This window comes from Rhipicephalus microplus, chromosome 2, assembly GCF_043290135.1.
Source record: "Rhipicephalus microplus isolate Deutch F79 chromosome 2, USDA_Rmic, whole genome shotgun sequence".
Lineage (NCBI taxonomy): Eukaryota > Metazoa > Arthropoda > Arachnida > Ixodida > Ixodidae > Rhipicephalus > Rhipicephalus microplus.
The window spans coordinates 183,782,700-183,854,788 of NC_134701.1; positions in this window are offsets into that span (position 1 = coordinate 183,782,700).

Sequence of the window (72,089 nt, forward strand, 5' to 3'; positions counted from 1 at the left end):
GGACGTACTGCTTGACTGTCTTCGCGAGGCGGGACCAGTAGTATGAGCGGCGAATTCTTTCCAATGTGCGCGTGTAGCCAAGGTGTCCGGATGATGGTTCGTCGTGACAAGCATGTAAAATATCGTCCCGAAGCGAAGTTGGCGCAACCAGTAGGTAAGTAGCCTGGGTGTGGTCGAAATTTTTCTTGTAGAGGACTCCATCCCTGATGCAGAACGAGGCCAGCGAACGTGCGAAGGTTCGAGGAAGGCTGCGTTTTCGGCCTTCGAGGTAGTCAATCAGCGGGCTTACCTCCATGTCGTCGCGTTGTTGTTGAGCCAAGTCGGTTGCTGACACAGAGGAAAGGAATGTATCGTCCTCTTCAACGTCCGCGTTCGTACTTCCAATAGGTGCACGTGAGAGACAGTCAGCATCAGTGTGTTTGCGTCCTAACTTGTGAATGACTGTAACGTCAAATTCTTGCAGCCGTAGGCTCCAGCGTGCTAGACAACCGGAAGGGTCTTTGAGGTTGGCGAGCCAGCATAAAGAATGGCGGTCGCTAACTACCCTGAATGGTCGACCATACAAATAAGGGCGAAACTTTGTTATAGCCCAAACAACGGCTAAGCGTTCTTTTTCTGTTGCAGAGTAGTTTTTCTCTGCAGATGATAGTGTTCGACTTGCATAGGCAATCACGCGCTCTATGCCATTTTGCCATTGAACCAGTACAGCTCCAAGTCCGACGTTGCTGGCATCCGTGTGTAACTCTGTGGCAGCGTTGTCGTCAAAGTGGCCGAGTACAGGTGGGGCTTGGAGATGGTTTCGTAGCGTGTCAAAGGCGTGATGCTGATCATGGCTCCAAACAAACGGTATGCCGTCTTTCGTAAGTTCATTTAGCGGTTCAGCGATTTTAGAAAACCCTTTGACGAAGCGTCTGTAATATGCGCAGAGTCCCAGAAATCGGCGGAGGTCGCGCTTGTTCGTTGGGACAGGAAATACGGCAACAGCTTTCGTTTTCTCATGGTCTGGGTGTATACTGGCGTGGCTAACGACGTGACCAAAAAATTTCAGTTCCTCGAATGCAAAGTGGCATTTCTCAGGTTTGAGAGAAAGTCCAGCTGTTCGCATTCCCCGAAGAACTGCCTGTAAGCGCTGGACGTGCTGCTCAAACGTGTCCGAGAAGACGACCACATCGTCAAGGTAGACAAGACACGATTGCCATTTTAGCCCAGAAAGAACCGTGTCCATCATTCTTTGAAAAGTAGCTGGTGCCGAGCATAAGCCGAATGGAAGGACCTTGAACTCGTAGAGTCCGTCAGGAGTAATGAAGGCGGTCTTTTCGCGGTCGCGCTCATCAACAGATATTTGCCAATAGCCGCTGCGTAGATCCATGGAAGAAAAGTAAAGAGCATTGCGAATACGGTCCAGCAATTTGTCTATTCATGGTAAAGGATACACGTCTTTCTTCGTGATCTTATTCAACTTTCGGTAGTCGACGCAAAATCACAGAGTACCATCTTTTTTCTTTACTAACACAACAGGGGACGCCCAGGGACAGTCGATGGCTTGTTGACATCGTCCTTGAGCATCTGCTGGACCTGTTGGCGTATAACGTCTTGTTCTTTTTGCGAGACTCTGTAGGCATGCTGTCGAAGGGGTCTCTCGGTAGGCTCGGTGATGATACGATGCTTGGCAAGCAGTGTTTGGTTAACTTTCGAAGTCGTAGCGAAGCAGTCCCGAAATGAGCCGAGTAGTTTCAAAAGACGTTCCCGTTGTGCAGACGGTTGACCCTGGTTTACGTCGAGAGTGCTTGCAAATGTTATGGCGGAATCGTCACACGACGAAAGAGCAGATAGTGTTGAGGGACCAGGGACGTCGGCAATATCCTCAAGGTATGCGATCGCAGTGTGTTTGGTAAGATGGCGATATTCCTCGCTGAAATTCGTGACTAATAGGCAAGCCTGCTTTCTACTGGGCTGAACAATACCTCGGGCATCGCAGATTTGTTTTGCAAAAAGTAGGGACAAATTTCCTTCTGCAAATACAGCATCGGGGACGTCTTGGTCACATTCAACGTTGATAAAAAGGCTGCTGCGGGGAGGCAGAGTAACAGATTCGGAGGATACACGTAGGACAGCCTTCGATGAGCGGGCGTTTTCCGGTTCGGGATGAAATGGGTCCTCGAATAACACCTGCAAGTCTTGTAAGTCAATAATTGCGCCGTGTTCGCGAAGAAAGTCCAGCCCCAGGATGAGTGGACGGGAGCACACAGGTAATACGAGGAAAGACCCTGTGAACATCGAAACACGGACTCGAACACGGGCTGTGCACATTCCAGTTGGCGTGACGAGGTGGCCCCCTGCCATGCGCAACGGCGGTCCTTGCCAAGGGGTAGTTACCTTCCTCAGTTGGGATGCTAGGGCGCTGCTCATAACCGAATAATCGGCGCCCGTGTCGACGAGGGCAGTGACGACGTGACTATCGACGTGTACGGTGATGTCGGCGGAAACAGTCTTATGACTTTCGGAAACAACTGGAAAGTCCGAACGGTCTGCGTCGGGTCTTTGCGTCGAAGGAGGCTCTTTGACAGTTCGTTGGGACGCGGCTTCACCCCAAGGAGCCGCGGTTTCTAGTTTCCCCTGTGGGGACTCGGTGACCGGCCACTGAAAGGAGCATAAGATGACGAGGAATTGCTAGGTGACGAGAACGGCGAGGTGATAGTGATCGTGATTCGGGGCGTTGACCAAGGCGAGGAGCTTGCTGGCCCGTAAGGTACGCTTCGATGTCGCGGGGACGCTCACCGTAACGCGGGCACCGAGCATCAGGGTGAAAGCCACGGAGACCAAGTTGGCGGTACTGGCAGATACGGTAGACGTGACCCGCTTCGCCACAGTGGTAGCAGAGTGGACGGTTATCGGACGTACGCCACACGCTGGCCTTTGTGGCGATCCAGACGGACGATAAGTTGGTGCACTCGGAAACCTTGAAACGGGTGGCGGAGTCGAAGACGTGCCCTGGAATCGATGGCTAGCCTGATCCATTCTCCCCATGGTGGGATCAGGTCCATGTGGTGCAGGAGATCGCAGAGCTGCCGCATAAGTCAGCACAGGGGCCTCAGGCCTTGTTGGCGCGAGTGGGGTGACCACCTGTCGGATCTCATTTTGGATTAAGTCTGCGAGATCACTTACGGGTGGTTGGGGTCCCGCTGCTTGGAGTTTGCGCAGCTCGTCCCGCACGACGCTTCTTATGAACTCAGTGAGGGCATGCCTCTCGCTGTCAGCCCCTATAAAGCTTGCAGCAGGGGTCACGTCGTGGCGTTCATACTGTGACGACCTATACTGGAGAGTACGCTCTATTGTGGTTGCCTCATTTATAAACTCTGCCACAGTCGTCGGTGGATCGCGCACGAGTCCTGCTAAGAGCTTCTCTTTTACCCCACGCATTAAATGCCGCACCTTCTTTCCTCGGACATTGCAGGGTCAGCACGCTTGAAGAGTCGAAGCATGTCCTCGACAAACATCGAAACTCTCTCGTTGGGTCGTTGGTTCCGAGACGAGATAGCCTGCTCCGCTCTCTCTTTCCTTTCAGTGCTGCGGTACGCATCACGAAACTGTTGGCTGACCTCATGCCACGTCGCAAAGGAACCCTCGTGATTCTCGTACCATGTTTTGGCAAAGTCTTCTAATGCAAAGTAAACTATCCGCAGCTTGCGAGCTTCATCCCATTCGTTGATGTTGGCAACTCGATTGAAGTGGTCAAGCCAGTCGGCAACATCTTCATAAATGTCTCCATGAAATGAGCGTGGTGTTTGCGGCGCATGAAAAACATGCGGGAGAAAAGAATAGGCGTCGTTGGTTTGACTCGCCTGGTTGTTAGTTGAAGTTGCCTTCTCGTCTTGAGAGAGAGGACCGTACTCAAGAGATATTCCACGCAGGCGGTGACTGCTTCGTGCCGTGGGAGCTGTAGCTGTCTCTAAGTAGCTCGGTGTGTCGGCTGAAAATCTGCAGCCGAGGCGCATTTATCCCGCACCTCCACCAGTGCCGTGAACGTAATAACAGACAGCGACGAAACGACGTCTTGATTGCCCTCAGACCAGGACGCAAAAGCCCTCTTCTTTCTTCACTTCCAAGGGATGCCACCTACAGTTGATGGGTCATACCCATTACCTGTGACAATATATATATATATATATTGTAAAGAAGAGGAAGTACTCCGGCGCAGAGGCAGCAGCATCGAGTGTGCAGCAGCGGCTCGAGCTCGGAAATTGCGGCTGGTGCATCGCCTTCCAAGCCTTCCAAGCACCAACCTTTCTTCTTAATAAATCTCCTTTATAATTGGTGGAGACGTGCCGGGTACCGTCCCTTACACCTTCCCGCTACCATCCTGGAACTCCGTTCTCGACGGCTACCTTCTGCTATGCCGGACGCCGATCAGCAGACGCTTCCATCTCTTCCGGCCACCTGTCCAGGCAGTGTTCCTCAGCGGGAGCCTCCAATCTTCAGTGGAACAGATGACAACGACGTTGAAGAGTGGCTCTCGACTTTCGAACGGGTGAGCGCTTTAAACAGATGGACGGACGAGGACAAGTTGACACGCGTTTCGTTCTATCTCGCGGGTGTAGCCAGCCTTTGGCTTAGAAACCACCAGGCAGACGTCCGAACGTGGCCGCAATTTAAAACGTCGATTGCAGCAGTCTTCGATCGACCTGCCGTCCGAAAACTTCGTGCCGAGCAACGTTTACGCACACGCGCACAAGAAACGGGTGAAACCTTCACAAGTTACATAGAGGACGTCGTCGATTTGTGCAGACGCGTGAACGCCGAAATGACGGAAGCTGAAAAATGTAAGCACATCCTCAAAGGGATTGACTACGACGCTTTTCAAATGCTCTTGGCGAAAGGCCCGACCACTGTTAACGACGTAATTAGCCTCTGCCAAAGCTACGATGAATTGCGGAAGCAGCGAGCTCTGACAAGACGTCCTCCAGCGCACGATTTGGCATCGCTGTCTTGTGTGATCAGTGGTCATGACCACGCGTCACTAATAGCCGAAATAAAAGCATTTGTCCGCGAAGAAGTTGCACGACAGCTTTCCTTGGTGCCTTTCACACCAGAAGCTACCACAACTTTACCATCGTCTCTACGTGACGTCATTCAAGGAGAGGTCGCCGAGGCCTTACCAGCTGCTCGCGAGCCTAATCTTGTGGCTGCTCCTCTCACCTACTCCGCGGCTGCAGCCATGCCAACTCGCAAGGTGCCTGCGCCTCCGTTCCAGCCTCGCGCGAGCTATCCCCCAGCTCCAGTTCACTGGACCAGCACTAACACCGCCAACCCGTGGCGCACCCTCGATAATCGCCCGATATGTTACGCTTGTCGATACCCCGGACACGTCGCAAGGTATTGTCGCCGCCGGACGCATATCACCAATGAAAACCGCCGTGAGCCTTTCTTCCCGCTTGACTCCAACGCGTGATACGGTTCCTCCACTCCAATGCCAGCCCGCTACCAGGACGACCACCGCCCTCGGCCGGGACGTCTTCGCTCGCCCTCTCCACGCCGCCGCTCGCCATCTCCTATGCGTCGACGGCCCGCACCTAACGAGGAGGAAAACTAGACGACGCAGTTCCTGAGGCAAGAACTGCGCAAGTTTCGGTTTGCCCAAGTCCTCATTTGTCACCTACCAATGTTATTGATGTGTTCGTCGAAAATATCCCTACTGTCGCTCTTGTAGATACCGGTGCAGCTGTTTCGGTTATAGATGCTGGATTTTGCCGCTCAATTCGTAAGGTTACGACGCCTTTCTCCGGATTATCGCTTCGCACAGCCAGTGCTCAACCTGTTCAACCGACCGCAGTATGTACAGCCCGCGTGACAATTCAGGACGTTCTGTATACGATAGAGTTCGTGGTTCTTTCAACATGTTCTCATAATATTATTTTGGGATGGGACTTTTTGTCGCGTCATAACGCCGTAATCAACTGTGCTAGGGCTGAGGTCGAATTTTGCTCACTGGATGACCAAGCGTCCGTCGACACCCAGTTTGCCGCTAAACTTGTCGTTAGCGATGACACCTACATCCCTCCATGCTCTTTTGCATTCGTGCCAGTTTCATGCAGCGCCATATCCGACGGCACGGTCTTCTTTACACCATCTCCAATATTCGTCGCCCGAAGAGCTCTCCCCCTGCCTTTTGCTGCTCTCGATCTTGTAGAAGGGTCAACCACAATGCCAATTTATAATCATGAGTCGTCGTCTTTATCCCTACTTTGTCGCGAGTGCCTTGGCCACGTCGAGACAATCAGTTCTTCCAGAATTATATCCGTCCCCGATGAGGTGCCTTCTACCTCCGTCTGTGAACTGGCTGTCGTCTCAGCGCCTGACTCAACGTCGGCAAACATATTTCAACCATTCATCGCTGCAGATTTGACATCTTCGCAGCGTTCACAACTCCTCACCATTCTTGAGAGCTACCGCCACTCTTTCGACGTTGAACAAACATCTCTCGGCCGTGCCTTAGCAGTAGAACACCACATCGACACTGGGTCCCACTCACCGCTGCGACAACGACCATATCGCGTGTCCGCTACAGAACGCCACGTCATTGCTGACCAAGTAGACGACATGCTTCGCAGAGGCGTCATTCAACCTTCACAGAGCCCATGGGCGTCTCCGGTGGTTCTCGTCAAAAAGAAAGACGGTTCTATTCGTTTCTGTGTCGATTTCCGGCGATTGAACAAGATCACGCTGAAGGATGTCTATCCACTACCGCGCATTGACGATGCTTTGGACAGTTTGCAGGGTGCCGAGTTCTTTTCCTCGTTAGACTTGCGGTCAGGCTACTGGCAGGTGCCTATGGCGGAGGCTGATCGCCCCAAAACCGCTTTTGTCACGCCAGACGGCTTATATGAATTCACCGTCATGCCCTTCGGACTTTGCAATGCACCTGCAACGTTCGAACGAATGATGGACAACATCCTGCGTGGACTAAAATGGAAGATATGCTTGTGTTACCTCGATGATATTGTGGTTTTCGCCCCTAACTTTGACACACACTTACGTCGCCTTCAGCACGTCCTTACTTGCTTAACTAACGCCGGTTTGCAATTAAACCTCAAAAAATGTCGATTTGCCATGCGTCAACTGAATATTTTGGGCCACGTTGTTTCCAAGGAAGGCATCCTCCCGGATCCCGAAAAATTGCGAGCTGTTACGGCGTTTCCTAAACCTGCCACCATCAAAGAACTTCGAAGTTTCATCGGCTTGTGTTCGTATTTCCGGCGATTCGTCCGAAACTTCGCGTCTATTATATCACCTCTCACGCAACTTCTCAGCAGCTGTAAAGACCTCTTATCGTGGTCCCCTGCCTGCGACGAGGCTTTCACCACCCTGCGACGGCTTCTTACGACGCCACCCATTCTACGCCATTTCGATCCTGAAGCTCCAACTGAAATCCACACCGACGCCAGTGGTGTAGGCCTGGGTGCTGTGCTCGCACAGCGTAAACCGGAACATCAGGAATACGTCGTGGCATACGCTAGTCGCACACTTACCAAGGCTGAGAGCAACTACAGCGTCACAGAAAAGGAGTGCTTGGCCATTGTGTGGGCCCTTGGAAAGTTTCGCCCATATCTATATGGTCGTTCGTTTGACGTCGTGACCGACCACCACGCGCTGTGCTGGCTTTCGACGTTAAAAGACCCATCTGGCCGCCTCGCTCGCTGGGCGTTGAAAATTCAAGATTACGACATACGCGTGGTTTATCGGTCAGGACGGAAGCATGCTGACGCCGACGCCCTTTCCCGTTCCCCCCTGCCCCAGAATGCCACAGCTGACTCCGCTTGCGATTCCACATTGTCATCGCTTGACTTTGACACCATTGCTATTGAACAACGCAATGACCCGTGGACTGCGTCTCTCCTCAATCATCTCTCCGACACTTCTGAACTCCTAAAGACGCGAACGCTTCGGCGCCAAGTTCCACACTTCTCGATACGTGACACGCTTCTCTATCGACGCAACTACGCACCAGAGGGACGCAAGTGGCTGCTCGTCGTTCCACGAACCCTGAGGTCGCAGATTTGTTCCTCTTTTCACGCTGACCCACAATGTGGCCACGCAGGAGTCTTCAAGACCTACGAAAGGCTTCGACATCGCTACTACTGGCGTGGCATGTATACCTTCGTTCGCAACTTCGTCCGCTCTTGTGCCGAATGTCAGCGCCGAAAATCTCCACCACACGCCTCCGCCGGTGAACTGCAGCCTTTACCATGCCCTTCCCGACCCTTCGAACGGGTTGGAATAGATATTTATGGGCCACTTCCATTGACTCCGACTGGCAACAGGTGGATAATAGTTGCTATCCACCACCTAACGCGCTATGCTGAGACCGCTGCTCTTAAAACGGCTACAGCGCAGGAGGTTGCCACTTTCCTACTGCGTCATTTTGTGTTGCGTCATGGAGGCCCTCAAGAACTCCTCAGTGACCGCGGCCGCGCCTTCTTGTCCGAGGTCATTGAAAAATTGCTCGCTGAGTGTGCTCTTGTACATCGCACATGTACCGCTTACCACCCACAAACCAATGGGGCTACCGAGCGCTTTAATCGTACTCTCGGTGACATGCTATCTATGTATGTGACGCCTGACCACTCTAACTGGGACTTAGTTCTCCCATTCATTACATACGCCTATAATACGGCAACGCAAGCGACAACAGGCTTCTCCCCTTTTTACCTCCTCTACGGCCGTCACCCCTCCCACACCATTGACACCATTTTGCCCTATCGACCAGACGCGTCCGAGTGCCTACCGATCTTGGACGCCGCCAGACACGCAGAAGAATGCCGCCAGTTAGCTCGTCGCTTTACCTGCGATGACCAAAACAGGCAAAAAGCAATTCATGATGCCCAGACCTCAACTCCCGTTTTTCTTCCGGGTTCTCTTGTATGGCTGTCAGTGCCGCATCGCACACCAGGGCTCTCTTCTAAACTTCTGCCAAAGTACGATGGGCCATATCGTATTGTCGAACAAACTTCGCCAGTAAACTACCTCATTGTGCCTCTTACGCCACCATCAGACTTGCGACGTCGCAACCGCGAGGTTGTACACGTCCAGAGGCTCAAGCAATACCACGGTTCAACGCCGCCTGCCCAGGACTAAGTCGCCAGGATGGCTCCTTTTTTCTCCGTGGGGCCATTGTAAAGAAGAGGAAGTACTCCGGCGCAGAGGCAGCAGCATCGAGTGTGCAGCAGCGGCTCGAGCTCGGAAATTGCGGCTGGTGCATCACCTTCCAAGCCTTCCAAGCACCAACCTTTCTTCTTAATAAATCTCCTTTATAATATATATATATATATATATATATATATATAGCGGGCATGGTGGTTGAGTGGCCGTAGCGTTGCATATATTCCAGTAGATCCCCCGTGAGCGGTCACAACGTGGTTTATTTCGACGTTTCGGCCTAGAGTCTGGCCTTCATCAGGATTAAAGCTTTAATCCTACACCACAAGCACAGCTTGTGGTGTAGTGGTTATAACATCCGCCTTACACGCGGAAGGCCCCAGGTTCGATCCCTGGCAGGCACAAGGCATATTTTGATGAGCAGTGATGGCATAGTGGTTAGAGCATCCGCCTCGCATGCAAGAGGTCCGTGGTTCAAATCCCGGTACCGCGCAGTTCCCAACCGGATTTAAAAAAAAAAACAAAAAAATCCGCGTGTTGATGGAACTGCATTAGGAGGCCTGGGGTGCGGCCTCACCGGCAAACACCGCCGAGAACGCACCCCTCACCAGAGAAGGATTGGCCACCCTGGTGCAGTATCTGGCCACTACCTCCCACATGCTTACGTCAAATAACTCACGGCCCTCAGTCCCCAGCAGCTGCGAAGCAACTGACCACGGCGGCGGTCAGATCTGCAACGCAGCAGAGGGTGCTAAGAATCTCTGGATCCGGACAGGCCGCCATTGGAACCTGAACTTGGCAACGTTTAACGCTAGAACCTTATCTAGTGAGGGAAGTCTAGCTGTACTATTCGAGGAGCTAGAGGGTGTTAAATGGGATATAATAGGGCTCAGTGAGGTTAGGAGGACAGATGAGGCCTATACGGTGCTACAGAATGGGCACGTCCTTTGCTACAGGGGCTTGGCAGACAGAAGAGAACTGGGAGTGGGGTTCCTAATTCACAGAAACATAGCTGGCAACATAGAGGAATACTATAGCATTAATGAAAGGGTGGCAGGTATCGTAAATAAACTGAATAAAAGATACAAAATGAAGGTAGTACAGGCTTACGCGCCTACATCCAGCCATGATGACGCTTCAGTTGAAAGCTTCTATGAAGACGTGGAATTGGCAATGAGTAAGGTAAAAACACAGTATACTATAGTGATGGGCGACTTTAATGCAAAGGTAGGGAAGACGCAGGCTGGAGACCAGGCAGTAGGAGACTATGGCATCGGTACTAGAAACGCCAGAGGAGAGCTACTAGTAGAATTCGCAGAACGCAATAATTTACGGATTTTGAATACCTTCTACCGAAAACGAGAAAACCGCAAGTGGACATGGAGGAGCCCTAATGGCGAAAATAAGAATGAAATAGACTTTATAATGAGTGCACACCCTGGAATTGTTAAGGATGTGGAAGTGATTGGCAAGGTACGATGCAGTGACCATAGAATGGTACGGTCTCGAATTCGCCTAGACTTGAAGAAGGAACGACAGAAACTGATACGCAAGAAGCCAATCAATCAGCTAGCACTGAGAGGGAAAGTACAGGAATTCAGAGTGTCGCTGCAGAACAGGTACTCGGCTCTTAGTGAGGAAACCAACCTTAGCGCAGATACAATGAATGATAATCTGACGAGTATCATTACGGAGTGTGCAGTGGAAGTTGGAGGCCGGGTAGTTAGACAGGACACTGGCAAGCTTTCCCAAGAAACGAAGAACCTAATTAAGAAGCGTCAAATCATGAAAGTGTCAAGTACAACAGACAAAATAGAACTGGCAGAGCTTTCGAAGTTGATTAATAGACATAAGGTATGCGATGTTAGAAGGTATAGCATGGAGAGAATTGAACACGCTCTGAAAAACGGAGGAAGTGTCAAAGCATTGAAGAGGAAACTTGGGATAGGCAAAAGTCGGATGTATGCACTAAGGGACAAAGAAGGCAAAATAACTACCAATATAGATAGGATAGTTAAAATAGCGGAGGAGTTTTACAGAGATCTGTACAGTAGCCGAGACAACCACGACCTTAATACTATAAGAACTAGCAGTAACCCAGATTACACCCCACCAGTAATGATAGAAGAAGTCAGAAAAGCTTTGGAGGGCATGCAAAGGGGTAAAGCTGCTGGTGAGGATCAGGTAACATCAGATTTGCTGAAAGATGGAGGACAGATTGTGTTAGAAAAACTAGCCACCCTGTTTACGAGGTGTCTCCTGACGGGAAGAGTACCAGAGTCTTGGAAGAACGGTAACATCATCTTAATACATAAGAAAGGAGATGACAAGGACTTGAAGAATTACGGGCCGATCAGCTTGCTCTCTGTAGTATACAAGCTATTTACAAAGGTAATTGCTAACAGAGTAAAGAAAACATTAGAATTCAATCAACCAAAGGAACAAGCAGGATTTCGAACAGGCTACTCAACAATTGACCACATTCATACTATCAATCAGGTAATAGAGAAATGCTCAGAGTATAACCAACCACTATACATAGCCTTCATGGATTACGAGAAGGCGTTTGATTCAGTAGAAATATCAGCCGTCATGCAAACACTGCGGAATCATGGCGTAGATGAAGTATATATAAACATTATGGAAGAAATCTACAGGGGATCAACTGCTACCATAGTGCTTCATAAAGAAAGCAACAGAATACCAATCAAGAAGGGTGTAAGGCAGGGGGACACAATTTCCCCAATGCTATTTACCGCGTGCTTACAGGAGGTTTTCAGAAGCCTAGAATGGGAACAGTTAGGGATAAGAGTCGATGGAGAATACCTTAGTAACCTGCGCTTCGCCGATGACATCGCATTGCTGAGTAACTCGGGGGACGAATTGCAACTCATGATTACGGAGTTAGACAAGGAGAGCAGAAAGGTGGGTCTTAAAGTTAATCTGCAGAAAACGAAAGTAATGTACAACAACCTCGGCAAGGAGCAGCGCTTCGAGATAGGTAATAGTGCACTTGAAGTTGTAAAAGACTATGTCTACTTAGGGCAGGTAATAACCACAGAGCCGAACCACGAGATTGAAGTAACTAGAAGAATAAGAATGGGGTGGAGCACATTCGGCAAGCACTCTCAAATTATGACAGGTAGATTGCCACTATCCCTCAAGAGGAAGGTATATAACAGCTGTATCTTGCCGGTACTTAGCTACGGAGCAGAAACCTGGAGACTTACAAAGAGGGTTCAGCTTAAATTGAGGACGACGCAGCGAGCAATGGAAAGAAAAATGGTAGGTGTAACCTTAAGAGACAAGAAGAGAGCAGAGTGGATTAGGAAACAAACGGGGGTTAAGGATATCATAGCTGAAATCAAGATGAAGAAATGGAAATGGGCAGGGCATGTAGCGCGTAGACAGGATAACCGCTGGTCATTAAGGGTAACTGACTGGATTCCCAGAGAAGGGAAGCGGGTTAGGGGGAGACAGAAGGTTAGGTGGGCAGATGAGATTAAGAAGTTTGCGGGTATAAATTGGCAGCAGCAAGCACAGGACCGGGTTAACTGGCGGAACATGGGAGAGGCCTTTGTCCTGCAGTGGACGTAGTCCGGCTGATGATGATGATGATGATGATGATGATGAACGCCCCTATCAGAAAGCTTTGCCGAGTTTCGAACACGCTTGGAATGAAGACAAGCACGGACAGCGTCCTTGTCACTCGGAATTCAGACCAACTTCACTAACCACCCTTCTTCACTCTCCTACGGTTGCTTCTACTTCGTACGATCCCGTTGTCATAAAAACACCCACAGATCCGTAAGAGAGTCCGCTGATGGGCGTGTTTTCCGAGCTTCGAAGGAAAGGATGGATAAGAAGCATGCCATCACAACTGGTTTGCAGAGACACGCGCTTCGCGGAAATGAGAAGAGCTGGCTGTCATCCGTTTACGCGCCTCGGGTCCTCAAGCTTTCCTGCTAATGAGATGTCAAGAACTCGCGCTGTGGCCGCCGCTCACTGCGCATTTCATTTACTTGCAGCATTTTGTGCAGCTTCATGTTTTTGTAAGGGGAAGTCTGGGTACTAGGCTAGTGCTTGCTGTAGGAACCAACTGTAGGAACAGACTGGTTTTGCGAAATCGGTTGTCTGATCAGCTCCCTCTTTTTATTTTTCCGTGACCATAGCAAACAACCTTATTCCAAGTAGCCAAATGAAACACATTAAAGTTATTGCGATACGGCTCCGCCATGAAAGGAAAAAATATTACCAACCAGTTCTTTCGTTTGACACACTTCTAAAGAAACATTGAAAAAGGCCATGGTGAAGCTCCTCGTTGAGTGCCATTCAGTCAAATTGTACGTTAGTGTTACTGTGCTGCACAAAATTATGGCCTATACAGGAGCCCAAACAAGGCCTATACTGTACTTCAAAAGGCTAAGCTATGCTTTACTCTCCGCCTTCTTCTTTCCGTACACCTCATGCTAACATCACATTGGTTAACCTTCGCATTTTTTATATAAGATTATTCTATGCTTACCATTTTTCTATTTATGTTTCTTGACCAATATTTTTTGTTGTCTCTATTTCTCTATTTCTTATGCTCTGTCTCTTTTTAATTTTTGTTTTGTCTCTCTATGTCTAAAAATTTCTTGTCGCCACCCCAAGAGACGCTAAAATACGGTTCCTATTGATGCGTGTTTGTATAGCCGAGGCGTTACAGCACTCGTATGAGGAGTGGGGCTAACCATGTTGGATATCGCCATGAAATTTTATATTGTTTTGATCCATTTTTTCACCTCCTGATTTACACCTATTTTTTTCCCCCAGTTGCATTTATCCAACACGTTGTTTGACGATAGTCGATGCCATGTACGGTAAACGTTATTTTCGGTGACCCTCCTATATTCATGAATATTCTACCACAAAGCCACGCCAGGCCTCGGATATACTTTTCAAATAGACCCTTATATTCGTGTAACGTCAATTGTTGTTCAATACTGGCTATCCTATTTCGTAAACATTATATATGTATTCCTATGATACAGCCATCATGACAAGCTAACGTAACGTGTAGTAATAGCCACCATCCACGAAATTGATTTGCGTAGCATTTTTGAGTGCTACTATTTTCACGCGCACCAGCACAAACACCAGCGCTTGATACGAGCTTTCCTCTTCTAGTCTAGCTAATATTCATGTTGTTGGCATTGCTACTCATCTGTAAACAACTGCTTTTATAAAACATACGCGGCTGCCTAACGTATGCGTCTGCGTGAATTGGTACACATATTTAGAGCCACTTCATCACGTTCTGATAAAAAAAAAATTAAGCGCATTCGCTATCCATTCGCATACTTCGCATAACATCGATTCCTAAAGCACGCGGCATCTGCCGAGTTCTTAATCTTTCTTTTTCTTGTTTCTTTGTTTGCTTTATTATTCATTTTATTTGTAGTGGTTCTCACTGGAACGTTGTTCTCAACGTAAAAAAAACGTTATGGTGTGCTGCATTTGTTCCAGTGTTTGTAAGCTTCTTTAGGCGCCAAATGAAAGGACTGTGATATGATCATAGATGCGTGCTTTAGTAATCTAATGTGCTTGGAATAGGAATTTAATGAAGTGTGTAGAATTCGTAAGTATAGATTTAGCCTTCTATAGCACACAAGCGTCACATAACGATCACGAAGTATTTCGATTAACGCCCATTTCAAGTGTAAGACTTCCCAATTGTTTTCAAGAAAAGAGCTGCTGAACTTCAGCGAACCCCAATTCACGTTCGAAAAAAATAATGATTATCATCATCAAAGTATCATCATACCAGAACGCACTCTCCTCTTCTTATCATGCTTTGGCCTCCGAACACGTGCGCCAGGCGTGCTCTCTTTCGTGGCGCCGATTGGCCCTACGGGGAATTCGCAATGTTGGACGAACGAGTAAAAAACGGAAAAGAAGTAAAAAAAAAACTAAAATATAGAGGAAGAACTCAAAACAGAGATGAAAACTAACATATACTAAAGAGTGAAACTGGCGGCAGAGACCAGGACCGAAAGAGAAAGAAAGAGAGAAACTAAGAATGATAAAAGAAATAGAAAGAGAGAGAAAGGAAGCAAAGAACAGAGAGATAAAGAAAGACGGGGGGGGGAAGGGGGCCAGAAAAGTATTGGCCCTTTTACCTGCACGCTTAACTGCAGAAGACGCCGACAGGTGATTATCGTCTCTCTGAAGGCACGGTGTGAGACGTGGATGCCATCGAGCAGTAAAGCATAGAAGCGAATGTTTTTTTTTTGGAGGGGGGGGGGGTAAGAATACAGAGGCATGTTAGATGGCAGCACCGGGTCATCTTAGCAAAGTCTATGAAACACCCGCCTGTTCATGCACAAGTATGAAAGAAGCCAGAAGATCAACAGTTGTGGACGTTGAGCAAGTGATTAAACTTGCCCCCTGTGGCTGAATCGCTTCTCCTCCTTGATACAAACTAAAATACAGACAGACAAAAATTTGTGCGTAGCATGGTAAGCACAACGTAAAAAGCACTATGGTCTTCTGAATCGCGCAGCTATGCATTTTCTCGTATAAACATACACAGCATTAAATATTGGCGTGCTGATATTACCTCTCAGATATGCGTAATATATCCGTTTTCATCAACGGTGTACACAGGTATGAACGCAGCCAGAAGATCAAGATGGGTGGACGATGACAGAGTGGTTAAACAAGCCCTCTGTGGCTTAATTGCTTGACAGGCATGCAAACAAAGAAATGGCAGCATATCCATGGCATATTCACGGGGTGAATGATGGAGAGAGGGGCGAAACATCTGTCCGTCCATTCGTTCTTGCTTCCGTCCATCCATGCATCCGTCTGTGTGACCGTCAGTGCGTCCATCCCCCGTCCGCGCGTGAGTGTGCTCGTGCATCCACACGTTTATCCTTGCGTCCATTCCTGCGTTCGTCCATGCACCCGCTCCTGCGTCCGTCCATGCGTTCATTCGTACGTGCAACCATCCGTGCGTCCATCCATGCATCTGTCTGTGTGTCCGTTCGTCCGTCTCATCAACACTTCAAGTACCACCATCTCACATCTTTTAACCATATATTCCGCATATAGAAGCACCGCCATCCAGCGGACATTCCAAGGACTAAACGAGAGGTGGCACACGCACACTTTTTTACGGCTTGCGCTTCGTGTCTACTTCTCACCTTTAACCACCAAGAGTTCAAGGTATATACTAGTTTACTGTATTCATGGCACTGCGGCCCAACGCTCGCTAACCCTTTCTAAAACCAAGGAGGTTACGCCCAGCGAGTATAACGTAGCAAGCCTTTCTTGTCTTCTGTGCGTTGTTGAACAATAAAAAGTTCGCAGCGTGTGCGTTAACTAAAAGCCGAATTCTCCTGTCTCTTATTCCCCCTTCGCAGCCATTGGCATGTGAATTGAGCACTATCTTTTGTTGTTCAACAACGCACAGAAGAAATCTTTCACCGGCACCACCTTGTAGGTCAAAATGTTATACTTGTTACACACTACTACAAAGGCTACGAGGGACGAGTGGTAGCAGCTATAAGAAGCTTCGACCCTAAAACCAGGTGTAGTGCAGAAATGTTGCTGTACAGAAAAGTCGCACTGCCTCCAATGCTTGCGGAAGTGCATCACCAGGTTTGTTGTAGAATTGTTTGATCGAAAATCGGACCTTTTCACTGAAGGCTTTATGACAATGAGCATACATCTTCATGACTAGCTACCATTTCACTACATAGCCCAGTGCCGGACCTTCAAAACAACGTCATGATGTACTGTCTTCAATCAATGAAGTCAGTGTACATTAAGAACAACCTAGAGTGAATGATGGCAGCAACTTGGGAGTCTTCAGACAAAAAGCCTATATGATCATCCGAACAGCAGACAACGTTCTAAGAACAGCACCGACAACTAACCTGTGAGAAATTTCATGGTCATCACGCCGATGCAGCAATCTGGGCACAAGAACTGGCCCGTGTGGCGAAGCGCAAGCAGCTACTGCACCCTGAAGATCCGGTAGCTTTTCGAGCCGAATGCAAGCGACAATGGAGAACCGAGGAAGCATCGTTACATGTGAAACAGCGTCAACGTGCGAACAGTGTAAACGCGTTCGCAGGGGCTGGTGCCCACATTGAGCGGGTGTTGCTTGATTGATTGATATGTGGGGTTTAACGTCCCAAAACCACTATATGATTATAAGAGACGCCGTAGTGGAGGGCTCCGGAAATTTAGACCACCTGGGGTTCTTTAACGTGCACCCAAATCTGAGCACACGGGCCTACAACATTTCAGCCTCCATCGGAAATGCAGCCGCCGCAGCCGGGATTCGAACCCGCGCCCTGCGGGTCAGCAGCCGAGTACCTTAGCCACTAGACCACCGCGGCGGGGCGAGCGGGTGTTGCTGAAGCGGCCCTTTGGCTACCGGTGCGATGTCTGCAACTGCGTGTGGTTGCACACTACAGCTCCGTTGGTTATTTATCTGTACGAAGTGGCTGAGCGGTGACCGTTTTTATTACTTTTTCTTTCACTGGAAAAATGGTTTTTGAATGACTGTACAGACATTGGGCAATGACAGCGTTTCGGACAAGGATATTCTATTGATCCGCATCAATCAGCAATCTTGTGAGTGAGAACTCTTCGACTCCAGACTTAGCACTTCGAATTGAGACTTTGTATTGCCAAATTAACAAATACTTCTTTGGGCCAACCAGGGAGTTCTGTCGCTTTAAAGCAGGATTAAAGTAACCTATTATGGAACGTTTTTTTAAAGTGTTTTGGTTATTGTGGTATTAAACCTAAATAACTCCTTCATCTGATGAGTACCTAAATCAGACTGCGGGGGGGGGGGGGGGGTAGTATCAGTACAGTACACAAATTCGTGCTACCCTTTAATCAGCCTAAAGTATTAAAAAGCGCGGCATATTTACAAAATTCAATAACTTGGCTAATTTCGTTGCTTCAGTTATGCAAGCCACGTAAAAGTATTGTACCTGCTCCATGGGTTTTAATGCAAGCACCAACTTTACTTCCGGATTTAAAATTGTGATTAAACTTTACCCTCTCGATTGCCCACACGGCTGATCCAAGGGCTGCAATAAAACAGTATAGGACAAATGGTGGGCGGTTCGCTACGCATATGTAATAACGGAACGTATTGCAACCAGCAACGCTAACACACAGAACAGTTTTTTCTGAGTCAAATGCTTCTCACAAAATGCAAAACAATGAAGATCCCCACAGTGACTATACGAATGACGTATAAGATAACTGTTGTGAATAGGCGGTTGATTTCACCCACACTGCTATTCACAGAGTGCGTGAGGCAGCCATTCATCTGTCTACCACTGACATAGGAGCGCATTCATCGAGTGGATCCCACCGAGAGGAAATCCTGGTTTTTCGCACTCATCCCAAAGGCAAAACTTGCTTGTATGGTCACTGGCGACCACTTCTGCCTAAGAACAAAAGCCCGGAGCGTGCAAAAATGTACACCACCAGTATAAAAGCTTTCATCGCCAGAGTAGCGAAGCGAGCTCGAGCTATACCACTGAACACCAAAGCACCCACACACTGAGGTTGCGCACCGGAAGCTAGGATTTGCGTTCTTTTGCCGCTTTTGGCATACGCACTTGAGCTTACAGCGTCACACAGCTTCCAGCGGAATACGGCTTTTGTTAGGCAATCCCTGGGCCCCGATGTGTTCCGTAAGCTCTGCGAAATCTCGAGGGTGTGGTTGTCCACGTTCACATAGCAGTACAATGGATGAGAAACATGACCAGTGGTTGCCGCATAAACATTTCTTGTTTTCTTTAATCTTTTGTGTTTTCTGGGTGTGCCTTCAATAGTTTATCCTCACTTTCATTTTATTTTGCTGCAATAATTATGACGATTGGTTTACGGTAGTAAGTATGAGAGAAAATACAGTAATTTTACTGATTGATTTATATGTGGGGTTTAACGCCCCAAAACCACCATATAATTATGAGAGACGCCATAGTTGAGGGCTCCAGAAATTTTGACCACCTGAGGTTCCTTAACGTGCACCCAAGTCTGAGCACACGGGCCTACAAAATTTAATACAGAGTATGTTCTTACACGAAAAGCTCGTTATTTTAAACACTGTTAATGTGAAAGAGAGAGAGAATAAAATGACGGAAACGCAGGGAGTTTAACCAGGAAATGGAGCATCCGGTTTGCTACCCTGCACTAGGGGAAGGGAGAATGGGCAAGAAAGATGGGAATGAAAGTGAAGAGGGAGAAATGTGCGCGCAAAAAAAGAAAAAAAAAGGGTGGGCTGGGGTGCTATAGTCTATGCAATAGGCCACTGCCACGCAAAAAGTTCAGTAAGGCCCTCACTGATGTTCTGTGAGCGAAGTTACAGTTAATGTGAATGGGCACCCTGCTGCATGTGCAGCCGTGTGTATTTCTATGCGGTTAACTCCCAATAAATTGGTCACATTGCCATCCACAGCGTTTCATTCGAACTGGTATTCCATTGATTTAGCAGCGACTGGCAGAAGTTGGCCCAAAGGGACCATAATGTGTTGCAAACTCTACTGTACAGATGCATAATAGCGAGCGGACAGCCTTTCTCAACAGCTGAGAATTCGGATGCTGTACTGAAGATCTTGAAAGGACTGCAAACGATGCTCACTAAGTTGGCAGAAAACGTGCGAACAAATTCATATTACTCAGTACTTTCAATTTCAATGGCGTTAACTCTTACAATAAATGAAGGTGTTCGCAAGTATGCATAGTATCATATAGTTCACAATGAGGGTCATTTCTCACATAAATAGCTTGTTTATGACGTATCAGCGACTGATAAATTAACGCTGTTAACTGTTGCAGCTTCATAAACCAAACTTATGAAATCGTCTGCTACAAACGTGTTGCATCACCTCATTTGCGATAACTAGTCTGGAAGTGGCTTCTTAGTATTCTCTCAGCACAGTGTGATGCGGCGTTCGTTCATTCAAGCATCCGGCCGATAATTTTAACTTCACTTTGAAGGATTCTATAGTCCGCTTAGAAAACAAATGCTAAGGTTTTACTGTATCACACTTGTACACCTATTATCGTTCTTGCTGATTTCCAATATATCATTTTAACTAGAGGAAGGTATAGAATAAATTGTAACACTGTAGAATTTTGCTGAAGCCAAGAAGAAGAAAAGGAAGAAGGTTGCGCGAGAAGTGAGCCGTTGGGGAGAAGACCATCTTGTTCCTTGCACTGCGCTACGTATCATTGAATTCTCACCAAGTAAGTGAATTTATTCAATCGTTACAGTTTTGGTGGAGGTTGCGCGCGCGTAAAATGGACAACAGAGCTTTATAGCCCGCTCACCACAGTAAACAGTTGTCTGGGCTACCGCCGGGAGACGTTGCCGTGAATGTCGCGGATAGGTCTCACGATGGTCGCGAAGGAGTCGTGCAAAAGACCTCTCACACAAGACCTGCACACCTCTTTGGGAGTTGTGCATATTCTCCGGAAGAGAAGATGAGTAGGTAGATCACTGGCTGATGCACTACCAGAGTGAGCCAGCTGAATGAATGGAATTCCCCTCCACAACTCACTCGCGTCGTCCTGAACCTTTTCGAAACTGAACTTCCGTAGTTTGACAAAAATGAGGCTCTGTTGACAATTTGGGAGAACATCGTCACTGAGATCAAGAAGTGTTTGGGTAATTTTTTTCGAAACGAGAAAAAAAGAGACTGCACAGAAACTTTTACTGCACCCACAGTTATATAAAGAGACATGTACGAGCTACATCGAAGAGGTCCTGATACCTTGCAGATTCCAGAACCCAAAAATGACCGACGAGGACAAGGTAGGACATTTGCTCGAGAAATTTGTCGAAAACATTTACAACTTTCTCATCTCTGAAAAAAAAGTGTTACCACGCCATCTGACTTGCAACGCCACTCCCGTGCGTTTGAAGTTCTGAAAAGACGGCTGATACTTCAAAAGTTTGGCTCACTGGAAAACTTCACAAGCACAGCAAGCTTAGACATCTCTTAATCGCACGACCTCACCGCTATGATGCGGCGTGTTGTACGAGTAGCACTATTTCACTTTGAAGGCTGAGATGGCAAGCGGGTGTGTCACGAGTGTGCATTTCATGAGCGCTGTCTGGACGTGTTGGTCTTCTGGTCGCGACGAAAGTACACCAAATCATACATTTTAGTTCGTTTCACAGAAATTCTGGCGTCGGCGTCGGTGTCGGTGTCAGCGTCGTTGGTGGTGAGCGAAAAATGATCATCTTATGCTTGACCGAAAAATCCAGAACGATGCGAATAAAACAAATTAGTGATGAAAAACCCTTGAGCAGATTGCGGGGCGAAACAGGGTTGTTTGAGTCCAAGTTGGGCTTCAACCAGAGTTGTTTGCGTGGCAGGCGTATGTTCTACCCCATGGCCACGCCTGTGCTTATGAGAATAGTGAAAGTATTTTCCTCTGCTTGGAAATGCAATGAAAGTATATGCTTTGCAGACACCCGCGTACAGTATACATGCTTCATAATTAAACACGAAATATTCCAGTAATAATGCAAGCATTCAGTACAAGCATTCATTGCCAATAGGCGTCATAATATTTTTTATCACAATGGCTCTGTGGTTGAAAGCCAGTTCCCCACTACGAAAGGCACACATGCTACTGCGCCATTTTTCTTAAGGCTACGTATTTGGTGCATAGCGAATTCGGAAAGATCTCATGCCCTGAATGTTTGAAGTGCGCACTACGAACAGGATGTCGCTATCGCGTTCAACTGCTAAAGGCGAAATTTTAGGGTCTCCTAATTTTTGCGATGATTGCTCTTACGGGAAGCACGACGACACAGTCTCAAGGGATGAGCTTTATGCGTCGACAGCAGATGCCGCCTCGGCGAGTGTCTTCCGAGTGGGTAATGCCACGGAGACTTTTGCACTACAAACGCGACAACCCGCGCAACTCACCTTTCTGCTTCAATTGCGATATTCAAAGACACTCGCGAAATATTGTAGACGTCGTTCGCAATGCACAGCATGAGATTGTGTGTACCAAAATTACTTGCAGGACGCCGTGTACAGGCAACCGTCTGCCCAATCTGCTCCTTTTTTCCGCCACCTCGAAGAATACATGCCTGGAAATACGTCTCTGACGTCTAAATATGGCTTGAATCCACCATGAACTCGGACGCGTCTATCGATATCACCCTGCCGCCCACCTACACCACCACACTTAAGAATCTACCTGGGGCGACCGAGGTGGTCGAGGTCATAGAATGGTCATCTTTACAAATTGCTTGATCCGCCTGTCATGTTTAAGAACAAAGTGTCTGTTTCTATTGGGGGCGTTTGTATCGTCTCTGTAGTAAACATTGATGCTTTTGTGTCTGTGATGTCCCTTTCTTTTAAGAGTCACCTAGGACAAAAAGCTGTGTTCGCCTGGGTCGGGACGTCCACATTTGATGGAGTTGGTGGTGAATTATGGCGAGCTCTCGGAGTGTGTTCAATTTTGGTTACCATAGGTGAACAAGTGCGTCGAACTGAATTTACCGTGCCAGGACGTGCTACTCAGGATGTAACTCTTGGCATTGCCGTTTCACGAGAATGTGAAGAGACATTAGATTGCAGAGCGGGGAAATTTTTTAGTGAACCTATATACTACCTAGTACTCTTTTAGCAAGTTCACATGTTTACCGTGTCAAATGATTTGATTTTCTCGGCACATGCAACCAAGCTTGTTTCAGTAACTTTATCTCGCCCCTATGAATGTTTGCGCGGTATTTTAATTCAGGCTGACTATTTTAAAAAGCTAAACAAAACGGTCTTTTCCCTCGTTCACTTGTCAACCTAGTACACAGTTATACTCACGTTTGGAATAGTGAACGCGTCCTTAAATGCTATTATTCTACCAGTTGGTTGAAGCAAGTGTACTTCAAAAAAGATGTCAGTGCGAGCATTAGTGCATTTGTTGCAATCACCGACGGAAATTCGCCATTTTGAGACCACTCATCCAAATTCAACAGCGTGATAATAAATCACTCCACTCATCTCATCATTGTGCACTACATGAGCGTATTGTGCGCTACGCATTCATTTTCCACTTTGCCCGACCCAGCATTTAATAACCACCTGCCACCCAGTTTTTTTTTTCACCCAGTCGGCCTCCGACAGAGCACCACACCTAGCGACCCGACGTAGCTGAGCAAGAAACCATGGTTTCCTCCTATCGTGACAATGCGAGGAACAGAATGCTTTGGAGAAATACTAATGTATAACCGTAATTTCCGACCTAAATACTCAGCACCACACAAGTCTCCTTCTAAGCGTAAATCCACTACCTGGCATTCATTAGAGACAAGCACTTTCTCCTGTCTGTCACTGTACAGCAGTATTTACCCTGCTGTCCGCACAGCACAATGCAAGGTGTGCGGTGCACCTAACGCCGAGCCCAACCATATCTTAAGGGCCTGCCCCGCAGCAACTCACTCAATTAAACACAGTACAAACCCCACATTTATAATAATCACGGCCGGGCAGTGGGAGGCTATGCTGCTCAGCACGTGCCCGGAGAACCAGCTCTAGGCTGTCCAGCTGGCCGAGGACGCCAGCAGGACTCAAGGCCTCACCGCCGCCTGAAGAGGGGCCTGTCTTCCACCCGCCGCCCCCTTTGACCCCAGCAGGAACACTTTAATGAAGTTTCTTCTCTCTCTCTCACCACATCAATAGTACGTGCACCACAGCATAAATACTGGTGCTGCCGCCCTAATTCGACAAAAGCCATACCGTGTTTTTCGAAGCGAGCCGAAAGTCATTGAAGACCAAGTTAAGGACATGCTACAGAAAGATGTATTCTAAGACTGATGTAACTACTGGGCAGCTCAAGTTATAATGAAAAAAAAAGATGATTCGTAACAATTACGCTTTGATTATAAACAACTAAACGCAGTAACAAAATTGATGTGTATCCACTTTCACAATTAGACGATGCGATTTGCTGTTTAAATTCCACTTCTTAATTCTAATCTGTCGGCTTGCGCTCAAGTTAGTGGCCAATTCTTATGAACCCACAAGACAAAGAGGACAAAGGGAAGACAACCTTTATTGTGTCGGATGGTCTCTCACTTTAATGGAATGATCTACGGTTTGTGTATGGCTCCGGAAACTTTTGGGTGACCCATGAACACGATTATTTCCGGCCTTCAGTAGGAAACAAGTATGGCCTAGCTTGATGTCGTGGTTATTTACAAAAGGACATTGCGCGAGCACAACCATCGGCTTGACGTTATTCTCCACTGCATCGGTGGCCAAGGAGTGATCCCTAATCCTACAAAGTGTCCCTTTGGCTAGGGTCGAATGGTTGTCTTTCGTTTGCTTGTCTACAATGAAGCCATCCGTCTGGACTCCGAAAACCTTGCCGCCGTCCATGACCTCGTACAACTGAAGACAGGGAAAGACCTCCGCCGCTTCCTTGGGCTGCTCGTATTTCCGCTGTTTCATGAAGGATTTGGCACGTCTACCTCTTTCACTCATGTCACTGTTTCACAAGGACATACATTTCGCGTGGACAGCTGAGTGCGAGTCTGCGTTCAGTGAGCAAACATTTTTACTTGCATCGGCTCTACTTTTACGCCATTTTGATTCCGAGCCAACAACTGAGCTACTTACCGATGCTAGTGGTGTGGGCATCGGTGCGGTATTCTCTAGCTACATAGTGGACGGAAGCAAGTCATCGCTTGTGCAAGCTATACGCTCACCAAGGCAGAACGGAGCCATACCGTCACCGAAGTTTCTAATAACGGCCATGCGCAAACAAACCTACAGTGCACTGGCATCGCAATGATACATTGGAAGCTAAAGAGGTGTTCAAAAGGTTTTGTTTAATTAGCGGAGCTTTTTATGCTCAAAGTTATCCCGTCAGTCATGAGCAAAAACTATGAACATAATGAACAGCGCGCTCTTTTCATGTTCTTTTTCGTGTTGTGTTTGTCTTTTAGAATACGTGCGCCGATTCGTGAAGCCTGTGAAGCCATTAACCTCAATAGGCAAAACAACGAGTGCACAGAGAGAGACAAAAAGAGAATGAAAGAAACGGAAAGATAGAAATAGAGACCAAGAAATGAAATACATAAAACATTCAAATTCAGAGAATGAAAGGCACAACGACAGAAAACAGATAAGGAGGAACAGGCACGTACAACAGAAAATAATGAATGGAGAACAAGACACGGAGAGAAAGAAAGCGAGAGAAGCGAAAAAAGAGAAAGACTGAAAGTGATCTATAAAAATACCTTTGAAAAGGACATCAATTAACGTGTTGTTCACCAACCGCGACAGGGCGTGTCATAGATATCTGAGAGTTCGAGGGGGGGGGGGGTCAAATATTACGTTTTTGTCCTGGCTTCACCATGGTACGGCAAAAACGCAGTGTCGAGCTTACAACTCAACAGCAAACTAGATCTATTCACAATTTTTAGGCACTAAAGTAGCAGGGGTTATGATACGAAAAAAAAGGTTAACAAGGTTAGGTGTTTCAGTCGCATCCTACAAGGTTTCATTTTGCATACACACATACATTCAAACTCATGGTTGTATATACATAGTGGTCACACCATTCACGCCCGAACCCCGAGAATATTTCTGGCTACACTTTTGCTGGGTAGAATTGTTTCAAATAGCTCAAGAACCCAATCATTATCTCTTTTTGTAGTCTCCTATGAAAAATGTTATTTATTCTGCAGGTTTTTTTTCGTACGTCCCCAGGTGCTTACGTGTCTTTACTTCACAAATGATCAACGTGAGGGCGAAGGGCGCCTGAACATGTTCAAAGTCATCACGTTACTGTATTCATACTGCACCTTTTACCTTGCTCATAACCATTTCTTGATTTTTTGTTATCAAAACAAAGACAGAAATGATATGAAACTATTCTCTAATTAGGAAAAATTTCACTGTAAGTTCCGAGCAGTGGTACGTGTTCAAGAAGACAGACACAGATTGGCGTGGTGTTTTTCTCCATTTTGTTGTCTCCGCAAATACGGCTGCGCGCAAGTATGGCTTCAGAATTGCGCCAGTCTCATTTCAACCACCATGCTTCTAACTTAATTTTGCGCTTTGCATCTCGCTCGCTTCTCTGCCCAACCTCTTCATGGGGAATACTTTGAACACAAAGGATGGTACAGGCAGTCAGCGAATGGCGGGGCAGCGGGTTTTGAATTTTGTTGCTCTGAAAGAAGACCCTGCCTCACCGCAACGGGTACTTCGTATGCGAAACAAGCTCTAGCTTTAGTGAGCTTCGCTTAGTTTTTAGGTTGTGTTTGTTCAACCTGAGTTTATCTTCACATGTTTGTACTGTAGCTTGCAGCCCACGAAGTCAAGCGAGATGACGAAAGAACTTTTTTGGTGCTTTATTTGCAATATAGTGGCCGCTAGGTGTCCGGAATTTAAAAAAACAGTTGCAGCACGGAGGCTGTGCGGTTACACAGCAGGTTCACTGTTCTGGCTTCTTCCTGAATAACGTGAGAACAGCGTGGGAAATGCATCTGCGAAGAATGCATGCTCTATTCATTTTTTTATGGCGACGGTTTTGCTAACTTGCTTTATAAAAGGTAATGTGTCTGCACGTTATCGCTCTAGAGAATTTAGCAGCGTAAATAGCAAAATTTTTTCCAAAACGAACAACACTTCCTCTCCTTTTAACTCATTACGTCCTCTTTTAAGCCGTTATGAAATCATGGCGGGCTTTGATATTAAGAAAAATGGTCATAAAAATTTCGCTGTTTCCTCTGTTTAGGTTACCTTCAGAAAAACATTTTGTGGGGTGGCAAGCATCTGAAGATGAGCAGAGCGAGAAGGGTAGAGAGAAACGAGAGAGAAACGAGAGAAAGTAAGGCAGGGAGGTTAACCAGATGCTAGTATCCGGTACGCTACCCTACACTGGGGTTGGGGAATAGGGGGTTGAAAGAGAAAGGGAGAGTTAAAAAAATAAATAAGAGAAAAACACCGACACACACGCACACACAAAATCAGTCCACTCAGAGGCGTTCCGACAGGCCAGTAGTTCGTAAGAAGCCCAGTAGCGCTTGCACGGCTTTCTTCTGTGACGATGAGTCATGACGATGGCGCAGTATACTTTCTTCTGACAGCAGCTGGTCATCTAACCTGTTTAGTTTATTAGAAAGGTGTTGTCTTTCCAGGTTGTATTTCGGGCAGTCACACAGGATACGTCGAATTGTTTCTTCATCTCCGCAGTGTGCACAGTCGGCGGTGTGGGCCATACCTATGCGGAACGCGTACGCACGGGTGAGCGCGACTTCCAACCATAGTCTGCACAGAGCAGTAGCGTCACCTCGTCGAATTTTTGTTGGAAGCTGCATGCTTAACGTTGGATCAAGGGATCCTAATCTTGCATGCGTAAAGAGAGGCTCATTCCAAAGAGCCATGGAGCGTTGGCGAGCAAGAATGCGGAGCCTCCTAGCAGCGTCCGCCCTTGAGAGAGGTATTGACTGGTCGTTGTCTTCTGTATGGGCTGAACGGGCAGCTTGATTAGCTCGTTCGTTACCGATAATTTCACAGTGGCTTGGCAACCACTGAAATATAACGCGGTGCCCTCTCTCTGTTATATGGGGTAGCATTTCTGCGGTTTCAAATACCAACTGCTCGTGTGGATCATGGCCTAGTTTTGACAGAAGTGACTGCAGTGCCGCCTTGCAGTCGCAGAAAATCGTCCACCGTTGTGTGCTTTGGTCGTTAATGAAACGCACCGCAGCGCGAAGCTCTGCAAGCTCTGCTGCCGTTGTTGTGGTTGCATGAGCTGTCCTGAATTCGATGGTTCCCCGCCGCGGTGGTCTAGTGGCTAAGGTACTCGGCTACAGACCCGCAGGTCGCGGGTTTGAATCCCGGCTGCGGCGGCTGCATTTCTGATGGAGGCGGAAATGTTGTAGGCCCGTGTGCTCAGATTTGGGTGCACGTTAAAGAACCCCAGGTGGTCGAAATTTCCGGAGCCCTCCAAAACGGCGTCTCTCATAATCATATGGTGGTTTTGGGACTTTAAACCCCACAGATCAATTGAATTTGATGGTTGTAGCGTGCGTTGGAATAACGACCGCCGCTGTTGAGCAGTTTGGCAGGACGGAGCCGTTGGTGTAGGCGTGGGTGCAGTCTTGGTACCTCTCGTACAGCAGAAGTAAGTCGAGCTGTTTGAGGGCTGGTATTGAGAAATCTCGTTTTTTCTGGATGCCTGGTATTGTCAGGTTGTTGACTGGCTGTTTGAGGCACCATGGAGAAATTGAAGGTCTCGCCGTGGGCGTAAAACCAGTTGGTAGGGAGTCACCTTGTGTAGTTATTGTCCAACAAAAGGAAGTATGAGGTCTATCCACTGGTAGAGAGGCTAGGTGGTGACGGGGAGTCCGGCCCACATGCCTTATGTGTGTCCTCAAAGCTTCAATTTCAATAAGGGTCTGCACGAGGTGGTCTTTGGCTATAGCTATAGTCGCCATTGTTGAGGCACCCTGAGGCAGACCTAGACATATTCGAAGCGCCTGTGCCTGAAAGCTTTGTATCATGCGTCGACTTGTTTTGCTGGCGTTTGATAATGTAGACAGACTGCATCGTAAAAAGCCAACGTAAAGCACCCTGTACAGTCGTAACATAGCGTTAGGTTGCATTCCCCAAGTCTTCCCAGCGAGAAACTTGAAAAGATGGCATATGCCTGTCAATCGCTTTTTCAAATACGACACATGAGGGCTCCATGATATGTCTCTGTCGATTATGACACCCAGAAGTTTGTGAGATCGCCGATATGGTATATTTTGACTGTTAATTGACACTCTGTAATTCGACATGAGTTTGCGCGTAAATGCCAAAAGAGCGCACTTTCCGGAGGAAATTTCCAGGCCTCGATTGCGTAGATACAATGTAGGTGGAGTAGCAGCTCTCTTTATTCTCGCTTGTAACTGCAGGCGAGTTACCGCAGATGTCCAGATGCAGATGTCATCAGCGTATGTTGATAGATAAATATTGTTTGGTAGGTGCGTATTGAGAGCGATTAGTGTTATATTGAATAGCACGGGGCTCAGTACACCACCCTGAGGGACGCCATCACAACTGAAATGTGTAGACGTGTTCCCGGTCTCTGTACTCACAAAATAGGATCGCATTTGGAGATAAATGCGTATCCACTTAAACATTCGGCCACCCACTCCAATCTCTTCTAGTGCGGTAAGGACGGCTTCATGTGTAACGTTATCATAGGCTCCTTTGACCTCAAGGAACAGGGAGGCGCAAAGACGCTTATGGCCTTTCTCGTGTTCAACGTACGTGATTAGGTCGATGACGCTATCGATCGATGATCGACCACGTCAAAATCCAGCCATGGCATATGGGTAGATCTCATGATACTCCAAGTACCACTCGAGTCGGCCGAGAATCATCCTCTCCATCACTTTACCAACGCAACTAGCCAATGCGATCGGGCGATAGTAGGAGAGTTGCAATGGTGATTTGCCAAGTTTTTGTGATGGTACTAGACGACTAGTTTTCCAACTTAAGGAGACAGTGCCCTCTAGCCAACATTCATTATATAGCTGAAGTAGAGCTATTCTCGCGCGCTCACCCAGATGACACAGGGCTCTGTAGGAGATTCCGTCAGGTCCTGGTGCGGAGGTCCGTTTGCATGAAGCGAGTGCTGCTTTGAGCTCCTGAATGGTGAACGGGAAGTCCATACAGGAGTCACGTGGTGGCGGGCGAGTGCTCGAAAGTGGTGAGCTGCTGATGACTGGAGTTTGCCCTGATAATCCGGCACAGAACTCTTCAGCAACGTCCACATCTGGTCGATTTTGATGAAGGGCTAAGGCCTTGAATGGTGACTTCTGAGTGGGCGATGACCGCAAACCTCTAACCGTCCTCCATATCTGCGATAAAGGCTTACGAGGGTCGAGTGACTCGGACAAAGTAATCCAGCGTTAGAATTCTAGATTGTCCAACCAACGTTTGATCTTCTTCTGCATACGTCTAGCAGTCCGTAAATCTTCTATGTCCTTCGTGCGCCGGTACCTTCTTTCAGCTCGTCGTCGCAAGGCTCGAAGCCGTTCCAGCTCTATGTCGATGTCCGTGATTCTTACAGGGCATGGGATTGTACACACAGTCTCTTTTACAGTGCTCTTGATGGCTTCTTGTAAATCGGATATGTGTTCTTAGCATTGGTCTTCCATACGGAACTGAATGTTTTTCTAGTCCACTCTTTTAACCATGTCGTGCACTTTAGGAGTTGACAATCATCTGATCTTGACGTATGTTGGAATGTGATCACTCCCGTGCGTTTCTATATCAGTGAACATTTCAGTATGTTTCACTAGGCTTCGCGAAACAAAAGCCAAGTCGAGACAGCTACTGTATGTGGAGCCACGTAAAAATGTAGGACTGCCATCGCTCAGTCACCAAAGTTGGTTGTCGTAGGCAAAAGACACCAAGCTTCTGCCCTTCATGTTGGTATTCTGACTTCCCCATAATGTATGATGAGCGTTAAAATCCCCAATGATAACACACGGGTCAGGAGCTAACGCTATGATGTCTCGTAGTCTTTTTTGATCGAAACGGCTTGATGGTGATATGTATGCGCCAACCACAGTTATGTTGAGCCTCCTCTTTTTCACTCTTAAGCATGCGGATTGGTTTCCGTCATGAGGTGGTAGAGGTTGAAGGATGTAAGTGAGGTCTCGGCCAATGTACACCAGAACCTTTCTGCTTTCAGTAACAGTAGACGACATAAAAGGTTCGTATCCCGAGAGTCGTATTGCACTCGATAAGTTTGGCTCACAAATGACGATGACGGGAAACATATTGACGTACACAAATCGACGAAAGTCACCAACGCGTAATCTCAGTCCCCTGGCATTCCACTGCAGTATTGCTGCTTCACGAACCTCATCCCTGAAAGACAGTAATGGGTTAGCCATGGTCTACTCTAGGACTGTTAGTACTGGACTAAGCGCATCCAGTACTTGAAGGGCACTTTTGGCTGACGGTGTATTCATGTCGCTTAACAATATGCGAATGGTGTCCACTAATGATCTTAGCATCATCATCACGCGATGATCTGGCTTCCCGGCCGTTGCAGTATTTTGTGCTTGTTCTTGAGGCAGCTTCTGCTGAGGCTCAACAGGTCATGTAGGCGGCTTCTGTTGAGGCTCAACAGATCGTCTAGGCTGAAGGGATGGCCACTCCTTTGAAGAGAGAGATCTTCCAGCATCTTCTCTTTCAGCGCAGATGTTTGCCGTGCTAGGAGCCGCGCTTGTCGATTTCACTTGAGTTTCTGACTTTCTCGTCAGATTTTGCACTGTCCTTCGTGAGGACCTTCGACGATGACGGCGCCTTCGCCTTACTTTTTGCGCAGCTTCTCTGTGAGTCGAGTTGTCTCGCACCATTTGCCTCAGATTATAAATCTCTTTCTTAATCTGAGGACAGTCCTTCGAGGAAGCACTGTGAGCTCCTTGGCAGTTGGAGCATTTCAACGTAGTTGCATTACAGTCGTCTTCTGAGTGGTGTTCAGCACATCGGGGGCACACTTCGGAATTTCTGCAAACACCCTTCACGTGGCCAATCTTCTGGCACTTGAAACACTGCATAGGCTTCGGAATAAATGGGCGAACCTGGTGACGGAAATGGCCAACCTTCACGTAAGAGGGAAGACGGTCACCCTTCAATGTTAGTCACACACAACGAGAGTTGCCTAGGCGACCAGCAAGCACAATGACGTGTTTTCACTCACTGGTTTTATCAGTACAGGAAGATCTTCATTGGCGATTTCTGTGTCTATGTCATAGATAACTCCTGTTACGGTGTCACCATTCGCTGGTATGATGGATCGGACTTTGCTGTTTCTCAGCTCTGACACATGCTGTAGTGTGTTCAGTGCACTCGGGTTCCTCACGCCGATTGCCGAAATATTCTTCTTCGTGTTTATCCTGATGTCCTTAATCTCGTTAGGCACAATGTTTTCAAGGTACAAGGACAGTGCTTGCCTATTGAGGAAACGTAGATTGGCAGTAGTAGTCTCCGGCACAAACAGAATAGAGTGAGGCCATCGCTGAGGCGCTGTCCTCACGGTGGCTGTACTTGATGCCGATAATGCGTTCATGATTCTTCATTTGGCCTTGCGGTAGAGCACAGGTTCGAAGTCGTCTTCCGAGGAATCGTAGTCTGATGCAGAGTACAGCTCGTTGTCCTCGCTCTCACTAGATGGATTGCCACGCTTTCTTGAAGCAACGCCCGTGGATGAACTGGTACTGGGCGGGATCTCCGGGGATTGTACATAGATGACCGCGATGTAGGGGGCTGCAGACCCCGCTGTTGCGCTGTGGAACGCAGAAAAAACAGCACAGGCCGCAAGATGTGTTCCACAAGAGAATCCCTTCGTCTTGCGAGAAGGGTAAATTATAGGTAAATATATTGTTCTAATTTACATTGAGACAGGTGGTGTGCTGGAGTGAGAAATTTTTTTCCTACGTGTGGAAAGCCTATTAGCGCTATCAAATTTTGCAATAAGAGCACAGGTAAATACTTGTTAATTAGGAAATATTAGCATTTTCTCTTGCGAAAGCGATACTTGAGCTCTTGTGAGCGCGACTATTATACTCCTCTGAGACAACCAGAATAAACGAGCATTGTTGCAGGTGTGAGTGACGGACTTAATTGCGCGGTTGATCAAGTTTCCTTTCAAAAATGTTCGTTTCGTTTCAAAGATTTCGTTTAAAAACTTTTTCAAGGGCTTGTACTCTCGCCAGTTTCCGCTGCTGAATAATTACATACGAGCAAAACTTTCATGGGGTCAGTGAGAGAAGTAATGAAGCAATACACAAGCTGTCTCCTGCAGCAGCAGTGCTTGGCTAGGGTTGAAGGGCAGACTTCAGCTGCTGCATTGCTATTTTCTTGTCAAATATTCCTCTTACTCGTGTACATTTCGAAGCCCTTTTCTATGGAATTCCTCATAATCACCTCGTGGTTTTAGGACGTAAAAGCGTAGATATTCTTATTCTTCTTCTTCTTATTATTATTATTATTATTATTATGGATATTATTGTTATTATTATTATTAATATTATTATTATTATTATTATTATTATTATTATTATTATTATTATTATTATTATTATTATTATTATTATTATTATTATTATTATTATTATTGAGTTTCTTTTGGTTTGATAAGCTCTAGCGGAAGCCACTGAGGCGCTTGGGAAGGAACGGGTAAACAGTATACGTCACTCAAAGTCACCGAAAGGTGGCATGTGAATTAGCGGTTCCTCTCATCAGCAAGACGGCACGGGTTCTGTTCATAGAAGCGCTGTCTTAGATCTCATAACGCAGGTGTCTGCAGTAGTTGAATGCTATTGTAGGATAAGGTTAGCGTAAATGAGAAATTACAAAGCCGGGTGCAGATTTCATGTCGAGCTCGCCCAGGCTACTCGGCGCTCTCAAGGAAGATGCCGCCCGAAGTCTGATACCAAGCCATGGCTTACATACAGTGCCAATAAAGGGAAAGGATAAAACAGAATACTTAGAAACACTGGCGAAACATATAAACGCTCATAAAAGTCTAGAAAACGTAGAATCTCAATGGTCTGATGAATTGGGCTCGTCAGCTTCCTAGTATCAACTGCTTTCACAGAGTCCAGCTGGCCGCATTTTCTTATTGAAAGACTAGCATATCAATGGGACGCTGCTTTTAGTCAATCGTGACAACTAAGTACAGCAGCAAAAGCTAGCTACAATAGCTAGTTTTTTTGTGCAAGTTGGTGTCTTAGTTTGTGGAACGTTTTGAGACTGAGGCAAAGCTAGAAACACCAAAAAGAGGGGAGAGAAGAGACAGACGAGTGCTGAGCCACTAACTGTTTGTTGTCAGCGCTGGTTGAAAGATAGGCAAACTTCCACGAATGCACAATGGCGGGGAACCTTTCCACTCCACTGCGCATTCGTGGAAGTTCACATGTTTTTCATTCTGCGCTGGCAATAAGCATTGGTAGCTTAGAACTAGTCTCTCTTCTCTCCCAGATTTTGGTGTTTCAAGCCTTGCGACAGTTACAAATCGTTCAACAAAGCAAGAAACACGAGTATCACCAAATCAACAAGCCTTCCAAGGTTTTCTGCAGACGATTCATATAATAAAGCTTTTACGGAATATAACTGAAGGAGAAAATACAATTGCAATCTATGAATAATGCTTCAACATAAGCTGAGCGATGTGAAAGAGATAACCTACATGTTGGCACAATGAAAGATAATATTACTAGTACCATGAAAAAGTGTGCAAATGAAGTTGTAGGTTCAGTCACTAGACGGGAAACTGGCAAACTATCTCAGGAGGCAAAAAATCTTATTAAGAGATGACAAACAATGAAAGCCTCAAATGCAACTGACAAAATAGAGCTAGTGGAACTTTCGAACTTAATCAATAGGCGTAAAGTAGCCGACATCGGGAGGTATAACATGAAAAGAATTGAGAACGCTCTAAAAAGCGGCAGAAGCCTCAAAGCTGCGAAGGCAGACTTGTGCATAGGCATAATTGGACGTATGCATTCAGAAACAAGGAAGGCAATGTCATATTCAATACGAATTGGATAGTCGACATTGCGAAGAATTTCTACAGAGAGCTGTACAGAAGTCAAAAAAACCAGGATGGTATTGGGAGAAACTAGAATAGTCAAAGAGAATTCGACATTTTACCAGTAACGACAGGGGAAGTAAGGAAATCTCTAGAAGAAATGCGAAGAGGCAAAGCCGCTGGGGAGGGTAAGTAACAACGGACCTTGAAAGATGGCGGAGAAAGTGTGTTTGAAAAATTATCCACCTTATATGCAATGTGTGTATTGACAGGAAGGGTACTAAAATCTTAGAAGAACACGAACATTATCTTAATTTATAAGAAAGAAGATGTCAAGGTTTTGAAAAATTACAGGCCGATGAGCCTACTCACTGTTGTCTACAAACTATTTACAAATATAATAGCTATAAAAATTGAGACGATAATAGAGTTCAATCAGCCAAAGGACCACGTAAGCTTTCGTACCATCTACTCCACAATAGACCATATTCATCCTATCAATCGGGTAATAGAGAAATGCACTGAATACAACCAACCCCGTTACAGAGCTTTTATAAATTACGAGGAGGCATTTGACTCAGTCGAGCCATCAGCAGTGATGCAGGCACTACGGAATCAGGGCATCGAAGAACCTTCACTCACTCATCACGCATGCGCGAGTTCTTTTAAAGATTGTATCGTTTTCAGTTTTTTTCTTGAAACGCTGGTAAAAAAAGTAGCCTTGTTATCTTGTTTTTAACCTCCTCCCAATCACATTTTTAGGCACGTCTGTACGCATAGGTGACCGCAATAAAAATTCAGTTGTTAGCGCTCTTTGCCTATAATGTCCTTCTTTTCCCTGTGTTATTGCGCTGCCCTTTCTAAGTGAGTCCTACTTAAACATACTGAAAGAAATCTACAGAAGATTTACAGCCATCATAGTTCTCCATAAAGAAGCGAGAAAATCTTGATAGTGAAGGGTCTAAGGCAGCGAGACATGGTCTCTCCAATGCTATTCCACATGTGTTTACAAGAGGTATTCAGGACCCTAGATAAGGAACCGCTATGAATAAGAGTTCATGTAGAGTACCTTAGTAACCTGCGATTTCCTGATGACATTCCCTTGATGACTAACGCAGGAGATGAATTATTGTTCATGATTACTGAACTGAACAAGGAAAGGAGGTAAGCAAGTCTGAAAATATTATGCAAAAAAACCATAGTAATGTGCAACAATATCGGCAGGAAACAGGACCTTGTCATACGTGGAGAGGCATTGAATGGGGTTAAGGAATATGTTTACTTAGAACACGTAATAACCGCGGAGCCTACCCCCGAGATTGAAATAACTAAAATAATAATAGGGTGGGGCACATTTGGCCAGTACTCTGAAATCACGACTGGTAGATTGCCACAATTCCTCAAAAGGAAGGTGTATACCAGTTTCATCTTGCCAGTACTTACCTACGGAGCAGAAACCTGGAGGCTTACAAAGAGGGTTCAACTTAAATGGAGGACGACGCAGCGAGCGATGGAAAAAAATGATAGGTGTAACCTTAAGAGAAAAGAGCAGAGTAGGTGAGGGAACAAACCAGGGTTAAGGATGTTATAATTGAAATCAAGAAAAAGAAATGGACATGGGCCGGACCCGTAGCACGTAGGCAGGATAAACGGTGGTGGTTAAGGGTAACTGACTGAATTCCCAGAGAAGGCAAATGCACGAAGGGGAGGCAGAGAGTTAGGTGGGCCGATGAGATTAAAAAGTTTGGGGGTATATCGTGGTAAAGGAGAGCATGAGACCGGATTGATTGGCGGAACATGGCACAGGCCTTTGCTCTGCAGTGGGCATAGTCAAGCTGATGATGATGAAGATGATCGTCCGGATTACGCAACATTTGATTTGAGATACAGTCTGGGCCTGGGTCTGATAAACTATTCAGTTTCATGAGACCCTCCCTCACTTCAGCCATGCTGCCATGCCCCGCCGTGGTGGTCTAGTGGCTAAGGTACTCGCCTGCTGACCCGCTGGTCACGGGCTCGAATCCCGGCTGCGGCGGCTGCATTTCCGATGGAGGCGGAAATGTTGTAGGCCTGTGTGCTCAGATTTGGGTGCACGTTAAAGAACCCCAGGTAGTCGAAATTTCCGGCGCCCTCCTTTACGACGTCTCTCATAATCATATGGTGGTTTTGGAACGTTAATCACCACAAATCAATAAACTTCAGCCATGCTGAAAGTTTCGTCTAGGGACTCCACGTGCTGACCCTCGTAAGGGGGATGGTCGGCATCTCACGAGGTGCTCACGCGCCAGGCGGTTTGGACGCTGCAGCCGCTGGCGCTCCGCTTCTGCAATCACCTTTTATAATGAAGTGGCGAGACAACCACACGACCACGTTGTCCGCCATCACGTCTTCCTCTCTCGCTACATGGTCATCTGGCAGATGGCTTTTCGCGACGCGTTCGAGAACTTATTGTTCTGAGTGTTCTTGTTTGGTCACAATGAGGATTTTGTCTATTGCACCCCTCTGTTTGGATTTCGAGTTCGATTCCTTTAGCAGGTGCTTTAGCAAGTTCCACCTGCCTCCTGTGTGCATCTGGCCATCGACTGAGTTGAAGAGTTCGTCCCAATGTTGCCTAGAGAGCGTCTGACAGTGTTCCTCAATCTGGCGATTCAGCTCAGCGATTTTTTTTCCGCAGTTACGGTTCAGCTTCTGTCTCTTCCTTCTACGGAGAAGGGAGTTTTTAGTTTCGAACAAATGCGCTAGACAGCTATCCATTCTGTCAACCCTATGATCAGTAACTATGGACTTGGTAGCTGCAGCTACATCCTCCTTGAGCTGTGCCAACCAGCGATCGAAAGAATTCAGTGTTTTCCGGTTTTCACCTTCCTGCGTCCTGATTTCGCCGACACAATGCCAATCCCTGAATTGAAATTCCCTTCGAGGTTTGCTCTGTATTTCCATCGAAGTGACGAGAATATAATGAGCACTGCCGAGATTTTTGTTGAGACTGCGCCGGGTTACCAACCCCGAGTTTTCCACGAAGGTTAGGTGCTGTGCAGTGTTCCTGGAGCATGACTTTTCAATTATAGTAGAAATTGTAAGATCTGTGAGTAGAGTTAAGTTGTAACCTGAAGCAGCCCGCTAGAAATCTGTACCCTTAGCGTTAGTCCTAAGCTATAATGAGTTGGGCCTCAGCTGCCTTTCCTACTGCCCTCGATATTAGCAATGTGAAGTGCTGTCTCATGTTCCTAGGAGTGCTGTAAATGTTCAGGATGAAGGGGCTGTTCCGAAGTCGCCCGCTTGGTATAAAGTCGAAAAACAAGTGCTCAGTCTTGCTGTGGTTCATGGAAAGATCGTGAACTACGGTGGTAAACTTCGTCGAGACATAGGTGCAGATACCCCTTCTTTCTAGCCCGAATAAGCAGTGAGACCTATAGCCTGATAGGGTAAATGAGCCCGTGAATGTTTCTTGAGGTAGGACAATCTCCGGGTGGTTAGTATGATATCAATTGATTTGCTAAAGGACCGCCTTCTTACGCAGAGATCCGCAATAGTTCCACTGACAAACTACGATGTTGCTATTACTAGTCCGACCCGCCATAATTGCAACTTTAGCTTAATTTGCCTTGCAGCACAATGCGTATGGGGGCCTGCTTTCGGCCCTTTTGAGTGGTCCTTACTTTGGAGCAACTCAATGAAAAGGAAAGATTTTCCACTGTCAAACCCGATGACCCACTATTACTCTTGGATTCGAGTGTTGCGAACCTCATGCTCAAAGTTCAGAACGCTTCGCTAAGGGACTTGACCATGTTCCTAAATTCGGCCAGAAATTCTTTCATGTCGTTTTTGAACTCGTTAAAGTCAGCTTTAAGATTTAAACAATGAAAATTGTATAGAGAAAGGTTTCATTGAGACCACCTATCATTTCTTCATTTCAATTAGGATGTAGAAGATCAAGTTTAGGGAATGATTCGTAGAAACCATTATCGCTAGGCAGCCTGCGATTGGAACGTCCTCAGTAATCGCGGGTATTTGAGCGTAATAAATAAGAAAATAACATCCGAAGATGCCACAATATCTGCATTACCTAATTAAAGGAATAAAACAGCTTGCCCCAGACATCGCAGGGTAGAGCTGTAGGACATCTAGCTGGTTCTCTTTTCCAAAGACTTTCACGATTTCTGTATATTACTTTACTTATATCTGCTTCTCTTCGTTCTCCTATCTTTCTCTGTATTCACTTTGGCTAGTCGAAGTTATCGCGTCAGACACAGGTACAAGTAAAAAAAGGGTGTGTTTTTACGGATTCAAATGAATAGACCCAGACACAAAATGGAAACACGCTTATGTTTTTTAGTTACGTTTTCGTGTACCGCACGGCTTGCCATTCGTCATGATTAATCACTTGCCTTGTTCAGGTTATCGTGGCTGACGCTCAAGGTACTTCCAACCATACTGTTTTTAAGCGTTGCAAATAATTGTAGTCGCACACGGTCTAAAGAAAAGTGAGCACGATAATGCAGAGTTGCGAAACGCTGCGCGCGGTTTACTATTAGCACCCGCTCGCATTGCGCTTTCAAAAAGAGATTATCAATACAATCAGAAAAAGCGAAACTGGGTGGGGCTATTGCCTGGTAATAATGCAAAGCTGTATATCCGCCAGCAACCTATAGCATCCTAATTCTAATGAGCAGAATAAGAATGAAAGAGTATTTATGACGACTGGTGCAACGCATGTGTTCGAGGTACTATTATCACTCAATCCCTAACAAGCGAAGCATTATACGGTTATGAAACATACACAACGCTCTGTAATTGGTTCTTTTCCTCAACGAGAATAATGTTTAACTGCACAAAATTCGTTAAATGTATAAATAATGAGGTTTAGTAACAATAGTTGAAATTATGTGCCTATGTTACGTATAGTTCTTTAGCCACAACTTTATTTTTCATCATTTTACACCTACCTCTACATGCCCTGCTCACTGCGCTTTAAACTCTACCAAGTGCTTTTACGATTGCTGTATATTACTTAAGATCCCTGCTAGGTCGTCCTCTCTCTCCGTGGAAGCACGGCTCTTGTCTTCTTAACAAAGCATCTGCAGACATCAGGAGGACACGACGTTCTCTTTGTGAGTGGCCTAAGTGTGTTCTATTGAAGGGCGCCTGGTACAAGAACCTCGCGCCAATGCTTGTCGCAGCCTGTCAGTCGCGGCTTTCGCTTTCCTTCATTCTCCGCATTTTGTGAACCATTGTTCTAAGGTTCCCTTACACAGCGAAATTCTCGTAACGATTCTCGCCTTTTGAAAGCGCTATTGTGCGCTTTGTGCACGGTATAATGATCACAATAGCTCTATATGGTTCACTGTGGAATGGCACGATACATAATTCTTGCATCCTTGTCATGCTGGTACCTTGTGTGTTATAGAATAATGTTACTGTACTTTTGCAACTAGAAGTCTCTACTAGGTAAACAAAATTTTCTCGATCTACTTCTATGCAAAGTTCATCGTTGTTGTGTGTGTGTGCTTTTTGCTCTGTATTTTTAAAACAGGGAATACTAACCTGTTCGTATGAGCTTCATTACCATGATCAGTGCAAGAAGAGAGAGACAGAGCGAGAAGAAAAAAAGAAAGCTGGGAGGTCAGTAGACACCCCACGAATAGAATTTGTTATGTCCAGTGCGGTCTTTCTACTGTTTTTTGCTTCACAAAACCACACGAAGTTATTGATTACTTTGTTATTTTTGTTTCTTTTTTGGTTTTTCTTTGAGAATGTGATTATATTTTTTTTTGTAGACAATATATTTTGTGTTTTGTGTGTTTAGAGAAATTTATTCTCACGGACAGCGAACAATTACAATCCAAGAAAACATCGCGACATACCAAAAGTAGTTACAAAAAGATATGTTTACGTAAGTACACGGAACATAACATAAACAAATGCACAAAAAACTGTTAAAATATGTCTACATATGCACAATACATGGTAAACGAAGAACACACAAATGACATGCAAATACTTATATGTCATATATCTACATAGTATTTGCAAGGTATTTGTGTGAGTACTAAACAAAGATTTACCTACCAATACTAGGCAGGCCTGAAAACAAGCCTTACACGTCTCTCGCAAACGAACACAAAAGGGCAGGACCAGTGCTGAAGGAATTCCTCCTCACCCAGAAAGAAGAGTTCCTTCGACAAAACAGATAGTATTTCTTTGTACAGTCGCTCCAAAATCGAGAAGAGAGCACGGCGGAGACGACCTGCTGCACCAGCATCACAGCGGTTACGCCAAAGACAGTAGGCACCAGCAACAATCAGAATGCAGGCGAAGCGGCCCCGAGAACAACGTCCAGAAGAAACAAAGCGGTTTACTCCGAGGCCATGAAATCCTGCATGCACAGCCCTCCATAAAATATGAGCAACGACGCATTCGTCTTAAGAAATGCTGATTTGTTTCCCGTAGTGAGCAGTTCGGACATGTTGATGGCTGGACCATTCTCTACCTTTTGAGTTTGTCAAGGGTAGGAAGAACGCCCTATCCCAGCAGCAACATGAAGTCCCGGAGGTGGCCAGGTAGAAACAATGCCGTCAGCATGCTCCAAGACACACGACTAGAGCGGGTGCAGCCTGCCGGAGGAACTAACGGGAGCAACAAAGCGGCTGTTGTGTCAACGATAGGATTGTCTACCACATCTACCTCAGGGCAAGCCGACCGGATATGACGAAAAAATGCGACAGCTGTTGCATAAACGAAGGAAGTACTACTGATTGTAGGCCCCGATTAAATTGCACATTAGGCATTAAATACCGAAGTTGAGCGCCTAGAAAATAATATGCCAGAGTTCGGGCAAGGGATTCCTCTCCTTGTACAAGGTGCAACAAAAAGCACAGGGCCAATAGCCGGCAGCATATTGATACCGAAGGGAAAGCAAAACTTCCCTGGGAATGCTGCTGTCCTAACGCCGCACGAGAAACCAACTCAGTGCCACCGGAACAAAAGAAGGAACACAAGGCAGACTGCAATGACCTCACGATGCTTAAAGGCGGCTGTTCCACGTGAGAAAGGTACCAAATGGGACCGCAGAACACGGTCTATGCAAGGTACCTACGCTCAAGAAGCGGGAAGTTGAAATCCCGGGCGTTCTCAATTTTTTGTTTTACTTCATCGAGCGCGCTTGACGAAACGGAGTTACAAACGCCATAGTGGTTGTATAGAATTCATTGAATGCGAAGCGATGCAGCCGGCTGAAAAAGAGATGTGGAGCTAAGTCTAGAAGTTAGGATAGCCGATGAACAAATACCGGTATATAGAGAGGTTTAGCGCGGCACCTGAAATCTCACCATAAAGAAAGAATAAAAGCATGCTATGTGAAAGACTATCTTCATCTGAAAGGTACAGGATTATGTCGTCCGCAAAAGCTGTGACTTTTATGGCACAGTGGCCGGGAAGCGCAAGACCTCCGACATGCGAATCCGCTTCTAGAGCACACAAAAATGGCTCAAGGCTGAGGACAATTAGAACAGGAGAGAAGGGGCATCCCTGATGGACCCCACGTGTACTAGAAAAGGCAGCACTCTTCAAACTATCTGGAACCACCATGATGGCTCACTGGTAGAGCATCAAACGCGTTATTCGGAGGTCGTAGGGTCGATTTCTGCTCAGGGCAAGTTATTTTTTCACCCGGTTTTCTTTCTTCTTACTTATTTTACATTGGTTATAATAATTTTCCCTATATATTCCTTGAAATTATCGTCTGTTGAATCTCATTATTATTGTGTCAAATCACGAAAAAACGAGCCCTTCGGTATACACTTCTTTCCCTTATTCATTAACGAGGGTCTCGTACTAGCAGACTTCGTGCCGTTTAGGTGGTGTACAAGTGACTGTGGGTCAGCTGCAAGCTGGTATTAGGTTCACGTGCTACGTGACGCCATACAGTCTCATAAATAGAGTGTACCACACTCGCCGCCATTGCTACAGGTGGCGCTGACTGACACTCCCACGTTTAAATTGACATACAAACCCAATAAAGTGGCTGGGGGAACAGCCACTGTGATAGCTCAGTAGTAGTGCATTGAACGCGTTATTCGAAGGTCGTAGGTTTGATTCCTGCTCATGGCAAGTTATTTTTCACCCACTTTTCCTTCTTCTTATTTACTTTACAATGGTTCCAATAACTTCGCCTATACATTCCTTAGCATTATTGTCTGCTAGATTTCATTATATATATATATATATATATATATATATATATATATATATATATATATATATATATATATATATATATATGTATATATACGGTGAGTGACACCGACGGGAAAATGCTGCCGGGAGGGTCCATATATTTGCTATCGCACATCAAACAGCAAGCATTTGCAGGATATTCGAAAAGTGAACTACGCAAGCCTACACATACAACGTGGTATCTCCTGGAATTTCAAAGACGATTGTCTTTCTTGGGGTACTCCGATGCAAAAATCTTGGTCTGGCTGTCTCTGTGTACATTTATCTGTTTGTCCGCAGTAACAATACCCCAAACGGCTCCAAACGATACCCCAAAATGGTCAACCGCATCCGTAGCGACCACCAATATTGCTCAAGTTTCCCCGTCCAAAGTTGTGCGATTATCAATAAAAAAGCTAATATTGCGCATATCTGAGGCACCAGGACAACACGTCAGTATTGTGTATGTGTGTATTCATACTAGAGAAGGTATACATTAGTAGTCTTAAGGACCATAGCAATTATTACGCGGCGCTGGCAATGCAACACTATGCTCGAAAAAGCAAGTTTTCCCAACGCTTTGCTAAGACAACACAGTGGTGGCCCCTTCCCGTCACTTTGTGTTCTACGCCTTCTCACCTCCGAGACAGGTGCGCACGCCTTTCTTCGTTTTTGAAGATAACTGACAGATAGCACTCGTGTCTAACGTGCCTCGATGCACTCGTTCACCTTCGCTGCACGGATCGAGACTCTCTAACGCAGCGCTTCCAGAATACAATTCACAATTTGTTTTCGCGCAGATCATCAAATAAACGTTTTGTTCACTCTCTTCACATGCAAGACTCTCCACATGCAAGACTATCGCCTGTCGACGACATCTGTAGTGAAATATGAAGATGTGGGGCAAATTCTTTTAGATGATTGTATTGCAGCGGGAGCCACTGACTTCGGGCATACCAGTGACGCTGTCGAGATTTAAGGGTCTATGAATTTTGCACTGGGCGAAGCTGCACTTTCATTCTACGCCTATCCCTCGTGTTATCTGTGAATTCGCCTGGCTGTGTCAATATGAACGCAGCAGAGTGTTTTTCTCGAGCAAATATTGAGTCAGTGCCGCCTTTTCTAGATTGCAATTTTATCAGTCTCCAACGAGAGTCATCTCATAGTTTATCTGTACGAAGGCTTCGTTTAGACTAGACGAAAATGATATACCCAGCAGAAATATTTAGGTGGCAGCTTTCCGTGGTTCAAGTGTGCTTGTTGAATAATTTTAAAAACGTTTTTTTTTAGTAGCACGGCAAGTTACGGAAGTGCAATCAACAATGAAGATTGAAAAAGTGAATGTATGCTTTAATAAAGGAAGAAAGAGGAAAAGAATGCAAACTCAAACACTCGCGAGGAAAAGAAAAACATTAAACGTTGTATACTTATCTGGTTTCTGCGTTAACTTATTTTAAAGATGGCTAAGAAAAAAGGGGTGCATTTAAGAAGCATGAGGGATGTTCTATAGGCCAGGGTCTAGTGGTTTCAGCAGCGCGTCACGTCTGGTCAAAAAGTGCCATTTGGGCATCCTTTTCTCGCTAGACAGCAGGGTCTCTCAATGCACCGTTCTCGATTTTTGCCTCTGAACGTGAGACATGGTGACTGTGGGTCACTTAATTTCACAATTTCACATAATGTCGGCGAGAGTTTGCTGTTCTTCCCAAATATGGCCAAGTATTGGCTTCTGCGGTGAGGTGGATACTATGTTTTGAACACAAGTGCAGATATGTATTTGTCAGCAGACGGCACCACCTATGTGCTTTTTTACATCTAGTCGAGAACGGGCAGGGAGTATTGCCAATGTTGTCAACGCTGATATTGTACATTATTAGAAGGTGTGTGGGAGCCTAGGTTCGCAACATTACAGATGAATATCTGAACCAGATACAGTCAAGAACTTGACGGTCGACCGTCTCTATATTGTCACCTGGTGCTACTATACGTCATTGACATAATATGAGGTAATGTTCACGGCCTAGTTTTGCAGATAAGGGCCCGGTGACGCACCCAACTACGCAGCCATTAGTGAAAAGAGGACGTGCTGTTTTGGAGTCCATGACAATTTAACCTCGTGGAGCTTTCGAAGTTAATCAACAGGCGTAAGGCACTCGCTCACTGGATTCCGTGCCGACCACTTGTGCCTTCGCGATCTCCGACGTCAGTGTAGCTCTGGCCGACTGGGCTTGCCCTACGTCATCTCCTGACGCCGACAAGAGCTCTCGCAAGTGGTGCCCCGTTCTCGGACTCCTGCGACCGTGTTTCCATCTTTCCTATCTCTCCTATTCCCTCGATATGTCCTCGCTCGCTGGCTTAGCGCATCTCTCTTTTTCTCTCTCTACACCTTTATTCCTATCCTTTTAATTTCTTCTCACCCCCATCCCTTGTGAGCAACTGTTGAGGTGTCACACCCTGATGCAGACAGTTACGGGGCTCACTTTTCTTCTCTTTTTCTTCTTCTAAGCATCAACACCCCCTCCCCCCCCCCCGCACCGCACATGAGAGGCTATAACCTAGAGAAAATCCAGAAGGCTGTAAGAAGGCGCAGAATCCTAAAAACTGCAAAGACAAACTTCTAAATAGGCAAAATTCAGATGTATGCATTTAGGAACAACAGAGAGAATGACATAAGCAATATAAATAGGATAGTTGAGGTGGTGACGGAGTTCTACAGAGAGCTGTACAGAAGTCGAAACAAGCAACATGTTATCGTAGGAAGCAATAACACAGATGAATTCCGCACCCTACCAGTAACGACAGGGAAAGTCTTGAAGGCCCTGAAAGGAGTGAAAAGAGGTAAAGCTACTGGTGAGGTAAGATAACAACGGAGCGCTGAAAGATGGCAGAGAATTGGTGTTAGAAAAAATGGCCACCTTACATACGAAGTGTCTCTTGATGAGATGGGTAACAGAGTTTTGGGAAAAAGCGATCATCAATTTAATTCATAAGAAAAGAGACATGATTGACTACAAAAATTACAGACCAATCAGCTTACTGCTTGTTCTCTACAAGCGATTCACAAAAATAACAGGTAATCAAATTAAGGCAACATTAGAGTTCAATCACTCAAAGGTTCAAGCAATATTTCGTACAGGCTACACCATAATAGATCATATTTATACTTTTTCTAGTGACTAAGGAGCTTAGCTGCTCGAATGCCGGCTACGGCGGGTGCATTTTCAATAGAGGCGAAAATGGTGTGGGCCCGTGTGCTCAGATTTGAATGCAATGTTAAAAACCCAAGTGGTCAAAATTTTCGGAGCCCTCCTCTACGGTGTCTTTCATAATCATAGGGTGATTTTGAAACGTTAAATATCGCACTTGAATAAATAAAATATATTCACACTATCAATATGGTAATACAGAAATACGCAGGATACAACCAATCGCATACATAAATTTTATAGATTACGAGAGGGCGTTTGACTCACTCAAGACATCAGTGGTGGGGCAGGCACTACAAGATCAGGATATCGACGAACCTTACATATACATACTGGAAGATATCTACAGTGTATATAGAGCCACCATAGTTCTCTATAAAGAAAGTGACAAAATCCCAATAAACAAGTGTGTAAGGAGGGGAGACACGATCTCTCCAATGCTATTCCCGGCGTGTTCACAGGAGGTATCAGGACCCTAAATTTGGAAGAGTGAGCGATAAGAGTTAATAGCAAGTATCTTAGTAAACTGTGACTCGCTGATAAAATTCCTTTGATTCAGGGGACGAATTCCCGCTCATCATTTTATGAATCGGGAATGGAAAGCAGAGTTGTCGGACTGAATATTAGTATGCACAAAAGTATAGTAATGTGTGGCAGTCTTGGCAGAAAACAGCAAATGGAGGGATGCTGGAAAATTTCAAGAAGTGTTTGCGCTTAGTAAACGCAGTAAGCGGGGCACCATACGATGAGAGTGAAATAACTAGAAGAATAAAGAGAGGGAAGGTAAGAATGAGGAAGATAAGAAAACAAGCATTCTCAAATCATGAATGGTAATCTACCACTATCCCTGAAGATGAAGGTACATAACAGCTGTATCTTGCCGGTATTTACCTACGGAGAAGAAATCTGGAGGCTTACAAAGTAGATTCAGCTTAAATTGAGCACGATGCAGTAAGCGATGCAAAAGAAGATGGTAGGTGTAACCTAAGAGACAAGAAGACAGCACAGTACCATAACACTTTAACTGGGGCGGCTTTAGGCCCTCCCATAGCTGAGTACCAAGTACACTAAATCGTTCAACGCTTTTTCCTAACACAAGGAGAGCTTAGTGGGGTAGGAAAAAGAATCGGAGTTAATAATTACATAGCTTTAATCAAGAAGAAATGAACATGGGCCGGTTACGTAGCGCGTAGGCAGGATATCCTCTAGTTTTTAAAGGTAACTGACGGGATTGCAGAAGTAGGCAAACGCACGAGGGGGAGAAAGAACGTGTGGTGAACCGATGAGATTCAAAACATCGCATGTATAACCTGACAACAGAACGCACAAGACCGGCTTGATCGGCGGATGATGGAAGATACCGTTGTCCTGCAGTGAACATAGGCTAATGATGATGATGATGATTATTTATCGTTGCTTTCTCACATTTTCTTTTCTACTTAGGTTGTTCGGTGAACTGTTTAAACCGGACAGCACAGTGTTTGCTTCAAATCATTTAGAGATCCGCTGAAACATTAGATACTTGTAGGCTGCTTAAAAATGTTCTGTTACTTTGTCATCTTCCCAAACTGTAAGCTTGCAAAGTTATGATACGTAGCACTCGCAACAGAATCAAACGCTGTGCACAATTTTGTTTGCCTTGGTTATGACAAGCATTGAGTGGGAATCACACCAATTCTTATTTTATACATGACTTGAACTCACCTGGGTGTTGCATTCACTCACCGCTACACACACCACATCAGCCATGTGGACAGCCCAAAGTGTGAACAATCTATTGTGTGCGAAACGACGGCGCATACATTTTTTGATTGCCTACTTCACACGTCGCAACAGAAAACGCTCGCTTCAAGACTGGCAGGTATAGTGGTTGCAACGCTAAGTGAAAGTCAAATTTTATCAGTGATTTATGATCAGAGAAGATAAGAAACTGCTATAAGAACTGTGACAGGGTTCCTAAAAAGGTCAGGACTGTAAACTTGAGTCTAGCGAAGCCACGGGTGCTGCGTCGTTATTGCATATACACATGAGTTATTTTTATCCCCATCATCACTCTTCATATTCACTTCTTTTTAGGGGCGAAGCTCCTTATGGCGTGGCTTGTGCATCCCCCGTAGTACGTAACCGCTAGTGGCACATACCCGAAATAGCGGTCCTTACGATTTCGACCTCCAAGGTGGTTCCTGTGAGAGATTTCTTCTGTGCGTTGTTGAACAATAAAAGATAGTTCTCAATGCACATGTTAATGGCTGCTAAGGGGGAATGAGAGACAGGAGCATTCGGCCTTTAGGTAACGCGCACGCTGAGATCCCCATTAGCAGCTATTGGCATGTACATTGAGCACAATCTGACAAGAAAGGGTTTGTACGTTATACTCGCTGTGTGTAACCTCCCTGGTTTTAGAAAGGTTTAGCGAGCATTGGGCCGCATAGCCACGAATACAGTGAACTAGTATATACCATGAACTCGACGTGGTTAAAGGTGGGAAGTAAACCCGAAGCGGAAGCCGTAAGAAAGTGTGCATGTCCCACCTCCCGTTTAGTCATTGAAATGTCCGCTGGATCGCGGTGCTTCTATATGGAGATTATATGATGAACAGATGCGAGATGGTGGTACTTGGAGTGCTGAATAGATGGACGAACAGACACACAGACAGATGCATGAATGGACGCATGAACGGACGCAGGCGTGGATGCATGGACGCACGCACGGACGGGTGGATGAACGCATAGACGGTTACACAGACGTACGCAGGAACGGACGGAAGCAACAACGAATGGATGGACGAATGCTTCACGCCGCTCCCCATCATTCACTCCGTGGATATGCTGCCATTTTTTCCCTTGTTCCTATTCTTCTCTGCACAGTAGCAGGCTAGAGCGAACCAGCTTTCGTCGACCTCTCTGCTGTCTAATAAATTATGTCTCTCTCTCAGACTGACGCATGACTAGAATACCACCTCTGCAACGAGCAACACGCTATTTCACAGCAGTAACAGTGAACGATATCAAAGAACTTCAACAATAAATAAAGGTGAGCTAGTTGGTATTGCATTGCAAACAGCACAACAAAAAAACCACGAGGACATAGGAGAGGATGCAGTGCTCGTGTTTTCTTCTTGCTTGTCCTTGTGACTTTTGCGTTGTTTTACAATGAAATATATCAGATCGTGTAGTATTTGCTTCGAATGTACAATTAATGGCTATTTAAACGTATAGTTTAGCCTCATTGCAGGCTTTCCGTTCGGAGGAGAAGGGAGAGCAAAAGACGACGTCGTCTTACCTCCAAGTCTCTTCAATGGGACTCGAAAAAATCAAGCAGTAGAGAGAAGAACCAAACGTTTCGTGTTTTGGCAAGAGCCACGGTGAACTGTGCGAATCCGCCGTGTTGTTCCCTCTTGCGAACATTTTCTCCGTTTTCACCACATGGTTTATGCTGTTAAGCCTCCACCTCTACATCTCTATTTTATCAAGTTAACTGTACAGAGAAACAATGATATATGGATTCAATAATTTATCGATTAGTAGAGTAAGCTTTACTTTCATGAGCATACTGTACCAGCATTCTTTTCTCTTACCACTGGCTAAAATAGCCGCTATATTACACAGGATTACATATGGCACCTTTTTTGTTTGAACATAACCGTTCCATGGCATTGAGGTAAAACGGTTTGTGCCTTGGCGAAAATGTATTTCGAAAAAGAGCGGCTTGAAAATTTCATTTTATTGTAAGGTTAAGTAGCCCACTTTTTCACATGAACAAGAGGGATAAGATAGACACGACATCTATGTTTAATACTGCGCTACTTAACCTTAACCTCCAGAAGCCTAGATTGGGAGCAGTTAGGGATAAGAGTTAATGGAGAATACCTTAGTAACCTGCGCTTTGCCGATGACATTGCATTGCTGAGTAACTCAGGGGACGAATTGCAACTCATGATTACGGAGTTAGACAAGGAGAGCAGAAAGGTGGGTCTTAAAATTAGTCTGCAGAAAACGAAAGTAATGTACAACAACCTCGGAAAGGAGCAGCGCTTCGAGATAGGTAATAGTGCACTTGAAGTTGTAAAAGACTATGTTTACTTAGGGCAGGTAATAACCGCAGAGCCTAACCCCGAGATTGAAGTAATTGGAAGAATAAGAATGGGGCGGAGTACATTCGGCAAGCACTCTCAAATTATGACAGGTAGATTGCCACTATCCCTCAAGAGGAAGGTATATAACAGCTGTATCTTGCCGGTACTTAGCTACGGAGCAGAAACATGGAGACTTACAAAGACGGTTCAGCTTAAATTGAGGTCGACGCAGCGAGCAATGGAAACGAAAAATGGTAGGTGTAACTTTAAGAGACAAGAAGAGAGCAGAGTGAATTAGGGGACAAACGGGGGTTAAGGATATCATAGTTGAAATAAAGAAGAGAAAATGGACACGGGCCGGGCATGTAGCGCGTAGACAGAATAACCGCTGGTCATTAAGGGTAACTAACTGAATTCCCAGAGAAGGGAAGCGGGTTAGGCGGAGACAGAAGGTTAGGTGGGCAGACGAGATTAAGAAGTTTGCGGGTCTAAATTGGCAGGAGCAAGGACAGGACCGGGTTAACTGGCGGAACATGGGAGAGGCCTTTGTCCTGCAGTGGACGTAGTCAGGCTGATGATGATGATGAAAGTTATTTATCACCCAAGATAATAGCCTTGTTATCAACCTTATTGAAATTTATCAAACCGTGCTGTGCAATTAGCGTCAAATATGTACGGTAGTTGTTTCCTTTTCTTTTCTTCATGCGGCTTCTATGAATAAAAGGAAAACAAATGCCAGGGACCTAATAAATGTAGTGCAAGCAATGAGACTCCTTTGAATTGTTTAAGTATGCTTATTGAAGTAACTTTCGGAATAATGACATACGCCTAATATAAAATTTTGCAGCAATGAGATCTGAAATACGGCTATGAGAGGTACACGCGTATTTCATTTGCCCAAGTAAACCGGTATCCACACACTTCACTCGTTTCCATGAAGACGAAGGACCACATTCTTGCTCAGAATAGTTCATTGACCGTACATACCAAACTTGCCAAGCTTATTTTTGCAGTGTAACTAAGCGTTTGATAATCATCTCCTGCCAGCATAAAAAGCAGTAGTTGATTGTACAGGTTCAATTATTTTGGGTCTTATTGAGCCTGAACGATGTTTTTATATATGTGTTTAACATAATTGTTTAAATACAATACCACTGTGAGTCGCAAGCAGAGTGTGCATGAAATGTGTACTTTTGTGGTACGTTTCACTGGCCAAGACGTGACAGATTGTCATTGCACATATGGAACTCATCAGTTTTTGCTAAGTGCTCTGAGGAGATGCCTGATATTCTATCTTGGCTGAATCGTTCGTTCATAAAATTTAGAACTAAGGAACACTGCTAAACTTCAAGTTGCGAACGTAGTTTACCCTTTACAAGCGTAAGACTCGTTAGGTGCGTGGGCTGTCTTCTAAATCCACTTTAATGGGTCCGAATAGTTGTTATATGGCTCTCTTCACAACCGAAAATGTGCTACAGATAATTGGTGCAGAGATGAAGGAAGAAGAAGGAAGATGAAGAAAGAAGGAAGAGAAACAACATTACAGAAACATTTGTTCTATATTAGATCACTCGTTTACAACCTATTATACAGGAATCACATGGTCTCTGTATTAACAATAAAATGTAGAGATACACGCGCGCTGGACAGAATCATCTTCTCGCTCTGACTTGTGCATTCATCAGTTTCTTCAACAAATCACCTTTCGTGGGACCAATTGCGCTTCATAATGAAATTTGCTAATAAACACGACATATTACTTTACCTTTTATTTTAAATTACGCCAAAGAGCTATTGTATAGCGCATAATATATAGATGGACACGCATAATCTGGTGGTCAAAAATGCATATATTTTTACATGCAAGAGTACTTACTCTTAAATGACATTGAAATCGCTGCACAGCAAAGAAGTCGGTGACTTCTGCAAAAAAATTCGCATGCTTCATCACGCTCAACTAAGTTTTTCGATTACGCACCACGCCTTCTTCCAGCTCCCTAGGAACTTGTTCTCGCCACATGTAAAACTACACTGTATCATAATAACAACACCGAAGGAGAAATGTAATTGAGTCATACTGTCAGCTAATTCCCTGCTCCTGGGTAAGGAAAAGATACCTTGTTGCAAGCTGTCATCCTCATTTTTTAAGCGTCTTCTTCTCAATGCCTATGGTGGTGGCTCGTTTCCTGTGCAGACTCTCTTCACTGGGATGGGCCCTTGTGTTATAGCTGCATTGCTAAAACCGGAACGTTCCGCACGAGCTGCTCCGAAACTTGACTATTCCCGCACCCAAGGCTTACTTTGGATCTTCTTGTGCGTTTAAAAAAAGAGGGTGACGATTTAGAGTAGTAGTTACTATACTATGGGAGAGCTCGAAATGCCGTAGTGTTACCCTAAGCGCTACATCTTCATACATTTTCATCGTTATTTTTTATTCATTTATTTATTCATTTATTTATTCATTTATTTGTACCTCAAGGGTCCCGAGGGACATTGCATGTTCACTACATATCTGTTCTAAATCGGTGCACGTGTTTTACCCATTCCTCAAACATTTAGTCGTGTGTAACTAGTCATGCAAGAGTATTTCTGTCTTGTTTTCAGTTTTTGCGAGGTCAATTTTATGCAAAGGTCTTGTTCTCTATTTGTATCGCTCGGTATTTCGCTACGCGGCATTTCAAGATAAGAAAGCTCCACATAGCCTCACCACTTCATAATGTGCAGCTGAGTTTCATTCAGCGTTCACATATGGTTTCTTTTCTTGACATTTTTTTTTCTGTGAATCAGATCTGTGGATTTTCTATTTAAATGTAATATTTTGTTACATACGCTAACATACCATTTTTTTTCAAAATGCCAACTAGCTACCGAAGAATACATGCTGTAGATCATGTGCCTTGTAAATCCTCAAGGCAGCGCAAAAAGAGACCTTTAACTGACCGATTTTGTGCTCCGATCCCCGTTCCGCTCAAATGCTCAACGTTACCGGAGCGCAACTTGCGTTTTCAATTTTAGCCAAGCGCCGTTCAGTCAACGCAATCTTGACGCCACCGGTGATCGAAAGTTTTTTTACCAAAAAAAACGAAAATTGTTTTTATATTTCAGAAAAATGGCAAATTCAATTTTTAAGAGTGTGAATTCATTTATTGTTGGACGTATGAGCCTTTCTGATTATTTTGTAACTTTCACTTGGAGCTGGGCTACAATCAAACCCTCCAAAGCAGGCCAAACGCGTTTCAAACGCCCTGCCCTGAGGCCGCGCGTTCACTGCGTTGCCTTGTGGACAACCTAACTTAATAGGTTTTCTGAATATGTGGCAGTGTGACTGCTGTTGAAAACTCAATTGTTGCTATTTTTGCATAAAAGTGCTTACTATCAAACATTCGTGAAAATCACTTTGAGATGCTCTTTTATGATCCGATGCGTCAGCTCAAGATGGTTTTTGTAAAACTTCACCCCACATGCGCAGATTATCGAAGGGATTAACTGCGACTACTTCTCGGAGGAGGCACAGATGTTTGTGTCTTCTGAAGTGCCGTCGATGCTTGCGTGTTTGCCGAAGAACTGCGTTTTCCGAACAGCGTGGACTCGCCACACGAGAAGCTGTCATGTTGGTCGTTTCTTCCGACCTCCTTGGTTTTTGCACGCATCACGTGATCCTTCGCTCACTACGACGGTCCACTCACACGCTCACCACCCGACGCTATTGCGCATGCGCAGTGGCACAGCCACCACCTGACTGAGCGGATCAAGAGGTAAAATTAGGTAAGATAAAAGTGTTTAATAACAAGCACAAAATAGTGCAAGACAAAACACGTAAGCGGATTGGATTGGATAAACTTTTAATTGGTCCTTCAAAACACAGATCACTGTGTTGCGGGCCGCTCCTACGTGGAGACTTGTGTCATTCTATCTTTACTGTCCGTGGCACTCATGCGCTGTTTTCAAGATTATCAAGTACTGTTACCACATACACTAGTGAATGATACTTTAATCGCAGCAACGATAAATCAGTGAAGAGTTCCAAATAAAACTTCAAGTGAGCGGACGAATTCTAGATATGTGATTTTGAAAGTTGCCTGCCCAAGGCTCTCAAAAACTTACAGACAGCTTTAAAATCAGGCACGTAAGCAGCGCAGATAAATATGATGGCCTTCAATGAATTTTCGTGTGTGCTTCGCTTTAAATGTTGGTCATACATTTGCACTATCGACTGTGTTAAGGCCAAACCTCATAAGCGCGAAAATGCACGCTACAGCGACAAGCGACGCGACGTAGATCGGCTTCGCGCGATCAGTCGCTAGCGCAGGCTAACCTCATTCACGCGACGACTTCGGCGAGCGAATTCCACTGTTGCTGGCATGAGGCCATCTACTCGCACCAAGAAAACCGCGTAGCGAGCGGTAGGCAATTTAAAAATAAGATGTATTGTTGTGTAATGAAACGGAAAGTGTTTATTATTGCCTTGCAGCACTTTTTTATATGCACATGCGTAATAAACATTGAGTTATTTCTTGTTGCGCATGCGTGACTCGGGCAGGGTCACGTGCACATATGTAGTCTTTGTCTTTTCCGGTATTTCGCTATTGGCTGCTTGAGCCCAGCACTTCCGGGTGACGAGCGACGGTTTCCAAATCTGGAGAACCGAGCGATCGCGCGAAAACGAGCACGCGACACGTCGCGCGAACGCCCTGTTTCGTCGCTCATAACGTCGCTCGTCGCTGTCGCGTGAATTTTCGCGCTTATGAGGTTTGGCCCTTACTTTAATGCGCCTGAGGACTATTATGGGGTATAGGAGTGATTGCTTACGCGCCAACAGTTCATGTCACCTTTTATTCTCATACTTCTGTCTGCACGTTAATACTCAGAAGATAACTTCTGATCGTTTAATTTGGTTTGTGAAAACTTTATTGCGAAAGTCCAAAGGCGTTGCTCTCTAGCACACGGTGGGCCACTCCCACATTGGGACTGGGGACCTAGTGTCACATCGTGGGCCCTCTGGACAGCCTTTGCAATGTTGTGTCCGGGCTCCGGGGAGCGGAATCCCATTTTCTGGACGATGCTGCATCGGTGCCTCGTACGAACGGGCACTCCCAGAGCATGTGATGTAAGGTGGCTAAACCACCATATTTTGTGTGCTGATCGTGTGATATTATTTTTTATAACACCAATATTCCTTACAGCAAAGAAGCTGATGTGTCGCGTGGTCATGACAGGGACGAAGACACTAGTCGGCTTGTCCAAGAGGAAACGCTTCATCGGGCTTAGCTTGTGGTTGGGAAGAGAAAACAAAATCACAGCCTATCCACGGAGTGCATGGTGATGAGTGGGGCGAAGTATCCGTCAGTCTGTCCGCGCTTCCATCGGCGCTTCCGTCCGTCCGTTCCGTACGTCCGTGCACCCATTCGTGCGTTCATCCGTGCGTCCATTCGTTCATTTCTCCGGCATTCATCCGTCCATGCATCCGTCCGTCCATGCGTCAACCCATGCCTCCGTCCCCTCGTTTGTACGTGCGTCCATACGTGCATCCATCCATCTGTCTGTCTGTTCATCCGTCAGTCATGCGTCTGTCCATCCATCCGTCTATTCAGTGAACACTTCAAGTACCGCAATCTCACCTGTTAACGTCATATAATAATCATATAGAAGTACCGCCGTCCAGCAGACATTCCAAGGACTAAACGATACGTGGCACTGCCGTACTAGAGGAGTGGCATGTACACACTCTCTTACGGCCTGCGCTTCATGTCTAGTTTCCACCTTTCACCGCCTACAGTTCATGGCTCTGCCGCCCAACCCAACCTTGCTAAAACAAAGAAGGTTACGCCTAGCGAGTTTAACATGGCAACCTTTCCTGGTAAGATAGTGCTCAAAGTGCGTCGTTTTGTTGCTATTTTTTTCAATAAGCATCAAAGTCATGGCAAATTCTATTGGAAATTAAGTCACCGATATTTGCCCCTGAAAGTCATTTCATCGGAAACAAGTATAATTAAATTATCATTAACTTGTGCTGGTTTCCTCCTCAATTCAAAAGAGCGCACGCGTGCCGCTGCTCTATTCTGGCCGTGGAGGTGGCTACCTACTACCACTACTACGACTACTACTATTACTACTACTACTACTACTAATAATAATAATAATAATAATAATAATTACATCACGGACGCACGACCCATGACCCACCCCTAAAACTGCAGCGAAGAACACTGTACAAGAGTAGCGGCAAACAGAGCGTTGGCCATAGATAGTACTGCCAAGTGGCCAAGTGGGTCAGCTTCCACGCATGCATTATCGAAGATTCGAGCGTTATCACTAGCGGCCGCGTAAATTTTAGGACTAGTGCTAACTTTTGCGTTGAGCCCGTAAACTCAGCAGAAGATTTTAAGATTGTTGAATCACCGAGGCACGCTTTGTGCAAGGTAGCTGTTACAATTTCATGGAGTGGTAACACAAAAACTGAAAGGAGTGGGCGTGGCATACAGTGGGTGTGTGCACCAGATTTTGCCAAAAAGTACGTTACCTCTTCAACGCCCGAGTAGCACCACTAATTTTTTTTTCGCGCGGCCAGTCATTTTTCCAGTTCGCAACTATTGTTTTAAGACCAAACCTAGGCTGCCTAGAATACAGCCTTTTCTCGAGAAGCTTCAAGTGCCTAAGTTCAGTTAACGCGAAAAGCTCCTCATAAAAACAATAATTATGTGTAAAATAAATGTATCGCCTTTTCTAGGCATATATTCTTTGTCAGTGTGATTCGAGGGGTGTGCTTGACCTGCAAGTTACATTGCGGTGCAACATCATTCACAATATTATGCGGCACTTATTTATGGATTTCTGTAGTATAGGTATCAACAAAACAAACATGTATTCAGACATGTGTGTTTCTGTATCTGTATTTCGGCGTACATTATTTTGTTATTGATATCTCGTTACGAAAAAAAAACATGCTTTGTTGCCTGTATTTTACGTTTCAAGCAGGTGTATGCGGTATCTGTCTTGTTGTATACTTTTCGTGGTATATCAATTAGAGTGAGAACTTCTTCGAGGTGAAAAAAAAATGGCAGCATATCCACAAAGTGAATGATGGGGAGTGGGGTGAAGCATTCGTCCGTCCATTCGTTCTTGCTTCCGTCTGTTCCTGCGTACGTCTATGTAACCATCCATGCGTCCATCCACCCATCCGTGCGTGCGTCTGTTCGTGCGTCCGTCCCTGCGTTCGTCCATGCATCCGCGCCTGCGTCCGTTCATGCGTCCATCTATGCATCTGTCTGTGTGTCCGTTCGTCCATTTATTCAGCACTCCAAGTACCACCATCTCGCATCTTTTCATCATATATTCTCCATATAGAAGCACCGCCATCCAGCGGACATTTCAAGGACAAAACGGGAGGTGGCACATGCACACTTTCTTACGGCTTGCGCTTCGGGTTTACTTCCCACCTTTAATCACCTCGATTTCATGGTATATACTAGTTCACTGTATTCATGGCTATGCGGCCCAACGCTCGCTAAACCTTTCTAAAACCAAGGAGGTTACACCCAGCGGGTATAACGTAGCAACCCTTTCTTGTAAGATTGTGCTCAATGTACATGCCAATAGCTGCTAATGGGGATCGAAGCGTGCGCGTTACCTAAAGGCCGAATGCTCCTGTCTCTCATTCTCCCTTAGCAGCCATTAACATGTGCGTTGAGAACTATCTTTTATTGTTCAACAACGCACAGAAGAAATCTCTCACCGGAAGCACCTTGGAGGTCAAAATCGTTAGGACCGCTATTTCGGGTATGTGCCACTGGTGGTTACGAACTACGAGGGACGCACAAGGCATGCCATGAGGAGCTTCGCCCCTTAAACTAAGGACCCTCTTCTCGAAGGGAACCCTGATGAGATGCGAAGCAGCAGCAGTACGCACGGCGTTCACCCGGTTGGAACGGCCGTCGACGCGGGTGCTGGAAGAAGGGCTTGAAGTGAAACTTGGTGTAGCGTTTACTCGAGGAAAGTTGTTTCTTTTTCTGGTTAAAACGCAAAAACACGGGAGGTGGGGTGCGTTCAAAACGCTTGCACTCGGCTTTTTTAGGGGCGAAGCTCCTGACAGCGGAACTCGTTCGTCCATCGTCGTAGTCATAGTGCGTAACGAGTCTTACGCTTTAACCTGCAAGGTAGTGGCGGTGGGACATTTCTCCTGTGCGTTGTTGAACAATAAAAATTCACAGCGTTCACGTTAACTAAAAGCCGAATTCTCCTGTCTATCATTACCAATTAGCAGCCAATGGCATGTAGATTGAGCACTATCTGACAAGAAAGGGTTGCTAGGTTATACTCGCTGGACGAAACCTCCTTGGTTTTAGTAGGGTTTAGCGAGCGTTGAGCAGCAGTGCCATGAATACAGTGAACTAGTATATACCACGTACTTGAGGTGGTTAAAGGTGGAAAGTAGAAAAGAAGCGCAAGCCGTAAGAATTTGTTCGTGTGCCACCTCTAGTTTAGTCCTTGGAATGTCCGCTGGATGGCGGTGCTTCTATATGCGGATTATATGAAAAAAAGATGCGAGATGGTGGTACTTGGAGTGTTGACAAGATGGACAAATGGACACACAGACAGATGCATGGACGGACGCTCGTATGGCTGCACGGACGGATGGTCGAATGGACGGACGCAGGGGTGGATGCATAGACGAACGCAAGGACAGCCGCACAGATGGACGTGCGGACGCACGAACAGACGCACGGACGGTTGGGCGGATGGGTGCACAGACGGTTCCACAGGAGGACGCATGGACGGACGGAAGCAAGAACGGATGGACGGATGCTTCGCCCCACTCTCCATAATTCACCCCGTGGATATGCTGCCATTTTTATATATAGTATAGTATAAAATAAACGAATAAAGTTTTGTCACCTGTCACCTTGGTGGCGGCTACATATTTCACTTGATTGTTGCATATAAAAAAAGCATATATACATATATACAGTCCTACATACGTGAGAGCGAAAGTTCTCCTATGGACAGAACAAAGACGTTGTTGCCACGCTCACTTTTAACTTTTGTCCGCTCAGTAGTGGCCACGAATCATGGTTTCTTCGAAGAAGTGTTACGGCACCTTCACTGCTTTGCCATATGTTTTGGGTGGCTATGGACCTAGTATTTTTTTCAATGCAAATAGCCGCTCGGGATCTAATTTATAGAGTTCTTGTTCTAGTCACCTTCGGTGTGTGTCATGTTTTGGACAGTCGAGCAAGAGGTGGCAGATATCCTCGTCCTCGTGGCAGCATGAACATGCTGACAAAGTTGCACGCTGAATACGAGGTAGGAAGTGCTTTGTGTAAGCAGTTCCGAGTCGTAGGTCATGTATGAGTGTGTCGATACGCCTTGGGAAATAACGGTCTAATTGGAATTCAAAAGTAGGACCAACAGCATATAGGATCGATTCCTTTGTTTTGTCCGTGAACCAGGTAAACAAGCTTATTCACGTTTCATTGTTCTTAACATGCTATTTACATCACATTGAGATACAGGAATGAGGCACATTTGCGTTGAATGACGAGTGGTTTACGCCAATTCATCTGCCATTTCATTCCCTTGATTCCGCAGTGACTTGAAAACCACTGAAATTCCACTCGATGATTCAACTTCGTAGCTTCTGAAAGTTGTTTTAGTGTCTTGAACTGTCTCAATGTGTCTTGAAGTGTGATTTTTAACACATGCGAATGCTGCCAGATAGTCTGTAATTAACACCCAATTTCGTGGTATCGTTGACAGTTTTACAAAGCTTAAGGTTAGCAAAATCGCTTTGTGCTCCGACGTTGTTGAAGAGGAGAGATGCCCCAACTGACATGCATATTGTTCGTGCAATTCCGGAATTATAAATGCTGATGTCGCTGTTTGTTTGGTGATGGAGCCGTCAGTGTGCACGTGAGTGTATCTTTGATATCTTGGTACCTGTCAAACAGATGATGTGATGCCAACTGCTGTGCCGCCACGATTGGCACGTCATGTTTGCTGCGAAGTTTTAATCCTTGGTATAGTCATGGCGGGTAGTTTTGTTCCAGTGGCCATGTGCCAACACAGGAAGCTGGGAAATGTACCGTTAGTACAGGTGGTTTATTTACACTCTGGCACGGTTCACGATGTTGAATATGAGCGGATGTAAAAGGTGTTGCGTGACTGGTCAAAAGAGGTGCCGACATGTATCCACATTTCTAATTACTGTAAAGTTGAGTTCTCTTGCTTCTGCCAGTGTCAGAAAACTTGAGGTTACCTGTGTAACCCCGAGACATATGCGTAATATTCGTGCTTGTAAAAGCTGAAGTTGGTGTAGAGTCGTCTGAGAGATGTGGAGAACAGGCGCAGAGTACAAACTTTTTTGTCGGATTAGTGCACAATGAACGTTGAGTAGAGACGCTGATGTACCGCCTCATTTGGTTCCTCCGAAGCGACGTATAATATTTATGGTGCATTTAACTCAGTTAACTAGATCAGCAATATCAGATTTAACTAGATCAATTTAACTTAACTAGATCAGATTTAACTAGATCAGCAATATGCTGACTCCATGGGAGTTGGCTCTCTAAACCAACACCAAGGAAGCGATGCTTCCGTGCGATTTCGATTCTCTGACCATCCACAAAAAATGGCAGCATACCCATGGAGTGAATGATGAAGAGTGGGGTGAAGCATCCGTCCGTTCATTCGTTCTTGCTTCCGTCCGTCCATGCGTCCGTCTGTGTGACCGTCCATGCGTCCATTCGCACGTCAGTGCGTGCGTCTGTTCTTGCGTCCGCACGTCCATCTGTGCGTCCACCCTTGCGTTCGTTTATGCGTCCATTCGTTGGTGCAGCCATTCGTGAGTTCGTCCATGCATCTGTGTGTGTGTCTGTTCGTCCATGTTTTCAAGACTCCAAGTACCGCCATTTCGCATCTTTTCATCATATATTCCAGCATATGCACCGCCATCCAGCGGACATTGCAAGGCCTAAACGAGAGGTGGCACACGCACACTTTCTTACGGCTTGCGCTTCGTGTCTACTTCCCACCTTTAACCACCTCGAGTTCATGGTATATACTAGTTCACTGTATTCATAGCACTGCTACCCAACGCTCGCTAAACATTTCTACAACCAAGGAGGTTATGCCCAGCGAGTACAACGTAGCAACCCTTTCTTGTCAGATAGTACTCAATGTACATGCCAATGGCTGCTAAGGGGACAGGAGAATTCGGCTTTTAGTTGACGCGCACGCTGCGAATTTTATATTGTTCAACAACGCACAGAAAAAATCTCTCACCGGCACCACCTTGTAGGTCAAAATGTTAGACTGGTTACACACTAAGACTACTACTACGACTACGAGAGACGAACGAGTGCCGCTATAAAGAGCTTGGCCCCTAAAAGCTTCAACATTTTCACTTCCTTTCTCCTGAACGGCAGAACTACTGATTTGGCGTGGGAAATCTGCATGCTTCGTTCTTTGAGATAATCACTTATTGCATTTAGTACTTGCTAAAGCCGATATTCGGTCACTTCCAGTGATTTGTGGGAGGTCCATATGCATATGTCGTCGGCATACATGGATATGTCAAGGCTACGGGCAGCACTTCTATAAGACCTGCCACTGCTACGTTGAAAAGAAGCGGACTTAAAACGCTTCCTTGAGGTACACATCTGCTCATGTTGAAGCGGTCACTGTCTCTGTTTTTGGTTTCTCTCGGCTTGCTTGGCTCGTTTCTCGTCGGTGTTTCACCCGCGCACCATCTGTGTTCTAGAATGCAATCGGTATTTTTGACTCGAAACTCGTCAGTGTCGCTATGGTCCATAAGTGCACTGGTCCTTGAAATCACTTCTGTGCGCCTTTTCTAGTATAAAGAAAATTGACAGATCCCACGTAGAGTGGTAATCCATGATATGCGAAGCACGAATGAGAATTGATGATATGTCACTTTAAAATCAGCACAGCATTACGAAGTAGACGTAAACGACGCCGTACGTTATTTCCGTGTCATGATTATCATGTTTTGAAGTGCCGTTTACGTTCATCATCTATACACGTCACGTGATACAAAATTTAGTATGTGTGGAGCTAGCGAAATGGCCCTGAGCACGCTATGGGCGTGGTATGTTGTCATGTTCTTACATGACACGTGCGTAAGGATTATTATGTTTGCGCCAGTCATATATTTCGTCATTATTTGACGTTAGGTAACACCAAATTCATTATATGTGGAGCTACCAAAATGGCTGCGAGCATATCATGAAGGGCCGAATATACTCCAGTGTAGCGTTGACACGCGCGCACGCTACGCACAGCGACGCTACGTTAGCAAAACGCGAGCATTAAATAGTCTCGCCCCAGGCGCGACCAGCGTCTGTCGGCGCGGCCTGACAGCAACCGGCGCGAAATACAACATGCTGCATTTAATGCCGATGAGTTACCCAGACAACACTGCGTCTCCCTCTTTTCGTGATGGAGGGACGCTGGACGTGCTGAAACGCACATGCCTTAAAGCAACGCAGCGCGGCGCGTGACTGCGAGTATATGGAAGGACCGGCACCTGGCGTGGCAACGCCGGCGTGACGTGACGAAATGAACGCCGATGAGCACGCGCACCGCGTCATGCCAAAATTTATTGGCGCCTCAACTGTGACATGTAGTCATGACACGAATCTGACGATTATCATGTTTGTACCAGTCACATACCTTCGTTATCCATTCTCGTCACGTAATACCAAATTTGGCATATGTGAAGCTAGCGAAACGGCCGCGAGAGCGTCATAAGTGTGGCATGTAGTCATGTTCTTACATGACACACATGTCAAGAATAATATGCTTGGATGTGTCATTTACCTATGTCGTTCATTCACGTCGAGTGATTACGACTTTGGTATGTGAAGCTAGCGAAACGGCCGCGAGCGCACCATGAACGTAGCACGTAGTCATGTTGTTACATGACACGCATCTGATGTTTATCAAGTTTGCCCAGGTCACATAACTTCGTCATCTATTCACGTTCCGTAATATCAAATTTGGTATACGTGAAGCTAACGAAAAGAGTGTGAGTGCACCATGAGCGTGGTGTGTAGACATGACTAGTCTCAAAATAAGAATCATGACATGCATGTCATGATTGCCACGTTAAGGTCTTTCACTTATGTTCGCTAAGTAGTCACGTCATACCTTACCCGTTTGCAAAAAGTCTCGTGCACGAAACCACTGCAAGAGCAGTAAGAACTCGAAATATAAATCATCACATCAAGACATACGTGTTATGATTTTCATGTAATGACTCATCAGTTAGGTACTTCATACAGTTATGTTACGCCATATCAAGTTTGGTATCGATACCGTAATGAAAACAGTCAGAAGAGCTAAAAGTAGTTGGCGGCTGTATAGATAGATAGATAGATAGATAGATAGATAGATAGATAGATAGATAGATAGATAGATAGATAGATAGATAGATAGATAGATAGATACTATTACTAATAATAATACCTTTTATTTCTTCAAACAAAAACAGTACATGTGACTAGGCCTGCCAAAGCCAATTGGTGACTTGAGTGGCAGAGCCTGGCAGATAGCAAAACAAACCGGAAGCGTTACAAGATTGTTTTTTATGGCCTAAGAGGAATGATAGGACAAAAAACAACCAGATAAATAGATAGACAGATAGATAGATAGATAGATAGATAGATAGATAGATAGATAGATAGATAGATAGATAGATAGATACGCTCAAAGTCGCCGAACCTCGCTAAGAAATGCTTCGCATTTAACGCACATACCAAATATTGATGTGTTGTTATGGTGACTCAACTATGCGCAATAATTGCTTCCTTAATTGACAATTACACAAGTATGAACGCTGAAACTAGAACAATGTTGGTGGGCGCTGCGGATGGAGTTGGCCGTATGGGGTAACGTTTGGTGCCGTTTGAAGTCTCGTTACGGCGGACAAACAGACAAACGTACAAACAGACCAAAATTTTGGCGTCACAGCTCCCCAAGAAAGACTGTCGTCATTAATACGCACACACTAACGGGAAGCATGCCGCGAAGGAGTCCTGCCCGTGTACGCACCACGCTGTCTACAATGTAGGCACTGCGAAATTCTCGAAGCACGCGAAGAGCTCGCGGCTTTCTTTCGCCGACAGGTGGGGAGAGGTGGTGCGGGTGACCTTTCCTTCCTCCGTGTGGTGACATGATGCCCGCGTGAGGAGTAGGGTCGAGCGTTGCGAGCGGAGAAGAGGGTGAAGGGAGAGAGCGCTGACACGGCGCGAGCACATACGGCAGGCGAGGGAGAGACTTTGCCGCACACAGCTCGGAGGTGGCGGTGGTAAACATTTATTTAAAACAGCCAGGTTGCTTGTAAAATTGACCCCTAGTGGGTCAGCTTCCCTACAGTACTGGGTGGAGTCCACAGTCAGGAACCCCAGTGGTCGTAGCCGCTGTCCTGGCACGCTGGACTATGGCTTGTTGGGCCAGAAGGTACTGGTAATCGAGCCGGGCCGCCTTCCAATCTTCGCTGGTTGGATTTGGGTTCGGGGGTAAAGATGGATTAAGCTGGCATGCCCATACCATATGGTAGGTGTCAGCCACCTACGCAGAGTACTGGCAGAGAAGGCAGAGTCAAAAATGTGTAAAGACTGCTACGCACAATAGTGGTAAATAGACGGAGAATGCTATCTTCCGCCTTACTGAGTCCTTGGCATGGCAAAAGAAAGAGATGGTTGCAGTCCAGGTAAGGGGTAATTATCTCTCTATAAGATAGGAGGGGAGCATTTATTTCCGGATCACAAGGGTCATCGGTGAGTGATGCAGTGGCCCGAGGAATAAATGCGCGGGTGGCAGCGTGCGCCGCTTCTCTGCCTGCGAGGTCCTGGTGTCTGCAGGAGTCCAAATGAAAGAGCGGGGAGAGGGGTAACCTGCCCGCAGATAAGATTAAAGAATTTTGGCAGCTAGGGGTGAGACCCATCCCAGTTGAAAATTTCGGCAAGCCCCTTTAGAGTCTCATATTGTCGCGGAGTCGTGACGTGGCTGAAGGCAGGAGACTTTATTCGGGAGTAACTTGTGGCCACGTAAAAATGAAGTCAGATTACAGCGAGACACTGGCACTGACAGCGGCGAGCAGATCGCGTATCTCAGCGTGTTCCATTTTCACCTCGGGACGGCTTTAAGCTCTCCCATAGTAGAGTACCCTGTGTTCTAAATCGTTACCCCCTTTTAGATGCGGAAGCATCTGATACTCGCGCCTTGTAGTGCGCCGTCCGCGCCGTCCGCGCTGTCCGCACCGCTTCTCGAACATTCGACAGCTGACGCGCGCGCATGCGCCGTTGCGCCGTCGCCCACTCTTCCACCATCTGTGCATCCCTTCCTCCTCTACACACCGCGCGCGCTTCACTCCTCCACCATCTGTGCACCCTTCCTCCTCTACACACCGCGTTCGACATCTACAATTCTCCTGATTCTCCAGTGGACGCGCATGTGGCGTCGCGCTTCGAGAACATTCAACAACTGACAGTGCATGCGCCGTCGAGCTGTATATATACTCAAGGTCGGCGCTCGCTCGCTCAGTTGCCGCTCGTCGGTTGGTTTGTACGGCGCGTCGACGTCCAAGGTCGCGGTGAAATGAAGTCCAACGAATCCACAAACACAATGATCGACGTCCCTTCGACCAGCGCCACCCTTTCGCATACGTGTGTACGTGTTCACTCATTTAACACCCCCTCCTACAACCACGTTAACCAATTTAGCCATCGACCCAAGTAAGTCGCAATTTAACACCCCATTTCACAACCACGTTAACCAATTTAGCTATCGACCCAAGTAAGTCGCACTTTAACACCCCGTTAACCAATTATATGCTCCGCATCCTGCTCAGTGTTCCCCCGAGGGAAGCTGCGGGCAATTTTTTTTCTTATCCCCCCCTCCATATTACAGGCTTTGGGTCTCAGGGAGCAGGGTACTCTCCTGAAAGTATGAAAAATAAGAAAGGGTTGTTTTGCGATAGCGTTTATCAGTGTACTGCATCAATCCTACTAGCATTCTATTAGACATATGTACTGAATATGACCAAATATTTTAGGGGCGAAGCTTCTTATAACGACACCTGTTTTTACATCGTAGTCGTTGTAGTAGGTAAGAAGTATAACATTTTGACCCCGAAACTGGGGCCAGTGAGAGATTTCTGCTGAGCGTTGTTGAACAATAAAAATATAGTGCTGAATGTACATGCCACTGGTTGCTAATGGGGAATGAGAGACAGGAGAATTCGGATTTTAGTTTACGCGCACGCTGCGATCTCCATTAGCAGCCATTGGCATATACATTAAGCACTATCTGACAAGAAAAGGTTACTACGTTATACTTGCTGGGTGTAACCTCCTTAGTTTTAGAAAAGTTTGGCGAGCATTGAGCCGCAGCGCCATGAATACAATGAACAAGTATATACCATGAATGAACTCGAGGTGGTCAAAGGTGGGAAGTAGATACAAAGCACAAGCCGTAAAAAAGAAAAAGCCGAGTTCTCCTGTCCCTCATTTGCCATTAGCAGCCATTGTCATGTACATTGAGCACCATCTGACAGGAAAACGTCGCTGCGCTATACTCGCTGGGCGTAACCTCCTCGGTTTTAGAAAGGTTTAGTGAGCGTTGGGCCGCAGTGCCATGAATACAGTGAACAAGTATATACCATGAACACGAGGTGGTTGAAGGTGGGAAGTAGACACGAAGCGCAAGCCGTAAGAAAGTGTGCGTGTGCCTCCACTCGTTCCGTCCTTGGAATGTCCGCTGGATGGCGGTGCTTCTATATGGGGAATATATGATTATAAGGTACGAGATGGTAGTACTTGGAGTGTTTAATAGATGGACGAACGGACACAAAAACAGATGCACTGATGAACGCATGAACGCATGCAGGGGCGGATGCATGGATAAACGCACGAACAGAAGCACGCACGGACGGGAGGGTGGACGCATGGACGGTCACGCAGACGGACGCATGGACAGACGGAAGCAAGAAGGAATGAACGGACGAATGCTTCGCCCCACTCTCCATCATTCACTCCGTACATATGCTGCCAATTTTTAATTAAAAGTATAAAACACACCTGACGCATTTGCAGAACGTCCCAGGAAAGCAGGATGTCTGACTTTATACCTAAAAGCTGCATGGCTCACCTAAAAGTCACCACATCGAACCCAGCCCTTGTAGCACCCTCTCGTTGGCAATGAAATGCAGATGATAACCCTTTATTCATTTTGAATTACTCTGTAGAGTGCACCAAATTTGCTCTTTTTATTCCAGGTCAGTGGGATTCTGCTGAAGATTGCCCTTGTGAGCGTGTCATGTCGCTTGAGAGACATAGGCGAAAAGCTGGTGCAGATACATATTTCGAAAAAATATTTTTAGAATTTAAAAATAATACTCTCTGGTATTTCCACCTATAATTTGCTTGTCCATACAGCTTCAAAATGAAATTTTGGGCATATTCATAGTCCGACAACCAATGCAGGCTTATGGTGCTGAATACCGAGGTTTTCCCAAACAAAGTGACACTCACAATTTTTTCAGAGTATCTCCTATACCATTCGTGCCTAAATAATATTTAATTTGTGCATGTTGACAGGCCACCAGCACATATTTTAATTGTGTCCTTGGAACTTAGCATGTTCCTGGAAAAAAAATCCAAATTGTGTCAATTTTATTTAATGTTTCACGTGTGAAAAGCCCTCAAAGAATTGACATACATAATAAGTCAATATTTTAAAGTTAGATAACTTCCTTACCTTGCCAAAAATGTCTTTTATCGAGTGCATTCCACACACTTCTTTAGAAAGAAATTGTTGTTTGACTTCTTTTACCTTACTTGGCGCCAAACAATAGGCTCTCATAAATAGGAAGGAAAATTTTGGCAACAAAAATAAATTACCAGGACGAGTTTCGCACTTAGAGAAATATGTGGAAGCTTTATGAGCCATATTCATGATGGTCGGAAAAACGTTGGATGATTTGGCATGGAATGACTCATTAGAGAAGGCATCTTCAGATTGGTACTAACAATAATGATGGCCATGACGATGGTACACATAATGATGGCCATGAAAAATGACTTTCTTCATTGCTTAAGCTCAGTAGGACAACCCACAACATGCGAATTCAGGGGGGGGGGGGGGTAACTCCTAGGGCACCCTTCTGGCTACAGGCCTCCACTGAGCACACTTCCTTCGAATACAGCAGATGTCACATGAGCAGAAGAAAACTTCATTGTCAACAGATGTAAATGCATGTCTGCACAAAAGAAAGTTTCTAACCCAAGAGAGCATATTCATAGGAATGTCTTGCTGTGTTAGTAAAATATCTCGCGAGGAACGCTATCAACACCCGTAGAACATTAAGGAAACAATGCGTCAACCTGAGAGCCCATGTCAAGTAACAAATGTATAGAGTCACAAAGGCCAGCAAGTCTAGTGTCACATAAAAAGTTTTAAAAAAGCAGCCCTCATATTCGAAAATGATGTTACGAACTTCCTGCTAGAGGCCTTGCCTTGCAACAGGAAAGCTGCTACCTATCACAGATTTAAACTTCTTAATTGTTATACAAGTTGACAATGATGAGTCTGATCTTAGAAGTTGAAAAGTGGCCTAAGCATGCGCTTTCAAAATCAAGGTATAGTTGCTGACGTTTTATACAAACCTTTTCATGGCACCGCCACTCATCCGACAGAAGTAATGTAAAATTACGAACGTAAACTTGGATGCTATGGTGGGTGCTGTTTTGGCTTTCTGTGCTTTAGCTGACTAATTTGTTATGCTATAAAACACAGTAATAATGTGCCAGTGATGTTTACAATACTCTCGCTAGGTTTGCAGCACTAAATGTTAGCACTCAATATGGCTCGAGGTTGCTAGTGTAAAATTCAACGCAGAAATTACAACTTCGAGCCCTGAAGGTCACCTTTCGAAGGCTATATTTAGAATTTGAGATGTCGAAAGCAAATTTCAAACTGGATACTGACAACAAAGTAAACATAACCTACATGGTTCAGGTTTGTTTAACACTCACTAACATGAAAGAAAATTAACAATGAGCATGAAATCTTGACTGTGGTGCTATAGCCTCATGCAACGAAGATATGGGTGTGCTTATGAGTGGCTCGATCCCCTGTCACGGTTTCAAGCTGCTGGACTGAATGCTGGACTGAATGCGGGTAGTGGATTATGTAGTGAAAATGATGGCGCTTGATAATTTGCTGGTAGTGTGGTGACAGAAATTCCTGCAACATCACGTCACCAAGGTGCATGTGGCATGAACAGTCATTGCGGCACTGGCATGAGAGGCGACAACTGGCCCAAGAACAATAGAAGCAGCACCTGGAAGAGAATAAATAGTGAGTGTGACATTGTAACTGCTGTGTCATGACCCCGTGACATGAATAATGTGTCATGCTTGTCTAACACGTAAAGAAACCTTTTTCATCAGTCGCGTGCGTGTATACCTGCCCACTACTGTCTGTGGGATGTGGGTATAACCTACATGTGATTCACTACCAATGTTAACTTAGGAACAGCAAGAATGCACTTTGGAAATCTCTGAGTAAGCAATAAGGAGTCATTACAACAGTACATCTGTTGCCAATAATATCAGCTTCACAACGAGTGAAAAAATTCAATGAAAAGATACAGTAAATATCTGTTGCGGCTGCATTTGAACCTTGGAATTAATGCTCCAAAAAAACTAATCAGGCATCGTATTGTAGCAAAGTCGAGTGTGTTTCCTATGTTGGCTATCCCTGTTTAAAACAATGTAATAAACAATAAATATGTACTCATATATGACTAAACATGCTACAAGGAAGTGCTGTGTTACCTGGCAGAAAGTATGATATGCGCGTCATGGCACAGTGGCATGCACCTGATTTTGATGAACCTGAAGTCTGTGCTCTTAAAAGCGCAAATGTGAATTCAGGCATAATATTGTGCCATCAACAACTCCTGAGGCATCAGTGCTATTGACATCTCTGGTAAGTCCTTGATAGGCTGACAGCTACTAAGTTTGCACAAAAATATATATCAACTTAGTAACAATTGACTGAAGAAATAAAATGCAGCCAAGACAGCTTTGCAATAAATCTTTCGCATGAAATTGATCTCCACAAATCACGAGATTCACTGTATGGTATTTGAATTTAGTCCTTGAGAATGTTTAAAAACCACATTTTGAAGTTACTTTTGCGCCTTATGCTGCACTGTGAATAATAATTAAGTCCCAGGTAAAACACTAACAGAACTAAAAAAACAATATGTTTAAAACGAGCGTAATAAATCAAATATTCGAGCGTAATCAATCGAGCGTAATAAATAAACGAGCGTAATAAATCAAACAAAATTCAAAATTAAGTGTATATGGGCTTCAAAAACATCTTCACGCTAATCACCTGAGCCAATTACTTGCCTTGTAATATTTCAGTTCTCTCTTGAAAAAAAAAGCTTTCCTAATTAGTATACAAAAATTGGCACTATTGCAACCCATCATGTAAACCATTTTACTATTTAAAACCTATTTATGACCAAAACACATAGACATACCTTTTGTGAAAAAGACATACCTTTTGTGAATGTAAAAGGTTCTGCTGAAATGAAATGTAAGGTTTGTTTCCAATTGAAAAAAAAATATTTGATTCTATTTCATTCACAATATTAGGGTATCAACTCTGTTTCCAAGTGAAAAAATGAATTGATTCAATTTCATTAGAACATTAAGGTATCAACTATGTTCCTCTTAAGGTGGAAGTGACATCAAAGATATTAAGTAGCTCTCACCCTGCAAACTTCAAACATAACTGAATAGAAAGAACACAACTTTTTAATGAAGCTTCACCTTAAAAAAAAACAACCTTCATGATAAGTGCCCCACTATGATTTAAATGTTTTTTTCACGTTTCCAATTTTTGACCAGCAGTCTTTGACTAGAGATAACACCAGCCGTATAATCTGCAGATGCTTTAATAAACCGCAGTATTTAGCAGTATCTTCGTCTTCCTTTTTTTTTCGTGCGTCTCAAGTTAGCTGCAAATACTCAACGTAAGGTAGCATCACATTTTCACTTTAATAGCAGGCATTCTAATTTTATGACAGCTGTATTGGTTCATGACAAAAACCCTTTTCTTCTGATTTCAATAGATCCTTTTCTTAATTGCTGTGTTCTCGCCACTTCGAAAGCTTATCGCACTGGTAATAAGTTCTTGCATGTATCGATGCCACTTACCAGTGTTCCATAAACACACTATTCGAACTCTCAGAAGATAGCTGCATGTGAGCAAATGCACCCTAGTACGATTTGGATCGCTCGTTTACTCATTCAGGCCAGTAATAGATAGCAAACTATGAAAGTAAGCCCGGACTAAATTGATATGTTGTCTAAATGTTCCTCATGCCTGTGCCACTATTACTCACCACTAGGACATATTGCTTTAAGGTGTAAACACGGGCAAGCAAACAGTGCAGCAACCACATCAAAAACGTTTTTATCTCTTGAAATAAAATGCGATTTGATTACTTTCTTTGACAGTAATCAATGCAGGTTAATACTAAATATGTTATTTGCCATAGCTTGTTACTAAGACCGCCTCAATGTTAAATTTCCAACCAAACATGTACAAAAACCCACGACTTTCTAACTTTTTTACTAGCTATAAAAATTATTTCACGCTGCACACATGTCGGATTACTATTTGCCTACAGAAAAAAAGTCTTATAATCAGCTAATATGAACTATCATATTTCACTAAACAATATTTTTCTATGAAAAAATTTCTCTATATGGACCATATTCTTCATAAACTGAAAATTCTACGATTGTTCCGCA